The sequence below is a fragment of the Mustela nivalis genome, assembly GCF_964662115.1.
Source record: "Mustela nivalis genome assembly, contig: HAP1_SCAFFOLD_1597, whole genome shotgun sequence".
Classification (NCBI taxonomy): domain Eukaryota; kingdom Metazoa; phylum Chordata; class Mammalia; order Carnivora; family Mustelidae; genus Mustela; species Mustela nivalis.
This window is the reverse complement of record NW_028135067.1, coordinates 27,889-99,977: the sequence shown is the minus strand read 5'-3', so window position 1 is coordinate 99,977 and position 72,089 is coordinate 27,889. Positions and strand designations below refer to the sequence as shown.

General features: G+C 39.6%; 2 pseudogenes across 2 annotated transcripts; one reads left to right on the top strand and one right to left on the bottom strand.

The window, feature by feature from the left end:
- Nucleotides 1–17,191: 17,191 nt before the first annotated feature.
- LOC309857947 (mortality factor 4-like protein 2 pseudogene) lies at nucleotides 17,192–62,338 on the top strand (annotated as a pseudogene). The gene is made up of 2 exons (XR_014316599.1): nucleotides 17,192–18,372; nucleotides 62,287–62,338. The product of XR_014316599.1 is annotated as a mortality factor 4-like protein 2 pseudogene (transcript).
- On the bottom strand, nucleotides 18,296–63,451 carry LOC309857948 (mortality factor 4-like protein 2 pseudogene; annotated as a pseudogene). Its single transcript has 2 exons — nucleotides 62,271–63,451; nucleotides 18,296–18,356 (listed from the first exon to the last, which is right to left on the bottom strand). The product of its transcript is annotated as a mortality factor 4-like protein 2 pseudogene (transcript).
- Between the last annotated feature and the right edge of the window lie 8,638 nt (nucleotides 63,452–72,089).

Genomic DNA, 72,089 nt, shown 5'->3' with positions numbered 1-72,089 from the left:
AATTTGTGCCCTCTATAATACCCTACAGCTGGTACCCCAATCTCCCACACCCCTGCCACTTCAAACCCCTCAGATTGTTTTTCAGAGTTCATAGGCTCTCGAGATTCACCTCCCCTTCAAATTTACCCCAACTCCCTTCTCCTCTCTAACACCCCTTGTCCTCCATGATATTTGTTATGCTCCACAAATAAGTGAAACCATATGATAATTGACTCTCCCTGCTTGACTTATTTCACTCAGCATAATCTCTTCCAGTCCCGTCCATGTTGCTACTAAAGTTGGGTATTCGTCCTTTCTGATGGAGGCATAATACTCCATAGTGTATATGGACCACATCTTCCTTATCCATTCATCCATTGAAGGGTATCTTGGTTCTTTCCAAGTTTGGCGACCGTGGCCATTGCTGCTATAAACATTGGGGTACAGATGTCCCTTCTTTTCACGAAATCTGTATCCTTGGGGTAAATACCCAGGAGTGCAATTGCAGAGTCATAGGGAAGCTCTATTTTTAATTTCTTGAGGAATCTCCAAACTGTTCTCCAAAAAGGCTACACCAACTTGCATTCCCACCAACAGTGTAAGAAAGTTCCGCTTTCTCCACATCCTCTCACACACATGTTGTTTCCTGTTTTGTTAATTTTGGCCATTCTAACTGGTGTAAGGTGATATCTCAATGTGGTTTTAATTTGAATCTCCCTGAGGGCTGATGATGAACATTTTTTCATGTGTCTGATAGCCATTTGTATGTCTTGATGGGAGAAGTATCTTTTCATATCTTCTGCCCATTTTTTGATATGCTTGCCTGTTTCGTGTGTGTTGAGTTTGAGGAGTTCATTATAGATCTGGGTTATCAACCTTTTGTCTGTACTGTCATTTGCAAATATCTTCTCCCATTCCGTGGGTTACCTCTTTGTTTTCTTGAATGTTTCCTTTGCTGTGAAGAAGCTTTTGGTTTTGATGAAATCCCAAAAGTGCATTTTTTGCCTTTGTTTCCTTTGCCTTTGGAGACATATCATGAAAGAAGTTGCTGTGGCTGATATCAAAGAGATTACTGCCTATGTTCTCCGCTAGGATTCTGATGCATTCCTGTCTTACGTTGAGGTCTTTTATCCATTTTAAATTTATCTTTGTGTACGGTGAAAGAGAATGGTCGAGTTTGATTCTTCTACATATAGCTGTCCAGGTTGCCCAGCACCATTTATTGAAGAGAATGTCTTTTTTCCAGTGTATATTTTTTGTTCCTGTTTTGTCGAAGATTAATTGAGCATAGAGGTGAGGGTCCATATCTGGGCTCTCTACTCTGTTCCACTGGTCTATGTGTCAGTTTTTATGCCAGTACCATGCTGTCTTGGTAATCACAGCTTTGTAATAAAGCTTGAAATCAGGTAACGTGATGCCCCCAGCTTTAGTTTAGTTTTCAACATTTCCTTAGCGATTATGGGTCTCTTCTGATTCCATACAAATTTTAGGATTATTTTCTCCAGCTCTTTGAAGATGACCGGTGGAATTTTGATCGGAATGGCATTAAAAGTATATATTGCTCTAGGCAATATAGACATTTTAACAATGTTTATTCTTCCGATCCAAGAGCATGGAATGGTCTTCCATCTATTTGTGTCTTCTTCAGTTTCTTTCATGAGTGTTCTGTACTTCCTCCAGTAGAGATCCTTTACCTCTTTGGTTATATTTATTCCCAGATATCTTATGGTTCTTGGTGCTATAGTAAATGGAATTGATTCTCTAATTTCCCTTTTTGTATTTTCATTGTTAGTGTATAAGAAAGCCACTGATTTCTGCACATTGTCTTTGTATCCTGCCACGTTGCTGAATTGCTGTATGAGTTCCAGTAGTTTGGGGGCGGAGTCTTTTGGGTTTTCCATATAAAGAATGATGTCATCTACGAAGAGAGAGAGTTTGACTTCTTCATTACCAATTTGGATACGTTTTATTTCTCTTTGTTGTCTGATTGCTGTTGCTAGGACGTCTAATACTATGTTGAACAAGAGTGGTGAAAGTCCGCATCCTTGTCGTGTTCCTGATCTCAACGGGAAGGCTGCAAGCTTTTTCCCAATGAGGACGATATTTGCTGTGGGTCTTTCATAGATAGATTTGATGAGGATCAGGAATGTTCCTTCTAGTCCTATACTTTGAAGCGTTTTAATCAGTAACAGATGCTGGATTTTGTCAAATGCTTTTTCGGCATCAATTGAGAGGACCATGTGGTTCTTCTCTCTTCTCATATTAATTTGTTATATCGCATTGATTGATTTGCGAATGTTGAACCATCCTTGTAGCCCAGGGATGAATTCCACCTGGTCATGGTGGATAATCTTTTTAAATGCTGTTGGATCCTGTTGGCTAGGATCTTGTTGAGAATCTTAGCATCCATATTCATCAGTTATATTGGTCTTGAATTCTCCTTTTTGGTAGGGTCTTTGCCTGGTTTGGGGATCAGGGTAATGCTGGCTTCATAGAAAGAGTCTGGAAGTTTTCGTTCTGCTTCAATTTTTTGAAACTGCTTCAGGAGAATAGGTGTTATTTCTTCTTTGAATGTTTGGTAGAATTCCCCGGGGAATCTGTCAGGTCCTGGGCTCTTGTTTTTTGGGAGGTTTTTGATGACTGTTTCAATCTCGTTATTAGATATTGGTCTATTCAGGTTGTCAATTTCTTCCTGGTTCAATTTTTGTAATTTATATTTTTCCAGGAATGCATCCATTTCATCTAGGTTTCTAAGCTTATTGGCATATAACTGTTGATAATAACTTCTGATGATTGTTTCTACTTCCTTGGTGTTTGTTGTGATATCTCCCTTTTCATTCATAATTTTATGAATTTGGGCTTTCTCTCTTTTCTTTTGGATTAGTGTGGCCAATGGTTTATCGATCTTATTGATTCTTTCAAAAAACCAGCTTCTAGTTTCATTGATACATTCTTCTGTATCTCTGGTTTCTACCTTATTGACCTCAGCTCTAATCTTGATGATTTCCCTTCTTATGTGTGGAGTTGGTTTGATAAGTTGTTGATTCTCCAGTTCTTTAAGGCATAGAGACAGCTGCTGTGTTCTGCATTTTTCAAGTTTTTTGAAGGAGGCGTGGATGGCTATGCATTTTCCCCTTAGGACTGTCTTTGCTGTGTCCCATAGGTTTTGGACCAAAGTGTCTTCATTCTCTTTGGTTTCCATGAATTGTTTCAGTTCTTCTTTGATCTCCTGATGGATCCAAGCATTCTTAAGCAAGGTGGTCTTTAGCTTCCAGGTCTTTGAGTTCATTCTGAACTTTTCCTTGTGATTGGGTTCCAGTTTCAAAGAATTGTGATCTGAGAATATGCAGGGAATAATCTCAATCTTTTGGTACCGGTTGAGTACTGATTTGTGACCCAGTATGTGGTCTATTCTGGAGAAGGTTCCATGTGGACTTGAGAAGAATGAGTATTCTGTTGGGTTAGGGTGGAATGTTCTGTATATATCTATAATGTCCATCTGGTTCAATGTGTCATTCAATGCTCTTGTTTCTTTATTGATTTTCTACATTGATGATCTCTCTAATTCTGAGAGAGGCATGCTAAGATCTCCTACGATTAGTGTATTCATGTCAAGATGACTCTTTATTTTGATTAACAGTTTCCTTAAGTGTTTGGCTGCTCCCATATTGGGAGCATAGATATTTACAATTGTTAGATCATCTTGGCGGATAGTCCCTTTAAAGATTTTGTAGTGTCTTTCTGTATCTCTGACTACAGTCTTTAGTTTCAAGTCTCATTTATCTGATATAAGAATCACTACCCCAGCCTTCTTTTGAGGCCCATTGGCATGAAAGATGCTTCTCCATCCCTTCACGTTCAGCCTGCGTGTATCTTTAGGCTCAAAATGGGTCTCTTGTAGACAACATATGTGTGGGTCCTGTCATTTTATCCAATCTGCAACCCTGTGCCATTTTATGGGTGCATTTAGGCCATTCACATTGAGAGTGATTATTGATAGATACGTTTTTACTGACATTGAGTTACCTTTGAAGTCTTTCTTTCTGTAGACTGTCTCTATATTTCTGTTCAATGCTATTCTTGGAATTTTTACTCTTTTATAGAACCCCCCTTAATATTTCCTGCAATGTCGGCTTAGTGGTTGCATAGTCTTTTAAACCTTGCCTGTCTTGAAAGCTCTTTATCTCTCCATCCATTTTGAATGTCAGTCTAGCTGGATAAAGTATTCTTGGCTGCATGTTCTTCTCATTTTGTGCCCTGAATATATCTTGCCAGCCTCTTCTGGCTTGCCAGGTCTCTGTGGACAGGTCTGACGTTATTCTGATGGGCTTCCCTCTGTAAGTAAGGAGCCTCTTTGCCCTGACAGCATTCAAAAGATTATACCTGCAATTATAATTCCTCAATTTGACTATCAGTTGTCATGATGTATTTTTGGAATGTATAATCATGGGTGGAGACCGTTCAGCCTCTAGTACATGAACGCTGGTCCCATTCGCGAGATTGGGAAAATTGTCATGAAGGACTTGTTCCACTCTATCTTCTAGAACTCTTTCTTTCTCCTCCCCTTCAGGGATTCCAATAATTCTGACGATGGAATGCTTCATGGCATCATTTATATCCCTGATTCTGTTTTCGTGGTTTCTAAGCTGTTTGATCCAGGCTTCCTCCTGATCCTTTCTCTATCTGTTTGTCTTACAAATCACTAATTCCATTTTCTGTCTCAGTTAACCTAGCTTTGAGAGAGTTTAGATTATATTTGAACTCATTGAGAGCATTGTGAAATTCCTCCCTGGTAGCTTTAAGCTCTGCCCTAACATTGTGAACATCCTGTCTGGATGCTTTCAGTTTGGCCCTATTCAATTCTGTTTGGTCATACATGGCTTTCTCCATCCTAGCTATTGCCTGGATAATTGTTAGCTGAATTCTCTTTCTGATATATTGTCTATGTTGATAGCCGTTAGCTCTGTTGCAGAAGGTCCATTCTCTGTATTTCTCTTCTGTTATGCATTCCTCCTCCTAGTCATTTTGGTGGGAGATGACTGTACAAATGTAGCTGGATGTATCAACTGTGGTGCAGTCAAGGTTCACCCTGGAACACTTCTGAGCAATCAGGATTCCCCACCCAAATGAGAGACAAAAGAAAAGAAAAAGGAAAAGAAAAAAAAAGAAAAGAAGAAAAAAAATAGAGAGGTGAGAGAGAGACAGGAAAGAAAGGGAAGATAAAAAGAAGGCTCAGCCCAGATGGGCCCCAAGGTAAGATTTATGAAGTAGACAAACAAAAAGAGATAAAAAGACTAATACAAGTATATTACAAGAAAAAAATATGTATATATGGAAATAAAGAAAGAACCGGGGCGCCAGGGTGGCTCAGTGTGTTAAAGCCCCTGCCTTCGGCTCAGGTCATGATCTCAAGGTCCTGGGATCGAGCCCCACATCAGGCTGTCTGCTCATCAGGGAGCCTGCTTCCTCCTCTCTCTCTCTGCCTGCTTCTCTGCCTACTTGTGATCTCTGTCAAATAAATAAATAAAATCTTAAAAAAAAAAGAACCTCGTCAAAAAAAAAACCCAAGTGTAAAATTTATATGCTCTCAGTAAAAAACAAAAAACACAGAAACACTGGTGGAATGGGAGAGTTCTTATAAATTCTCACTGTGTGCGAGGAAGGTTGTTTTGATTCTTCCTGGATCTATCTTGATATCTTTGTTAAAGGACTCAGCTTTCCTATGATAAAGGGGATTAAAAATTGGTTTACCTATAGGGGTAGTATGATTGGAGAAAGGGGATTACTTTGAAGTTTAACTCTATATGAATATTAGAGGATAAAAATAAAAAGGAATAAACTAGACTAAACTAAACTAAAATTTTAAAAAATGGAATTCAAAAAATAAAAATGCAAAAGAAAAACATAGGTGTATGTATCAAAAAGTTCAGGTTAGAAAGGTATTATGGAATTTGAGGTTTGATGTACTGTACAACTCGCTGTGATGGTAAATAGGTTAAAAAAATTACCTATGTGTGAAAAAAAAAAATAAAGAACCGGAATTGTGGGAACGAGTGAACAATACAAGTTTTCCTATGAAGTATTGGTTGTTCTCTTGTAGTCCATTTTTTTTTTCTTTCTTGGTTTGTTTTCTGGGGGAGGGGCCTGCCACGTGGGTTGTCAGTCAATGATGGTTCCTTAGTTAAGTCCTCCCACCCCCCTCAAGGGAGTGGGCTGTGAGGAAACTGGTTTTTTTCAGGCTTTTGTTCTCTGGTGGTTTTTATGCTTGTTCACTTTTTTTTTTTCCTCTCCCCTTGACCGCCTTTGATGCTTGTTGTAGTTTTAGAGGAAAAAAAACTGCAGCCTGATCTCCCTCTCAGAGAGAAACCTCAGTCTGGGTGAAGAGCCTAAATAAGTCCCCCCTTGGCCGCTGGCAGAGCAGGTTCCAAGTTGCAGACCCTGGGGGCGCAGGATCTTTTGCTTGTACCCAAAGCCAAGGCAGTGGCAGCTGTCTGGAAGCTCCTGACCGCCAGAGAGGTTCCAAGCAGCAATCGCACACTGAGAGTTTGCTGTTGGCCCGGGCTGGGAGTGCCCAGCTTGTGCGCACCTCTTTCAGAGTTGGCTATGGGTCGGGCGCGCGTCTTGGGCACTGAGAACGGGGCGCTGGTCCGTAAGCACCAGGCTGGGCTTTTGCGCACCTCTGTCACGGGAGAGTTGGGGTGCGCAGCTTAGGCTTTGAAACAATGGCGCTGGTCAAAGAGTGCCGGCTGGGCCTTTGTAGCTCAGGGGAGCATGAGGGACATGGGCGCATATCTCAAGCTTTGTGGTAGGGCTCGCACATTCTGCTGACCAGTGTGGCTCCCATCCCCTCAAAGGAACTAGAACCCACGCATTCTCGGGCGCGCTGGCAGCTTAGGGACCAAGATCTGGTTTCTCTGCCACACTCTCTCTGCCTCAGGGCAGGGGGGGCTCTCCTGGAACCAGGGACATAAGCCCCTGTCCCTAGCCACCCCGATTCCCACAATTTTCTCCCACAAACCTTTGCTCTTTTGGAATGCTTTCAACCAGTCTCCAAGTTAATGCTGGTCCCCAGACGCAGGGCACTCTCGCTTGTATTGGGGTATTACTTTCCAACCGGTCACCTCTTGTGGCTCCCTCCCCCTTTTGTTTATCTTCTGATATCAGTCCGCCATTCCCACTCTGCTTTACCTGCCCACTGGCGTCTTCTGCCCCTGTAGAGATCCAGACGTGTATAATTCTGATCTCAGGCTGATTTCATGGGTGATCGGAGTTCTTTGGTAGGTAATCAGCTCCCTTTGGGGTACCGGCTGAAAAGGCACCTCCTCCTACTCCCCCGCCATCTTGTCCCCCCTTTTATAGATAATTTTTAAGCTATCTACCATCACAGTGAGATATACAATTCCAATGAGATATATCAAATTCCAGAAAAACCTTTTAACCTGAAATTTTACCCACATTTTTCTTTTACTTTTCTATTTTTTAAATTTGTTAAAGTTTCATTTTTTTTAGTTTAGTTTATTCTTTTATTCTTTTCATTTTTTAATATTCATATAGCATTAAACTTCAAGGTTGTCCCCTTTCCCCAATCAATGCTACCCCTATAGCTAAACCAATTTTTAATCCGCCTTTATCTTAGGAAAGTTGAGTCCCTTTACAAAGATATCATGATACATACAGTAAGAATCAAAATAACCTTCCTGCCCCACACTGAGAATTTATAACCACTCTCCCATCTCTTACTTCCGCTAGTGTTTCTGTGTATTTGTTTTTGTCCTGGTAGTATATAAATCGTATACTTGGGGTTCCTTTGACGAGGTGCCTTTTTTTTTTTTTGTCTTGCTTTAAAACATATATATATATACATATATATACATATGTATATACATATATATACATATGTATATATATGTATATATATATAATCTTGTCATCTACTTTTGTCAGTCTTTTTATTTGTCTGTTTATGTTTGTTTGCCTCATAAATCTTACCTTGGGGCCCATTTGGGTGGGATCTTCTCTTTTATCTTTCTTTTTCTTCTCTGCTTCTCTCAACCTCTCTCTTTTATTGTTCTTTTTACTCTCCTCCTTTTTTATTTCATTTGTGTGGGAACTATTATTGATTGCTCAGAAGCGCTCCAGGGTGCACGCTGACTGCACCATGTTCGATACATCCAGCTACATCCATTCAGCCATCTCTCACCAAAATGACCAGGAGGAGGAATGCCCAACAGAAGAAAAATTCAGAGGCTGGGCCATCTGCAACAGAGCTAATGGCTATAGACATAGACAATAGGTCGTGAGGGAATTCAGACTGACAATTTTACAAGCAATACCTAGTTTCGAGAAAACCATGGATGACAAAATGGAATAGATTAGGACAGAGCTGAAAGCCACCAGGGATTATGTTCACAATGTTAGGAGAGAACGTACATCCACCAGGGATGATATTCACAATGTTCTCAATGAGTTCCAATCTAATCTAAATGACATAAAAGCTAGGGTAACTGAGACAGAAGATAGAATTAGTGATCTGGAGGAAAAACATATAGATAGAAAGGACCAGGAGGAAGCCGGGAACAAATAGCTTAGAAACCATGAAAACAGAATTAGGGAAATAAATGACACCATGAAATGTTCCAGCGTCAGAATTATTGGAATCCCTGAAGGGGAGGAGAAAGAAAGAAGTCTAGAAGATATAGTGGAACAAACACTCTATGAAAATTTTCCCTATCTTACAAATAGAAACAGCGTTCATGCACTAGAGGCAAAACGGTATCTCCCCAAGATTATACATTCTAAGAAAACATCAAGGCATCTGATAGTAAAATTGAGAAATCGTAATTGTATATACAATCTTTTGAAAGCCACTAGGACAAAGAAGCTCCTTACATACAGAGGAAAGCCCATCAGAATAACGTCAGACCTGTCCACAGAGACCTGGCAAGCCAGAAGAGGCTGGCAAGATATATTCAGGGCACAAAATGAGAAGAACATGTAGCCAAGAATACTTTATCCAGCAAGACTGACATTCAAAATGGATGGAGAGGTAAAGAGTTTCCAAGACTGACAAGGCTTAAAAGACTGTGCAACCACCAAGTTGACACTGCAGGAAATATTAATGGGGGTTCTATAAGAGAGTAAAAATCCCAAGAATAGAATTGAACATAAATAAAGAGACAACCTACAGAAAGAAAGTCTTCAAAGGTAACACGATGTCAATAAAAATGTATCTCTCCATAATCACTATCAATGTGAATGGCCTAAATGTACCTAGAAAATGACACAGGGTTGCAGATTGGATAAAACGACAGGACCCATCCATATGTTGTCTACAAGAGATCCATTTAGAAACTAAGGATACACCCAGACTGAAAGTGAAGGAATGGGGAAGTATCTTTCATGCCAATGGGTCTCAAAGGAAGGCCAGGGTAGGGATTCTCATACCAGATAAATTAGATTTTAAGGTAAAGACTGTAATCAGAGATACGGAAGGACACTACATCATTCTTAAAGGGACTATCTATCAAGATGAGCTAACAATTGTAAATATCTATGCCCCCAATATGGGAGCCCCCAATTACATATGAAAACTATTAATCAAGATAAAGAGTCGTATTGATATGAATACATCAATAGTAGGAGATCTTAACATGCCTCTCTCAGAAATGGACAGATCATTAAAGCTGAAAATCAGTAAAGAAACAAGAGCATTGAATGACACTTGGACCATATGGACCTCATTGATATATACAGAACATTCCACCCTAAAACTACAGAATAGTCATTCTTCTCAAGTGCACATGGAACCTTCTCCAGAATAGACCACATACTGGTCACAAATCAGGACTCTACTGATACCAAAAGACTGAGATTATTCCCTGCACATTCTCAGATCACAATGCTTTGAAACTGGAGCTCAATCACAAGGAAATGCTTGAAAATAACTCAAATTCCTGATAACTAAAGACCACCTTGCTTAAAAATTATTGGATCAACCAGGAGATCAAAGGAGAGCTGAAACAATTCATGGAAACCAATGAGAATGAAGACACTTCGGTCCAAAACCTATGGGATACAGCAAAGGCAGTCATAGGGGAAATACACAGCCCTCCAAGCTTCCCTCAAAAAAAAAAATTGAAAAATCCAGAATACACCATCTGTCTCCATACTTTAAAGAACTGGAGAATCCACAACAAATCAAACCAACTCTACACACAAGAAGGGAAATAATCAAGATTAGAGCAGAGATAAATGAAGTAGAAACTAGAGATACAGTAGAACGTATCAATGAAACTAGAACCTGGATTTTTGAAAGATGAATAATATCGATAAATCATTGGCCACATTAATCCAAAAGAAAAAAGAGAAAGCCCAAATTAATAAAATTATGAATGAAAAGGGAGAGATCATAACGAACACCAAGGAAGTAGAAACAATCATCAGAAGTTATTATCAACAGTTATATGCGAATAAGTTTAGCAATGTAGATGAAATGGATGCATTCCTGGAAAACTATAAACTCCCAAAATTGAACCAGGAAGAAATTGACATCCTGAACAGACGATAACTAGTAATGAGATAGAAGCAGTGATCAAAAACCTCCCAAAAATCAAGAGCCCGGGACCAGACAGATTCCCTGGGGAATTCTACCAAACTTTCAAAGATGAAAGAACACCTATTATCCTGAAGCTGTTTCAAAAAACTGAAACAGAAGGAAAACATCCAGACTTTTTTAATGAAGCCAGCATTACCCTGATCCCCAATCTAGGCGAGAGTCTCACCAAAAAGGGGAATTTCAGACCAATATCACTGATTAATATGGATGCTAAGATTCTCAGTAAGATCCTAGCAAACAGGATCCAACAACACATTAAAAAGTTTATCCACCATGACCAGGTGGGATTCATCCCTGGGTTACAAGGGACATAACCCTTACATCCCTTGTAAGGATAGTTCAACATTTACAAATCAATCAGTGTGATAGAACAAATCAATAAGAGAAGAGAGAAGAACCACATGGTCCCCTCAATTGATGAAAAAAAAAATAAATAAAACACCTTTAGAAAAAATCCAGCGTCTGTTCCTGATAAAATGCTTCAATGTATAAGGATAGAGGGAATATTCCTGACCTTCATAAAATCTATCTATGCAAGACCCAAAGAAAATATCATCCTCAATGGGAAAAAGCTCAGAGCCTTCCCGTTGAGTTCAGGAACATGACAAGGATGCCCTCTCTCACCACTCTTGTTCAAAGTAGTATTAGAAGCCCTAGCAACAGCAATCAGACAACAAAGAGCAATAAAGGGTATCCAAATTGGCAATGAAGATGTCAAACTCTCTCTCTTTGCAGACTGCATGATGCTGTATATGGAAAACCCAAAAGACTCCACCCCCAAACTACTAGAACTCATACAGCAATTCAGTAACGTGGTAGGAAACAAAGTCAAAGTACAGGGGCTTTCTAATACACTAACAATGAAAATACAGAAAGGGAAATTAGAAAATCAATTCCATTTACTATTCCACCAAAAACCATAAGATACCTTGGAATAAGCCTAACCAAAGTGCTACTGGATCTGTACTCGAGAAACTACACAACACTCATGAAAGAAATTGAAGAAGACACAAAAAGACCGTTCAACCAATGGCGGAAGACCATTCCATGCTCTTGGATCGGAAGAATAAACATTGTTAAAATGCCTATAATGCCTAGAGCAATCTATACTTTTAATGCCATTCCGATCAAAATTCCTCTGGTATTCTTCAAACAGCTGGATCAAATAATCCTAAAAATTGTATGGAATCAGAAGAGACCCTGCATTGCTAACTAAATGTTGAGAAAGAAAAACAAAACTGGGGGCATCACGTTACCTGACTTCAAGCTTTACTGCAAAGCTGTGATCACCAAGACAGCATGGTACTGGCATAAAAACAGACACATAGACCAGTGGAAAAGAGGAGAGAGCCCAGATATGGATCCTCAAGTCTATGGTCAAATAATCTTCGAAAAAGCAGGAAAAAATATACAGTGGAAAAAAGAAAGTCTCTTCAATAAATGGTGCTGGGAAAACTGGGCAGCTATATGTAGAAGAATGAAACTCGACCATTCTCTTACACCATACACAAAGATAAACTCAAAATGGAAAATGACCTCAACATGAGACAGGAATCCATCAGAATCCTAGAGGAGAACATAGGTAGTAACCTCTTCGATATCAGCCACAGCAGCTTCTTTCAAGATATGTCCCCTAAGGCAAAGGAAACAAAAGCAAAAATAAACTTTTGGGACTTCATCAAGATCAAAAGCTTGTGCATTGCAAAGGAAACAGTCAAGAAAACCAAGAGGCAACCCAGAGAATGCGAGACTATATTGACAAATGACAGTATAGACAAAAGGTTGATATCCAGGATCTACAAAGAACTTCACAAACTCAACACACTCAAAACAGATAACAATGTCCAAAAATGGGCAGAAGACATGAACAGACACTTCTCCATTGAAGGCATACAAATGGCTATCAGACACATGAAAAAATGTTCATCATCACTAGCCATCAGGGCGATTCAAGTTAAAACCACATTGAGATACCAACTTACACCAGTTAGAATGGCCAAAATTAGCAAGACAGGAAACAACATGTGTTGGAGAGGATGTGGAGAGAGGGAAACCCTCTTCCACTCTTGGTGAGAATGCAAGTTGATGCAGCCACTTTGGAAAACAGTGTGGAGATTCTGTAAGAAATTAAAAATAGAGCTTCCCTATGACCCTGCCATTGCACTCCTGGGTATTTACTCCAAAGATACAGATGTAGTGAAAAAAAGGGCCACCTGTACCCCAATGTTTATAGCAACAATGGCCACGGTCGCCAAACTGTGGAAAGAACCAAGACGCCCTTCCACTGATGAATGGATAAGGAAGATGTGGTCTATATACACTATGGAGTACTATACCTTCCTCAGAAAGGATGAATACCCATCTTTTTATCAACATGGATGGGACTGGAAGAGATAATGCTAAGTGAAATAAGTCAAGCAGATATAGCCAATTATCATATGGTTTCACTTATTTGTGGAGCATAACAAATAACATGGAGGACATGGATAGATGGAGAGGAAAAGGGAGTTGAGGGAAATTGGCAGGGGAGTTGAACATGAGAGACTATGGACTATGTAAAACAATCTGAAGGTTTTGAATGGGTCGGGGGTGGGAGGCCGGGGGAGCCAGGTGGTGGGTTTTATGGAGGGCACGTATTGCATGGAGCACTGGGTGTGGTGCATAAACAATGAAATCTCTTACACTGAAAAGAAATGAAAGAAAAATGGTTTCTCTAGGTGATACATTTAGCATTATATTGGTTGAAACTTGCAGCCTGCCCATGTCTATATGTGTGTGTATGTGTGTGTGTGTGTGTGTGTGTGTGTGTGTGTGTGTGTGTGTGTATACATATATATATATACAAAAGAAATATTAATTTATCATCTTGAAAGAGAAGTTATCTGTTTTCCTTTAAAACTTGGTTTCCAGGTGATGATAGCAGGAGTGTCACTGATAATGCCATCAGTAATTGGCCAGTTGACCTGCCCAGTGATTCATCACCAGAATGAGGGCAATCTGAGAAATCCCTGATGATGGGCCAGGTTATAGTGGTGACATCACATGATGGTGAAATCACATGAAGAAGATATTTTGATGTCCCAGGGTTGCTATAAAAGCTCAGCAACGACCCAAGGTGCAATGAAGAAAGAGATGGTGGTTCAGTCACAGTACTTCCTGGACTTCTGGGCTCTGTTCTTATCACATGCCCATGGCAAGCCCCCAGACCATTCTTCCTGCCCTGGGTCTCTCTCCAATACTCTACACACGATGATCATGTTAGTACCTGCATTTGTGCCCCTCTGTGGTCCTGGGAGTCCTCGAACCTGTACACAGGACCTCCTAGACCTGCTTTGCTCTATGAGGATGCCCCAGGTCCTCTGGGACACACTCTGGCTTGGCACATGCGAGTGGGACACTGGAAGTAAGAGTACCATGGATTCTCAGCCATCTGGGTCCCACACTTTGGGGTCACATTTGCTCTCAGTACAGGAAAGATGAGTCCACATGCTGAGGGAACACTGAGCACATTACTACTCTGGAGTTCTCCAACTTGGCTCAGCACAGGACACATGAAGTCCCTCAGCATCCAGCCAGCCCAGATGTGCACAATGTCTGGAATCCAGACAACTGGCATAGAGGGAATTTTATAAAAACAATTTGGAACTGGGATAAGGAATCACCGCATCACTTTACACAGTGTGATCCATTGGAATACAAGTCCTCAGACCATGAACTGTATGAACCAGATCACCAGTGAGCAAACTAATTCCCCAGACATCTGGGCAACCCAGAGCCCACAGATGATAAAGACAAAGACACAGCATAACAAACAGGAATTCAGTTTTCAGAACAGAACACCCACCAGGAACCAAAAGACTGGGAGCCCTCAGATCCCATTTGACACTATGCAGATGAGTCACACAGACACTGGGTGGACAAGGAGCCCACATACCTCAAGCTGGACAGCCCAGTGCAGCACAAGACAAGTAAGCCCAAAGAACACGCTTTCCAAGTACCAAGAATCCATGAGTCCTGCATCCCAGCTATGTATCGGGAAAATCATTCACCTATTCAGAAGCATTTCCATGTCCCTTTGGACCTGAAGTCCAAAAACTCAGCTCTCTACTTGGCCAAGAAGACTCCTTGACAGCAGACTCACCATGTGCCCCTGGACCAGGAGACCAACAACCGAGATCTCTGCTAGGGCAAACAGGCACCTGAATAGCAGGCTTACCATGTTCTCATGGACTTGGAGACTAATAAATCAGTTCTCTATATTGTCAAGCAAGCACCTGGAGAGGAGGCTCACCATGAGCCCTTGGACCTGGAAACCGACATCTGAGATATCTGTTAGGCCACACAGGCACCTGTTAAGTAGGCTAACCTTGTACTTTTGGACCTCAAGACAAACAACTCAGCTGTTTGCCTGGCAAAGTAGGCACTTTGACAGCAGGCTACTACCATATGGCAATGGACCAGGAGACCAACAACTAAACTGTCTGATAGGGTTGGCAGGCACCTTGACAGTGGGCTAAATATGTGCCCTTGGACCTCGAGACAGACAACTCAGCTCTTTGCTTGGTCAAGGACTCAACTTGACAGCAGGTTCACCATGTGTCCTTGGATTTGGTGACCAACAACTGATCTATCTGATAGGGTTGGCAGGCACCTTGACAGTAGGCTAAACATGTGCTCTTGGATCTTGAGTCCAAGAAAGGCGTTCTGGTCTATACCAAGCAGACACTTAGACAGGAGTCTCACCATGTTCCCATGGACCTGGAGACCAAAAAGTGAGCTGTCTGGTAAGCTAAGCAGTCACCTTGACAGTGGAGTCACCATGAGCACTTGGATATTGAGCCCAAAAAAGGAGCTCTGAGCTAGGCCAAGCAGACAACTGGACTTGAGGCTCACCATGTCCAGTTGGATCTGGCAACCAACAACCCAGCTCTTTGCTTGGCCAAGCAGACACCATGACAGTGGGCTCACCATGTGTCAGTGGACCTGGAGGCCAACAACTAAGCTGTCTGATGGACTAAGAAGGCACATTGAGAGTGTGATAACCATGTGCCCTTGGACTTGGAGATCAAGAATGCAGAACTGTGACAAGAAAGTCAGGCTACATGACAGCTGGCTCAGCGTGTGCTTATGGACCTGGACACCAAAAATTCAAGACCACTAGGTCACCTAGTAGAACTGGACAATAGGCTCACAATGTGGCCTTGGACCTGGAGACCAAAAAAGGATATCTGAGCTGGGCCACGCAGACACTGAGACAGGAGGCTCACCATGTGCCCTTGAACCTCGAGACAAAATCTCAGCTCTATGCTTCTATAAAGAATCACCGGGAGAGTGGACTAACAATGAGCCCTTGGACCTTGAGCCAAAGAAAGCAGCTCTGGACTGGGCGAAGCCAACACCTGAAGAACAGGCAGACCATGTGCCCTCGTACCTCAAGAACAACTCAGCTCTTTATTAGGCCAAATGTCCACTGGGAGAGTAGGCTTCCCATGTGCCCTTGATTATGTCAACCAGTAAAGGAACTCTGGGCTAGTCCCAGAATATACCTTGAGAGTGGGATCAGCACATACCCTTGGATGGGGAGGCCAACAACACAGAACTTTGTTAGGCCAAGAAGGCACCTGGATAGCAGGATTACCGTGTGTTCTTTAATGTCAATAAGAATAGCACAGCTCTTCACAAAGCCAAGCAGGCAAATTGAGAGTGGGGTTACTATGTGCCCTTGGACCAGGAGAACAACAACTGATCTGTCTAATCAGCCAATCAGATACCTGAGAGCAGGCTCACTGTGCTCCCTTGGACTTCAAAATCATCACCTCAGGTCTGTGCTCAAGCAAGTAGACACGTAGATAACAGGCTTACCATATTCCCTTGAACCTGGAGACCAACAATTCAGCTTTCTGATAGGCCAAACAGGCATTTGTTAAACAGGCTTACCATGGAATCTTGGACCCATACACCAAAAAATCAACTCTCTTCTAGGTCAGGCAGGTGCAGCGACAGTGGGATAACCATGTACCCTTGGAATGGAGATCAGTAAGTGAGCTGTCTGATAGGCCAAGGACGTACCTGGACAACAGTTTCACCATGTACCCTGGAAACTGTAGACCAACAATGCAGCTGTGCCTTGGGCCAAGAAGCCATGTGGAAAGCGAGTTCACCATTTGCCCTTAGACATAGATCCTTCCTTCTCCCAAAAGTACATGACATTCAAACACTGGGCTTGCCAGTTGATATCAGACTATGAGACATTCAAACCTGCTGAGCATTGCACCAATGTGTCCACAGGAACCATGGAGACCTGGGAGATTTCAAACCCTGAGACTTCCATCCTAGGATAACACTGGGCTAAGAAGCCGCTGGGACACCAACTTGTCCCAAAACTCTATGACTGTGTCCTTTTCAACACTGCAGAGAAGTGTGAATTTGAGTCCCTTCGTACTTTGGATTCACATCAGCGCCATGTCCTTGTGGCCTGCTATCTATGTATTATTCATTTTTGGGGAAGTTCTCCTCAGAAGAAAACTACACCATGCCCTAGGAGATGGAACAGTGGTTTGAAGACTTTTTTTTTTATTAAAACATATGTCAGGACTATCGGGGTTGGAGGAACAGCAGTGATCACACATTGGCTGCTGGAAAGAACTGGATTCCCGTTTCAGGCCATCATCAGAAAAACTAAGTTTGCTGTATTGTAAGGATCAGAAGATCTGATCCTGATTGCAGAACCATCCCTGATTACAGAAACTAGGTTGTGTCCCCAACCTCATCCTTCCAGACCATTCCAGGAAATCTAGGGGGTTCCATCTGGGAAAACACTAGGAGTTCTTGGAAGGGAAAGAAGGGAGAGGATTATTGATTGGAATAAAAACAGGGTTGAATGAGTTCCAGAAAGCAGGGTTCTCAAACTCATGGACAAAAATCTGCCGAAGAAGACAACTTTAAGAAAAGAGCGAGAAGCAATATGCAGAGAAGTAAAATGAGAGGGGCTTCCTCAGGAAAGAAGGCTGCTGGTCCACAGCAGAAGAATCTGGAACTGGCTCCCCCAGGGCCGATGGGGGAGGTCGCTCTGCAGAGAACCCCCCTTCAGGATCTGTGAGGAAGACAAGAAAGAACAAGCAGAAGACTCCTGGAAATGGAGATGGTGGCAGTACCAGCGATGCACCCCAGCCACCTCGGAAGAAAAGGGCCCGGGCTGATCCCACTGTTGAAAGTGAGGAGGCCTTTAAGAATATAATGGAAGTTAAAGTGAAGATTCCTGAAGAATTAAAACCATGGCTTGTTGAGGACTGGAACTTAGTTACCAGGCAGAAGCAGCTCTTTCAACTCGCTGCTAAGAAAAATGTAGATGCCATTCTGGAAGAGCATGCAAATTGCAAAAAGTCGCAGGAAAATGTTGGTAACAAGGAATACACAATTAATGAACTTGTGTCAGGAATAAAAGAATATTTCAATGTGATGTTGGGCATTCAGCTGCTCTACAAATTTGAGAGGCCCCAGTATGCAGAAATCCTCTTGGCTCACCCTGATGCACCAATGTCCCAGGTTTATGGAGCCCCACACCTACTGAGATTATTTGTAAGAATCAGAGCTATGTTGGCATATACGCCCCTTGATGAGAAGAGCCTTGCATTATTGTTAGGCTATTGCATCTTTTCCTAAAATATCTGGCAAAGAATGTCGCATCTCCGGTTACTGCCAGTGATTACAAAGTGGCTTCGGCTGAGTACCACCGCAAAGCCCTGTGAGGGTCTACTGACCACTCACTGTTACATCTGGTATCTGTAAACACTCTTTTTGTTCTTAGTCTTTTTCTTGTATAATTGATGTTCTTTAAAACTGTTAATGTATAACATGGCTTATGTTTCAATTTGTTTTCTGTTTTGTTCTAAACAGAACATGAAAGGAGTGCAAGCTCCTTTTCTCATTTCAAAGTTGCTACCAGTGTACACAGTAATTAGACAAAGAAGAAACATTCAGTAGAACATTTTATTGCCTAGTTGACAACATTGCTTGAAAGCTGGTGGTTCTATCCCTTTGACACTACACAATTTTCTAATATGTGTTAATGCTACGTGACAAAATGCCCTGATGCCTAGTGCCAAAGGTTCAACTTAATATCTATACTAGAAAACCCATGCATTTGTGCTCTCTCTCTCTCTTTTTTTTTTTAAATGGTGCTTGAAGTAAAACAGTCAATCCTCTGCAAGTTCATCTATGTTGTTCCTTAGGCATTATATCTTTGCACAGATTGTTGAAGGATGGTGATTTGTTTCATGGTTTTTGTATTTGAGTCTAATGCACGTTCTAACTTGATAGAGGCAATGCATTATTGTGTAGCCATGGTTTTCTAGAGAAGTTGATATTTTAGGAATTGTATTTAAGATCTTAAATAAAATTTGTTTCTAAATTTCAAAGCCAAAAAAAAAATTATGTCAGGAAATGAAGAGGGGTGATGGGAGGAAGTTGTAGAGGAGATCAAGGCCCTGAACACTGTGGAGTCTTTGGCTGAGATCCTCCAGTTGAAGGAGTAGTGTTACATCCTCAAAAGACAGGTGGAGGCCTTAAAGCAAGAAGCCAAGCAGTGCAGTGAGAGGCAGGCTCAGCTCCATGAGTTGGAGAGTTTCTTTATTCAAATGAAGGTCTTCCTGGATGTTTCTGCCTTACACGCAGTGCCCAAGGGTTAATGTATGGGCACCCACCCACTATGGAACAGAAGGGGAGTTGGGAAGTGTGTGATCATCTAGCAGAGTGGTGGTGTGCTATGAATTTGAATATTAGGTAAATAAACCATTTAAAATTATTATTTCTGTATAGCTAATTTATAAGAACAACCCCTGGGTGAGCATAATGAGCAGCCTGTCTTAGAGTCACTACTGTCCTTTATGAGTCATCACATTCTCCTGACTCTGGGGTCTCCATGGCTCTAAGAATATGTTGGGGGCATATACAGAGCTTCCTCTGAGCATAACCTGCCTGTTCCCATCAACAGTTTTGGACATACTGATCTGTATAACCGAAGCAGAGCAGTTGAGGACAGTACCGTTCTGATTGGAAGGAATAGAGAAGCATTATGTCTGTACATAGGTATTTCTTCATAAGGCAATTGGGGGAGACAAATTCAGTAGATTTGTGCTAAATTTGAGGTTTCCACCTGATGTTATGACTTCAGACCATGGCCCAAACAATAGGTGTTTCTCCATGACAGGTTCCTATGTGAGGCAGTCCTTGGAAGAACAAATATGACAAGACCAAAGAAGCAGGCTAGAGTGAGGCCAGAGGCATGAGACCATTCCCTGTCTCTGGGTCAGGAGGTTTTGGGTCAGGGCGGGAGGCAAAATGGTATGAGATGCCAAGATGGTGGGCTCCATTATGACCAAAGAAGTACTGCAGGAGTTGGGTAGATATGTGGGATTCACATTGGGAGCTTTATGTGTATGGGTGTTTGCACAGAGTAAGGCACAGTGTGAGAGAGGTGGGAATAGTTGCACCTTGGAGACTTCAGGGTCTTGGAACCACTTCCAAGGGTCAGTGCTGACTTTCTGATAAATTGGACACTGGGGGCCAGAATGGAGTTGGAAGATGAGATTCCGGGCTGGCTCCAGTGACCTGGTGTCTCCAATGGACTCCAACTGACTTTGTAGCGGTAGAGTCTAGAGCTGTGGCTCCTGGGCTGAGCTCAGTTATAGCATTTTGCTCATACCACCTCATTATACCCAGATGGGAACAATGAGGAGGCTTCCTTTGTGGGTTGAAAGTGAAATTCAGGGGAACTTGGTAAAGGAGAGGCTTGAATCCATAAGCTGGATGATGTATGAGCTAATTTGAGGGTGCTGCTTTTGGGAGCCAGTGTGAAGGCTGGTAGAGTCCAGGTAACTTAAATGTAAGTGGGATATGGGTTGCTTGTGTGTAATCCTAGCACTTGAAACATCCTGTGCTTATCTGCTCAGACCCTGCTCACCCTGTCCTGGGTTCCACAAACATCAGGCCCCTGGGTTGGCTGTTACCAGAGAGCTGCTCACACCTTGAGCCTATATTCCTTCATATCAAAAATGGGGACAACTTTACTAGGAGGTGATTGTGTGAGCAGGAGGCAAGAGAAGGTAGTTTTGGAGAGGAGATCTACAAGGGCAGGGACAGATGCAGTGTACAGGACAGAAGGAAGAAGGGAAAATTGAATCTGAGCCAGGTCCTTGTCCTGGTCTTTCCTCCCCAAAGAGAAAACATCAGCTTTTGGAAGGTAGCAGTGTGCGGGTTGCCTTTGTTCCATACCTGGCCCTCCCTGCCCCTTATGGCTCTAGGGCATCAAAGGACAGCATCTGTCCAGCAGAAAGCAGATGCTTCCCAATGGAGCCACCCAGGTGCCCCACTCCATGATTAAATCAGTTTTTCACTATTTAATCCATTTGATTAAGCAACATTTTTTGGGGGCTGCTTTCTGTGTGTTGTTAACACTAACACATTGTGTTTTCCTTTGCTCTTTTGTAATCACTGAGGAAGTTAGGAATCTTTTCATGTGATTATTGGCTGATGGCTTTCTCCTTGGGATATTTCTGTTCCAGTATTTTCATGGTTTTAAAGGGACCTACCTTTCTTTCTTGATTCCTAGTTATCCTATCTAGATTTGTATACAGTTCCTTAGCTCAATAGAGCCTTTCCTAGTTTTAGTCCTGTCATGTGGTGGGCAAGATTTTATTTTTTGAAACTTTGAATGAGTAGAGTCCAACTTCCAAACCTTTCTTGTGTTTCCCGATTTTGTTGTTATAGCATTTTGCTCATACCACTTCATTATACACAGATGGGAACAATGAGGAGGCTTTCTTTGTGGGTTGGAAGTGAACTTCAGGGGAACTTGGTAAGGGAGAGACTTACCTCTCCCTAATCTCTGCCACCTCCCCCAGATACTAAAACTGTTTTCCTGTTGTATGTTCCAAAAAACTTCTGATATCCTCTTTCGTATTTAGGCTGCCTCAGTCTGTAATAGCGTTTTAGGCTCTTCTGTTCAAAGTGGATATTCACGTCCTTTATCACCACTTTGTCAAAATCGGCCCTTTTGGGGTTATCTGTTTCCTCTGATCATTTCAATAGTCCTTTTGTAATACACCCAATCCCATCAGTTTCTCCTCTCACTCTCTTTCTACCTCACCCTTGCTCTCAATTCATTCTTCCCATTTGCTGGGGAAGAACTAGTCCTTTTCATTTCCGTGGAAATAGAATTGGCTTCTCCAAGAACACAGGCACTTGCCAGATAGGAAACTGGGATTGCATTGAATCTCTTGATCAAGGTGGGGTCAAGTGAAACTTTACATCATCCATTCTATGAACCTGTTCTACGAACATAGATAGCATTTTAACATATTGGACATCCCATTGATTTAGATCCTAAATACCCCTTAGTCATCTTTGATGGTTTTCTGGGTGGAGACTTGTTGTGTAGAGACTGTATAAAGTCTTTGGGTAGATGAAGTCCTCGGTTTGGTGCTCTCCTCAATAGGATTCAAACTTTGTTTATATTTCACAGAACTCCAATGTATTTTTCTTAATTTTTAACTTATATCCGATGACTTTGATTTATTCACTTCCTGATCCTAATACTTTGTACATTCTCATAGAATATCTTTCCTTACAGTTTGCACTCATTTTATCCCATTGTTATACCTTCCATGTTTCCTCCATCACTTCTTATACTCGTTTGGACGTCCCCTTCTAGGTTTTTAGAATACTTGTTCAATTTTAGGTGTTCAATAGCCCCGAATTTTGTTTCTGCCTTGGTGAGCTGATTCTGTATCTCATTGAAGCAGCACACCATTATGTGTCTATGTGGGTATGGATACAATCTAACACATTTAATCTTTTCATTAGAATATAGAAACCATTGACATTTCATGAGATGACTGAGCCCCTCCATTTTTGTCCATTGTCTTGCAATTGGTTTGCTTCATCCCTTTTTACATCCCTTTCTAAAGATACATTTGTTTTCTGTATGTCTTTGAAATGCTGATAAGTGCTGTCAGCCTCCAAATCTCTGGCCGCTTAAAGTACATACCCCATGAGTAAAAGGAATGTAGACTTACAAAGAAGAACCATTTAGCTTTTATAGGTCCCTCTTTTAAAACACTAGAGAATTTACTTTCCCAAAAAGAAACAAATTCAGAAGGAAAGAGCAGGATGAAAGTCAACTTCATCAGCCTATATACAGATACACAATGCCAAGAAACCTGTAAACTCCAAAAACATGCCAACTGTTTTTAAAAACGATGGCACACAACATTAGGTAAAAAAAACTTTCATGAAGATGGAGGAGGTCAGGGTGGTCGAATGGTTCAGTAGGCACCAAAAGAATGTGAATAGCCTTGTAAGGAAAGAAGGAAGACTGAGATTCCTCACAAAAATGTATTATTAGAAAAAAAAATTTAAAAGGAACATATATATATATATATATATTTATATTTATATATTTCATACACATATGCACACATATGTGTGTGTGTGTGTGCATGTGCGTGTGTGTGTATGCATATAAACTATCCCAGTTCTAAACCCCAGCACCTGCGAGCATGACCTTATTTGGAAATAGAATCCCTGGAGCTGTAAAGAGCTAGGATAAGGTCATATTTGAGTAGGTTGGGTCCCTAATTCAGGAGAACTTGTGTCCTTCTCAGAAGGGCAACATGGGATACACAGATATGCACTGAGAGAGAAGGCCATGTGAAGAAGTCCATAGACAGGGCAATACTACAAGCTTAGACAGGGGCCTGGAACATATCCTTCCTTAATACCTAAAAAAAGGAGGATGGCCTAACAACATTGAGCCTCTAGAACGGTGACACTGTCCACTGCTGTAGTTTCAGCCACTAAGCTTGTGGTATGTTGTTATAGCACCCCTAGAAGTCTAATGCAAACCTTGTTAAAGGAAAGAAACCAACCATAAACACATGGGGAATTGGAAAAGAAAAAAAAAATCTATCTACCTAACTATCAATATCTAACTCTTGAAAACATTGAAAAGGAACACACATTTGTGAGCCCTGTGAAAAGGAAAACCAGCAAACAAAAGAAAATGAGCCCCAGGATTCACTCGGCATTTCAGCTGGAAGAGATTTATCTGATATGAGAGTCGCTACACCAGCCTTCTTTTGAGGCCCACTGGCATGGAAGGTGCTTCTCCATCCCTTCACTTTCAGTCTGGGTGTAACTTTAGGTTCAAAATGGGTCTCTTGTAGACAACATGTGGATGGGTCCTGTCGTTTTATCCAATCTGCAAACTTGTGCCATTTTATGGGCGCATTTAGGCACTTCACATTGAGAGTGATTATGGAGAGATACGTTTTTATTGACATCATGTTACCTTTGAAGTCTTTATTTCTGTAGATTTTCTCTGTATCTCTGCTCAATGTTATTCTTAGTATTTTTCCTCTTTTATAAACTCCCCCTTAATATTTCCTGCAGTGCTGGCTGGCTTGTTGCATAGTCTTTTAAGCCTTGCTGGTCTTGGAACTCTTTATCTCTCCATCCATTCTGAATGTCAGTCTTGCAGAATAAAGTATTCTTGGCTGCATGTTCTTCTAATTTAGTGCCCTGAATATATCTTGCCAGCCCTTTCTGGCTTGCCAGGTCTCTGTGGTCAGGTCTGAAGTTATTCTGATGGGCTTTCCTCTGTATGTAAGGATCTTCTTTGTCCTAGATACTTTAAAGAGGTTATGCCTACAATAATAATTCTTTATTCTTACTATTAGGTGTCTTGAGGACCTTTGGGAATCTCTAAACTTGGGGGGATACCTTTTGGCCTCTAGTACATGAACACTGATTCCATTTGCGTGATTTGGAAAATGTTCATGAAGAACTTTTTCCACTATATCTTCTAGAATTCTTTCTTTCTCCTCCCCTTCAGGGATTCCAATAATTTTGACGTTGGAACATTTTATGGCATCATTTATTTCCCTGATTCTCTTTTCATGACTTCTAAGCTGTTTGTTCCAGGATTCCTCCTGATTCTTTCTCTCTGTCTGTTTGTCCTCCAGATCACTAATTCTATCTTCTGTCTCAGTTACTCTAGCGTTGAGAGAATTTAGATTAGATTGTAAATTATTGAGAGCATTGTGAAGGTCATCCCTGGTAGCTTTCAGCTCTTCCCTAATATTAAAATCATGATCTCTGGTTGTTTTCAGTTAGGCCCTAATCAATTCCGTTTGGTCACCCATGGCTTTCTCAACAGCTATTGCCTGGATAATTGTTAGCCTGAATTCTCTTTCTGACATATTAACTATGTTGATAGCCTTTAGCTCTGTTGCAGAAGGTCCATCCTCTGTATTTTTCTTCTGTTGGGCATTCCTCCTCCTAGTCATTTTGGTGAGAGATGGCTGAACTAGTGTAGCTGGGTGTATCGACTGTAGTGCAGTCAAGTTGAACCCTGGAATGCTTCTGAGCAATCAGGGTTCCCCACCCAAATGAGAGGAAAAAGAAAAAAAAAAGAAAAGAAAAGAGACAGAGGGACAAATACAGTGAGCTAAAAGAGAAGGTTCAGCCCAAATGGGCCCCAAGGTAAGATTTATGAAGTATACAAACAGACACAGACAAACAAAAAGACTGATAAAATTATATGACAAGAGAAAAAAAATCATATATACATAATTTTCATATATATATGAAAATTCATATGTGTGTATATATATATGTATATATATACACACACACACAAATAAAGGAAGAACCTCGTCAAAAAAATCCCCAAGTGTATGATTTATATACTATCAGGACAAAGACAAAAACACAGAAACACTGGTGAAAGAAAAAGTTGGGAGAGTGGTTGTAAATTCTCAGTGTGGGTTAGGAAGTTTGTTTTCATTCTTCCTGTATGTATCTTGATACGTTTGTTAAAGGACTCAACTTCCCTAAGATAAGGTGGGATTAGGAATTGGTTTTCCTATAGGGGTTGCAGTGATTGGGGAAAGGGGATTACCTTGAAGTTTAATTCTATATGAATATTCGAAAACAAAAATTTAAAAAAGGAATAAATTAGACTAAACTAAACTAAAATTTAAAGAATAGAAATGCAAAAGGAAATCACAGATGAATGTATCAAAAAGTTCAGGTTAGAAGGTTATTATGGAATTTGATGTACTGGACATCTCACTGTGATGGTAAATAGGTTAAAAATTATCTATGTAATAATAAAATATTAACTATATAACAAAAATGAGTCAGAATATTGGGATAGAATTAATTATAAAAATTCTCCTAAGATGTAGTGTTGGTTGTTCTCTTGTCATTTTTTTTTTCCCTTTCCTGGTTGGTTTTTCTGGGGGAGGGGCCTGCCACATAGGTTTTCATTCAATAATGTTCTCTCAGTTAAGTCCTCCCTTTCCCTTCAAGTGAGTGGGGTCCAAGGAAACTGTTTTCTTCAGGCTTTCATTCTCTGGAGATTTTTATATTTGTTCACTTTTGTTTTTCTCTCTTGCCTTGACCACTTTTGATGGTTTTTATTGGTTTAGAGGAAAGCAAACTGCACCCTGACCTCCCTCTCAGAGAGAAGTCTCAGTCTAGCTGCAGAGCACAAATAAATCCCCCCTTGGCTGCTGGCAGATCAGGTTCCCAGTTGCGGTCCCTAGGGACTCAGGATTTTTTGCTTTTACCCAAAACCAAGTCAAAGGCAGCTATCTGGGCAGCTCCAGACTGCCAGAGAAGTTCCAAGCCATAATCACACTGAGATTTTCTCCACTGGCCTGTGCTTGGAGTGCCTGTTCTCTCAGGTCTGAGAGCACCTGGCTGGCGTTTGTGTGCACCTATCTCAGGGGAGGGCACAGAGCACGACTCAGTCTCTGATGGCACGTCAGGGCGCTCGCATGGGGACTGCAAAAAGGCTGTGCTTCTGTTGGCTGGTGAGGCTCCCAGCCCCTCATGGGAGCTGGGTGGACTCTCAAGCTCGATGGTGGTTCAGGGACCTAGACCTGGTTTCTCTGCTGCATTCTCTCTGGTTCTGTGCCTAGGGTGGCTGTCCTGTGTCTGAGGACTTAAGCCCCTACCCTAACACCCCGATTCCCCCAATTTCCCCCTGGTGATCCTTTGCTCTTTTTGAGTGCTTTCTACCAGACTTCCGAGTTAATGCTGGTCCCCAGGCGCCAGACACTCTCATTTTGGGATATTACGTTCCAACGGGTCACCTATGGTGGCTCCCTCCCCCTTTTGTTTATCTTCCGATATCAGTCTGACATTCCCACTCTGCTTTACCTGCCCAATGGTGTTTTTTTCCCCTGTAGAGATCCAGACATGTAGAATTCTGATCTCAGGCTGATTTTGTGGGTGATCGGAGTTCTTTGGAAGGTAATCAGCTCACTTTAGGGTACAGGTTGAAAGGGCGCCTCCTATTTCCCTGCCATCTTGTCTCCTCCAAGATTATTGTTAAGATTAATCTTAAAATTAATCTTCTTAAGATTATTTTCAAGTTATTATGGCTTTGGATGGCATTGTAATTTTTTTTTATTTAGCATTATTTAGTGTTTTATTATGTGAAAGGCACCTGTACATATAGCCCTGTATTATTTGCTTAATCCAATTAATCTCTTTTTTTAGTGTTATTTTTGTTTTGTTTTGTTTTTAATTTTTTATTTTTTATAAACATATATTTTTATCCCCAGTAGTACAGGTCTATGTATCGCCAGGTTTACACACTTCACAGCACTCACCATAGCACATACCCTCCCCAATGTCCATAACGCCACCTCCCTTCTCACAACCCCCCTTCCCCCAGCAACCCTCAGTTTGTTTTGTGAGATTGAGTCACTTATGGTTTGTCTCCCTCCCAGTCATATCTTGTTCTATTTATTCTTCTCCTACCCCCTTAACCCCCCATGTTGCATCTCCACTTCCTCATATCAGGGAGATCATATGATAGTTGTCTTTCTCCTCTTGACTTATTTCACTAAACATGAACCCTCTGGTTCCATCCACGTCATCGCACATGGCAAGATTTCATTTCTTTTGATGGCTGCATAGTATTCTATTGTGTATACATACCACCTCTTATTTATCCATTCATCTGTTGATGGATATCTAGGTTCTTTCCATAGTTTGGCTAATGTGGACATTGCTGCTATAAACACTCGGGTGCACGTGCCCCTTCGGATCACTAAGTTTGTATCTTTAGGGTAAATACTCAGTAGTGCTATTGCTGGGTCATAGGGTAGTTATACTTTCAACAGTTTGAGGAACCTCCATGTTGTGTTCCAGAGTAGTTGTGCCAGCTTGCATTACCACCAACAGTGTAGGGGAATTCCCCTTTCTCCACATCCTCAACAGAATCTCTTATTTCCTGACTTGTTAATTTTAGCCATTCTCACTGGTGTGAGGTGGTAGCTCATTGTGGTTTTGATCTCTATTTCCCTGATGCCGAGTGATATGGAGCTCTTTTCCATGTGATGTTGGCCATTTGTATGTCCTCTTTGCAGAAATGTCTGTTCATGTCTTCTGCCCATTTCTTGATTGGATTATTGCTTCTGTGGGTGTTGAGTTTGCTAAGTTCTTTATAGATTTTGGACACTAGCCCTTTATCTGATATGTAATTTGCAAATATCTTCTCCCATTCTGTCAGTTTTCTTTTGGTTTTGTTAACTGTTTCCTTTGCTGTGCAAAAACTTTTGATCTTGATAAAATCCTAATAGTTCATTTTTGCCCTTGCTTCCCTTGCCTTTGGAGATGTTCCTAGGAAGATGTTGCTGCTGCTGAGGTCAAAGAGGTTGCTGCCTGTGTTCTCTTCAAGGAATTTGATGGATTTCTCTTTCTTCCATTTTGCTGTTGGTGTAGAGAAATGCAACTGATTTCTGTGCATTGGTTTTATATCCTGAGACTTTACTAAATTCCCGTACAAGTTCTAGCAGTTTTGGAGTGGAGTCTTTTGGGTTTTCCACATATAGTATCATATCATCTGTGAAGAGTGATAGTTTGACTGCTTCTTTGCCAATTTGTATGCCTTTAATTTCCTTTTGTTTTCTGATTTCTGAGGCTAGGACTTCTAGTACTATGTTAAATAGCAGTGGTGATAATGGACATTCCTGTCGTGTTCCTGACCTTAGCGGAAAAGCTTTCAGTTTTTCTCCATTGAGAATGATATTTGAGGTGGGTTTTTCATAAATGGCTTTGATGATATTGAGGTATGTGCCCTCTATCTCTACACTTTGAAGAGTTTTGATAAGGAAGGGATGTTGTACTTTGTCAAATGCTTTTTCAGTATCTATTGAGAGTATCATATGGTTCTTGTTCTTTCTTTTATGAATGTGTTGTATCACATTGATTGATTTGCGGATGTTTAACCAACCTTGCAACCCTGGAATAAATGCCACTTAGTCTTGGTGAGTGATTTCTTTAATGTACTGTTGAATCCTATTGGCTAGTATATTGGTGAGAATTTTTGCATCTGTGTTCATCAAGGATATTGGTCTGTAGTTCTCTTTTTTGATGGGATCCTTGTCTGGTTTTGGGATCAAGGTGATGCTGGCCTCATAAAATGAGTTTGGAATTTTTTCCTTCCGTTTATATTTTTTGGAACAGTTTCAGGAGAATAGGAATTAGTTCTTCTTTAAATGTTTGGTAGAATTCCCCCAGGAAGCTGTCTGGCCCTGGATTTTGTTTGGAAATTTTTGATGACTGTTTCAATCTTCTTACTGGTTATGGGTCGTTCAGGCTTTCCATTTCTTCCTGGTTCAGTTGGGGTAGTTTATATGTCTCTAGGAATGCATTCATTTCTTCCAGATTGTCAAATTTGTTGGCAGAGTTACTCATAGTATGTTCTTGTAATTGTTTGTATTTCTTTGGTGTTAGTTGTGATCTATCCTCTTTCATTCATGATATTATTTATTTGGGTCCTTTCTCTCTCTCTCTCTCTCTCTTTTTTTGATAAGTCTGGGCAGAGGTTTATCAATCTTATTAATTCTTTCAAAGAACCAGCTCCTAGTTTCATTGATTTGTTCTATTGCTTTTGTTTGTTTGTTTGTTTCTATTGTATTGATTTCTGCTCTGATATTTATGATTTCTCTTCTCCTCCTGGGTTTCAGGTTTCTTTCCTGTTCTTTCTCCAGCTCCTTTAGGTGTTGGGTTAGGTTGTGTACCTGAGACCTTTCTTGTTTCTTGAGAAAGGCTTGTACCACTATACATTTTCCTCTTAGGACTGCCTTTGCTGTGTCCCACAGATTTTAACTCTTGTGTTCTCATTATAATTTCTTTCCATAATTTTTTTAAATTCTTCTTTTATGTCCTTGTTAGACCCATTCATTCTTTAGAAGGATGCTGTTTATTCTCCATGTATTTGGGTTCTTTACAAATTTCCTCTTGTGATTGAGTTCTAGCTTCAGAGCATTGTGGTCAGAAAATATGCAGGGAATGATCCCAATCTTTTTATACCAGTTTAGACCTGATTTAGGACCAGGGATATTATCTATTTTGGATAACATTTCATGTGCACTAGAGAAGAATGTGTATTCTGTTGCTTTGGGATGAAATGTTCTGAATATATCTGTGATGTTCATCTGGTCCAGTGTATCATTTAAGGCCTTTATTTCCTTGTTGAACTTTTGCTTGGATGATCTGTTCATTCCAGTGAGGGGAGTGTTAAAGTCCCCTATTATATTATTATTATTAACGTGTTTCTTTGATTTTGTTATTAATTGGTTTATATAGTTGGCTGCTCCCACATTGGGGGCATAGATATTTAAAATTGTTAGATCTTCTTGTTGGACAGATCCTTTGAGTATGATATTGTGTCCTTCTTCATCTCTTATTATAGTCTTTGGCTTAAAATCTAATTGATCTGATATAAGGATTGCCACCTCTGCTTTCTTCTGATTTCCATTAGCATGGTAAATTCTTTTACACCCTCTCACTTTAAATCTGGAGGGGTTTTTGGGTTTCAAATGATTTTCTTGTAAGCAGCACATAGATGTTTTTTTTTTTTATTCTGATACCCTGTGCTTTTTGATTGGGGCATTTAGCCCATTAACATTCAGGGTAACTATGGAGAGATATGAATTTAGTGTCATTGTATTGCCTGTAAGGTGACTGTTACTGTATATTGTCTCTCTTTCTTTCTGATCTACTACTTTTAGGCTTTCTCTTTGCTTAGAGGACCCCTTTCAATATTTCTTGTAGAGCTGGTTTGGTGTTTGCAAATTCTTTCAGTTTTTGTTTGTCCAGGAAGCTTTTTATCTCTCCTTCTATTTTCAATGATAGCCCAGCTGGATATGGTATTCTTGGCTGCATGTTTTTCTCGTTTAGTACTCTGAATATATCATGCCAGCTCTTTCTGGCCTGCCAGGTCTCTGTGATTAAGTCTGCTGCCAATCTAATATTTTTACCATTGTATTTTACAGACTTCTTTTCCCAGGCTGCTTTCAGGATTTTCTCTTTGTCACTAAGACTTGTAAATTTTACTATTAGTTGATGGGGTGTGGACCTATTCTTAGTGATTTTGAAGGGTGTTCTCTGCACCTCCTAGATTTTGATGCTTGTTCTCTTTGCCATATTAGGAAAATTCTCTACAATAACTCTCTCCAGTATACCTTCTGCTCCCCTCTCTCTTTCTTCTTCTTGAATCCCAATTATTCTAATGTTGTTTCATATTATGGTGACACTTAGCTCTCAAATTATTCCTTTGTGGTCCAGTTGCTGTTTGTCCCTCTTTTGCTCAGCTTCTTTATTCTCTGTCATTTGGTCTTCTATATCACTAATTCTTTCTTCTGCCTCATTTATCCTAGCAGTGAGAGTCTCCATTTTTTATTGCACCTCATTAATAGCCTTTTTTAAAATTTCAACTTGGTTAGATTTTAGTTCTTTTATTTCTTCAAAAAGGGCTTTTATATCTCCCAAGAGGGTGTCTCTAATATCTTCCATGCCTTTTTCAAGCCCAGCTGAACCTTGAGAATTGTCATTCTGAACCTTGAAAGTTCATTCTGAACTCTAGATCTCATATATTACCAATGTCCATATTTATTAGGTCCCTAGCCTTTGAGGCAGCTTAACCGACTGAGCCACCCAGGAGCCCAACCTAGGAGATTTTGCTTGCAAAGGTACACCCTCATTATCTCTTGTGTAATTTGTATTGTAGCTGTCCATATTCTAAATAATGAGTGAAATCTTTCAAATACTGCCAAAGTTCCATATGAATTACATATTTCTGTCTCTTGAATTCAATGTGCATCAATGTGTTTGCACACCTTTTCCCCCATGTTTATATTTAGAGTATAATGTTAAATATTGAAAAAGCCTCATTTTACTGATTAATAAATTTTTTAACATATTCTTTTTAAAAGTATTTCTCATTATTAAAAAGATAAACAAAATCATAGATTTATGGAGTGAGTTATTCAAGTCCGGAAGTGATATAGTGATAGAGTTGGAAAATGTCCTCTCAACCTAGATAATACAGAATTTTCCACTGAAGCATGAATTTTGATGCCCTATATGTTCTACACTTTTGATCAAATGTATTCACAAGGAAAATCATTCATGATCACACAACAAGGCTGATCATTTACATAGGTGCAGAAAAGATCTGGATTTACCTAAGATGCCTCCTGAATTTGGCTTTCATGGGAGAGATATAAGAAATCTCAGATTAGAATTCTAAGAGAATAATGCACAAAACACTTTCCACCAGGTTTCACAAAAATCTGAATTCATTACTCTTTCTCAAGATCTTAGTAATAGTCTAAAATTCTCTATCTGCCCCAAGGACTTTCTTTATTGACCTAGAAGCCTGAAAAATGAGTAAACCAAGTTACTGGGTCAGCTTTTCCAGGAGGGCTTTGAATGCATTAACTACATAAAGTGAATCTTAATTCTGGAAAGAAAAAAAACAAAAAACTGGCTGATCATATATTAGTGTGAATGTCTACAATAATAATTATTTTTAATAAAATTATTGTGCATAACTCTAAGTTATGTAAAATTACAGCATTTTAAATGGTTTTTGTAGAATCAGAATCAGATGATTCAGAAGAGGGTCCTATGTGTTCTAGATAAGGATAAATATCCACAATATTTTTTCCTGGATTTCTACATGAGATTTCACATCTATTTATTGTTTTCCAACGGATTCTACTGAACAGACAAAGAGTATATAGCTCTCATTACTTTAGTGAATTCGGAACTTTGATAATAGCATTTAATTTTCAAGCAATGTGTATGTTCACTTTTTAAAAGAACTATACAATTTTAGAGTATAAGGAGATCTGGAACACAGTGTATATTTGTGTAGATGCATGTGTGTGTGTTTCTAATCCATATAATTCCATAAATTTCCACATTGGTGAAATAGTATTAATAGATAAGCAAGGAATTGTCTTTCAAAATATGTTTTTCAGTGAGAATGGGTTTATTTTTGTTTATTCTACCTGTGCACTGGAGAAAGTAGGTTTAAAGCTATATGTAATTCTATCTCATCTACTTAAAAGAAATAAGAAATTGCACTAAAAAAATTAACTATTAGAACCTGTACATTGTATGTAGAACAAATATAAAGAAACATGGGTATTACAAATCATCTTTGAGATAAGACATAATAAAAATGTACTGAATATTTTGCTATAAATTATCACTGAAGAGTAGCTGTAATTTTCAGCAACTTATCATTATCATTGTCATCACAATGTTTTATTTTCACTTCAGTTTTCATCCACTACATCCATATGATAAAATTTTTAATTCTTTTCATATGTTCTTCACTAAAACTCTGCAAGGTACTTAGTTCAGATATTATTGTTTTTTCACTGGAAATGTGCTCATGTGTATGAAAGTAAAATATAAATAAATGCCGCTGTTACAAACATAAATGGATCATTTTCCCTTAGTTTGTGTTTAAAACAACCAAATAGATTACCAAAACTAAATTTACACCTGCCATTAGACCTTTTTTTTTTTTTAACCTTTACTACATACAGGTTTTCCTTGATCTCTGAAAGTAGAGCACTTGACTAAAAGCTTCCATATGCTGAAAGTGCATGAACTGAAGAAACAAATATCACTATTTTTTATGAAAAATTGTTCACTTTACTGAACTCAAAAAATAACCACTCCTGGGCTTTTCAGATACCTTAGAACATATTTTGCTGATGGGAGTTTAAAATAAATTATGTAAACAGAAGCTCATGCACACAGTTCAAAGCCATGTAGGGTGGATGCTGAGAATTTTAATGTAGTACTTAGGGAAGTACCTTGTAGGTGTCACATTCATTGCTCTGCATGCATGTTGCTTTTGTGATGGCTTGCTGCCAAACACACCCTGAATGTCAATTTCAACTTTCATAATTTTTTAAAGTGGAAATCTTTTCATATTTTGGGGGGTTGGCATGAACAGCAATGAAGTAAGTCTTTTGAAAAGGAGATTGGCATAACAGAATTTTTTTTAAAGGAAACACCTGTATTCTGATGTCTATTTTTATATAAAATCTAGACAAGTAATGTCTAGGCTTTAATTAAAAAGAGTGAATGTATGCTTGGTAAAAAGCAAGAAAGAAGCAACATTAAGATGGCAGGGGCTCTGGGGGAACCTGGGTGTCTCAGTCCTTAAACTTTGCCTTTTGCTCAAATCATGATCCAAGTGTCCTGGGATCTAGCCCCACATTGGGCTCCCTGCTCAGTGGTGAGCTTGCTTCCCCCGCTCCCACTCTCCCTGCTTGTGTTCTCTCTCTTGCTTGGTCTCTCTTTGTCAAATAAATAAATAAAATCGTAAAAAAAAATTCCATGGGGGCCATGTAAGCATTTTTCTTTTATGGAAAAAGAAAAAAAAAAAAAAAGAAAGGTAAAGAAAAAGGAAAGATAATTGTCCTCCACAAACTGATTGAGGATTTTGACCCTTAAGTGTTAGTTTTCTTTAACTTTGGATATCACTTGAGGATATCCAAAACATATTCCATTAGAATGCTCATCTCATTTCCCATCCAGAGAGCATGTTTTTAAAGCAGCTCCCAAAACACGTTATCTGTCTATTTTGTACTCTACAATTTCTGCTGGTATTTTAAAAAGTGTAGTCACTCGGTCAACCTCAAACTCCATTTCAAGTCATCTATATTACATAGATTATGTCATTTATTTCCTAAACTTATTAATTTAAAGTGTAGAATAATTTCAATACAACTGCAACAAATACTACCAGAGGAATTAATGCAATGTGATCAACACCTATATGACAACATCACACACTTTCATGAAAACATCTTCACATCTGAAGAATATAATTCATGTTACTAAAGCTTTTATTTTAGTATTGTAATTTTAAAATTTCAGAATAGTTTACATAAAGTGTTAAATTAGTCTTATGTGTACAGTATAGTGACTCAAAACTTCCATACATTACCCAGTGCTCATCATGACAAGCACACTCTCTAATCTCAATTCAACACCATGTTTTATAACATTCTTGACTAGGCTCCTTCCCCATTTCCAGAAGATGCATCATTGGCCGTGCATAAAATAAACACTACATTCTCTAATGAATATTGTTTGTCCAAATTTTTTTCCCATAAATTCTTGGTTCAAGTATCACCAAAAAAATATTCTTATATTTGGAGTACCATTTTAACATATTATTTCTCATAGATTTTATCACTGAGTATTATAATCATTATCAATTATATTCCAGAATACGTTATAGTTAGGTGTAGGCTCATGTAGTGTTCATAATAAATCCAGAGCATTAGTTCATAGATAATATCAGTAGTAGCTTTTATTATCAGTTTTACTTTGTTTCAAAATCATTTCGCAGTCTTTCACATCCAGACTAATTCTCAGAATTGTATAAACATTTTAAGTTTCAATAACAAAACAAAACTCAGTAACTTAAAAAATGAACAAGTGCTCAAGCAGCCAATCAATTTTTTTTTTTTTAATTTTAAGGGTATGTACTCTAATATAAATCATTTACATTGCTTAACCCTATTTCACTCAAATAAAATTGAGTTCTCTGGTTAACGAGATGTACCTATTGTTTATTACAAACCAAGTATTAAATTACACATAAAATTATCTTAAGCACTTGTATCATGATTGAAAATAAGAAAATAATATTACTGGAGTACCTTGTATTATCTCTGCACTTTCACAAACCTTGGCCACAAACTTTCACAGACTTGGTTAGCTGACAGTCGTTCAATCATACTCATATGAACAAATCATTTTATGAGTAAATATTTTCCAAACAAGTATACATATTAATCTTTCACCTCTACACATAATATTTTAGGTACCTCCAAGAAAGACAGCACCAACAATGATTCTATGCCTTCTTTACCTGGAGATTTAATCTATTGCATTTGTTTTGCTTAGTTATGTTTGGTTCTATTCGTTGGTTGTTCTTTTCTTTTATATTCACTTGGGAATGCCCACTAAGACTTGGACAATACAGGTTAAGTTACTAATAGCCCAAAATAGATGTAAGATAAGGTTGGGAAGGTGTTCAACTAATTTCTTTAAATATTTAGCAAGTGTGTTAAAGGTCAATTCGGTGGTTAAAGAATCAAATATATTTATTCAGTTTGTTCCAGTATCACTGTGTCTCTAAAGTTTTATGAATAATGTATTTATATACTTTAACCGGTAAATTTACAGAAATTATATGTCTGTAGATATTAATGTATTTCCTAATTTTAATTATATTGGCCAACAGACTTAATAATTCGATGGAATGTGTTAGTTTAATAAAACAGAAATTCTGAAAATATCACAAATATGAGAGTTATCTTTGATTTATTTTATAGATGACTTGCTTTCAAATTTTCCATTCGGTTGCAAAACACATATACACACATTATGAAATAATTTTTACTCAATAAACTAAATAATGAAAACAATTATATTACTCCTTTTGAAGCAATAATGTTTTAAAAGATGCTTAACAATGGAATTTCATTTCAGGTAATAACAAATATTCTTGTATTTTTCTTGGCTTCCAGTAACTGAATTAACTAGACTTTTTACTTGGGAAAGAATTAACAATGGCCCACTTTTATTTTACTTTCTTTTTTACTTTATTTTCCTTTAATTTTCCTTTTTTTACTAGTTTATTTTTACTTTTTTTTAATTTTACTTTTTTGTTTTTATTTTTTATTTAAATTTATTTAGCCAAGAAATAGTATTCCATTAGTTTCAGATGTAGTTTTCAATTATTAATCAGTTCCTTATGACACCTAGTTCTCATATCATGTGCTGTCCTCAATGCACATCACCTGGTTACCAAATTCTGTGACCAACATCCCTTCCAGCAGCATTCAGTTTGTTTACTAGAGTTAAGTATTGCATGGTCTGTCTCCCTCTCTAATTTCTTCCCAATCAATTTTCACTTCCTTCCTTATGATCGTCTACACTCTTTCTTATTTTCCACATATGAGTAAAACCATATAATTGTCTTTTTCCAATTGAATTATTTCATTTAGCACAATAATCAACAATCTCATTCTTGTTGATGTAAATGGTAAGTATGATCCTTTCTGATGACTGGGGTAATATTTCACTGTGTATATATATTACCAAATATTCTTTATCCATTCATCCACTGAAGGACATCTCAGCTTCATCCACAGTTTGACTATTGTGGACATTGCTGCTTTCTAAAAAAATATATATTGTATTTATTTATTTGAGAGAGACCCAACAAGAGAGGGAACACAAGTAAGGGGAGTGGGAGACGGAGAAGCAGGCTTCCCGCTGAGCAGGGAACCCAATGTAGGGCTCAATCCCAGGACAGAACCAGCCAGGTGCACGGACATTGCACTTACTAACATTAGGATAAAGCTGCCCCTTTGTTTCACTACATTTGTATTCTTGTAAATACACAGTAATGCAATTGCTGGGTCATAGGGTAGCTCTGTTTTTAACTTCTTGTCCTCCATACTGTTTTCTAGAGTGGCTATACAAGCTTGAATTTCCTCCAACAGTGTAAGAAGGTAATGTTTTCTCCACATCCATGCAAACATTTGTTGTTTCAAGTCTTCTTTATTTTAGCCATACCAACTGGTGTGAGGTGCTATCTCATTGTGATTTGGATTTCAATTACTCTGATGCTGAGTGAAGTGGAGCATTTTTTCAGGTGTTTGGTGGCTACTTTTATGTCTTCTTTGAAGAAATCTCTATTCATGCCTTCTTCCCGTTTCTTGACTGAGTTCTTTCTTGATTGGGTGTTGAGTTTGATAACTTCTTTATAGATCTTGGATACAAGTCCTTTATCTGATAAGTCATTTGCAAATATCATCTCACATTCTGTAGATTACCTTTTTTTTAAGATTTCATTTATTTACTTGTCAGAGAGAAAGAGCAAATGAGCAAAAACATGGAGAGAAGCAGGCAGAGGGAGAAGCAGGCTCCCCACTGAGCTGACAGTCCAATGTGGGATTTGATTCCATGATCATGATCTGAGCTAAAGGCAGTTGCTTAACTAACTGAGCCACCCAGCTGCCCATGTGGGTTATCTTTTATTTCTGTTAACTGTTTTCTTTGCTGTGCACTAGTTTTTCATATTGATGAAGTCCCAGTAGTTTATTTTAGCTTTTGTTCCATTTGTTTTTAGAGCTGTGTCCTGCAAGAAGTTGCTGCAGCTGACCTTGAAGAGGTCCTTCCTGTATTCTCAATTAGGGTTTTGCTGGATTCCTGTCTCACATTTAGTTCATCCATAGATTTGAGTTTATTTTTGCACATGATGTAAGAAATTATTCCAGTAACATTCTTCTGCATATGCCCGTCTAGTTTTTCCAGGACCATTTATTGAAGAGACTGTTCTGTTTCCATTAGATAGTATTTCCTATTTTGTCATAGATTAGCTGGCCATAGACTTGAGAGTCAATTACTGGGTTCTCTATTCTGCTCCACTGAACTATGTGTCTGTTTTTGTGCCAGTACCATGCTGTCTTGTTGCTCACAACTTTGTAATATAGCTTGAAGTTAGACATCTTGATGTCTCCACTTTTGGTTTTCACTTTCAACATTACTCTGGAGAATTGCATCTTTTCAAAATGTTCCATTAAAATTTTAGGATTACTTGTTCCAGCTCTCTGAAAAATGTAAATGATATTTTGATAGTGGTTGCGTTGAATGTGTAGATTCTCATGGGAAGCACAGTCATTTTCATGAATATTAAATAATAATATGAATATTATGAATATCATGAATATTCATGAATATTCCATGAAGATGGAATGTTTTTCTGTCTCTTCATGTCTACCTCAATTTCTTTCATAAGTTTTTCTGTAGTTTTTAGAGTACAGATCTTTAACTCTTTGGTTAAATTTATTCCTATTTATGTTATGATTTTGATGCAATTGAAAATGGGATTGATTCCTTAATTTACTTTTCTTCAGTCTCATAACTAGTGTATAAAAATGAAACTGATTTCTGTGCATTGTTTTTGTATCCTATTATGTAGCTGAATAGCTGTCAGAGTTCTAGCAATGTTCAGGTGAAGTATTTGGGTTTTCCACATTAAATATTAAATCATGTAAGAAGAGTGAGAATTTGACTTCTTCTTTACCAATTTGAATGAATTTTTATTTCATTTGTTGTCTGGTTGATGAATCTAGAACTTCCAATACTGCAGTGAACAACAGTAGTGAGAGTAGGCATTTCAGTTATATCCCAGACCTTAGGGGAAAAGCTCTCACTTTTTCACAATTGAGAAAGATATCCACTGTGGGATTTTCATATATGGGTTTGTGCTATTGAGGTATGTTCCTCCTATCTCTACACTGTGTAAAGTTTTATAGACAGGATGTGGATGTTGTCAAATGCTTTTTCTGCATCATTTGAGAGGATTATATGGTTCTTGCTTTACTTTTATTAATGTGATGTATCACATTGTTTGATTTGTGAATGTTGACAAATTCTTCCATCCCAGGAATAAGTCCCACCTGGTCGTGGTGAATAGTTCTTTAAATATACTGTAAGATCCTATTGACCAATATCTTGATGAGTATGTTGACAGCCATGTTAATCAGAAGTATTGATCTGTATTTCTCTTTTTCAGTGGGCTTTTTGTCTGGTTTATGGAGCAAAGTAATGCTGGCCTCATAGAACAAGTTTGGAAGTGTTCCTTCCATTTCAAATTTTTTAACCAACTTCAGTAGAATTGTTATTATTTCTTCTTTAAATGTTTGATAGAATTCCCCTGGGAAGCCATCCATCCCTGAGCTCTTGGTTTTGGGGGAGGCTTGATTTCTGCTTCAATTACCTTGCTGGTTATGAATATGTTCAGATTATCTATTTCTTCTTGTTTCAGTTTTGGTAGTTTATAAATTTCCAAGAATGCATCTATTTCTTCCAAATTGCCTAATTTGTTACCATATAGTTGATGATAATAAGTTCTAATAATTGCCTCTATTTCCTTTCCATTTTATTAATTTGGGTCTTCCTCTCTTTCAGTTTATATAAGTCTAGCCAAAGGTTTATTGAACTTATTAATTTTTTCAAAGAACAAGCTTCTAATTACATTTTTTTTTTTTACTATTCTTCTGGTTTCTATTTCATGGATTTCTTCTCTAATCTGTATTATTCCTATGCACATTCTTGGTTTAGGCTTTATTCAGTGTTCTGACTCCAGGTCGTTTAGGTTTAAGGGAAGCTTGTGTATTTGAGATTTTTCTGTTTTTGTTTGTTTGTTTGTTTGTTTGTTTTTTTGAGAGAAGATCCTATTGCAATGCACTTCCCTCTTATGATGGTTTTGCTGTATCCCTATGGTATTGAACAGTTCTGTTTTCTTTTTCATTTGTTTTGATGAATTAGTTTAATACTTCTTGAATTCCCTGGTTGACCAATTCATTGCTTAGTGGGATGCTATTTAACCTCCAGGTGTTTCGGTTCCTTCTAAATTTCCTCTTGTGATCGAGTTCAAATTTCATAGCATTGTGGTCTTAAAATATGAAGGGAATTATGGCAATCTGTTTGTACCAGTTGAGATCTGATTTGTGACCCAACATATGATCTATCCTGGAGAATGTTCCATATTCACTTGAGAAGAATGAGTGTTCCTTTCCTTTGGAATGGAATGCTCTCATATATTTGTGAAGTCCACCCAGTCCACTGTGTCATTAAAGCCCTTATTTCCTTACTGGCCTTCTATTTAGATGGTCTGTCCATAGCTGTGAGAGGGGTGTTGAAATCCAATACTATTAATGTGTTATCAATTTGGTTTTCTTTTTTTTACATTAGTTAGTATATGTTTGATATAATTGGCTGCACCCAAATTAAGAAAATAAATATTTATAATGGTCTGCCATTCTTGTTGGGTAAATACTTTATGTATGATATCATGTCCCTATTCATCTCTTACTGCAGTCTTTGTTTTAAAGTCAAATTTTCCTGACATGAGAATATTATCCCAGGTTTCTATTGAGGTATATTAGCATGGTAAATTGTTCTACAACCCCTCATTTTCAGTCTGCAGGTGTCTTTTGGTCTAAAATGACTCTGTTCTAGACAGCATATGGATGGATCTTGCTTTTTTATCCAGACTGATTCCTTTGTCTTTTAATTGGAGAATTTAACCCTTTTACATTCAGAGTAATTATTGAAATATATGAATTGAGTTGCATTGTATTACATGAAAGTCAATGTATCTGTAGATTATTTCTTTCTGGTCTATGTTACTATTGGGATCTTTCTCCACTGAATCATGTCTGGGTGCTGTCCTAATATCTTTTCTGGGATGCCAACATCCCACAGAATGTTGTTTTCTCACAGGAACAGGTTCCATTATTTTTCAGCCTGCTCAAAAAAAGAGTAATTACCAACCATACCATCTTGAGCTTTATGATTACCCAAGCTGAGAACCCCTTTTGAGCTCGCAGACTCTAACCTGCTTCCCTGCTCCACAACTGGGGCATTCTACTACTTAAGACATCCCCATTCACTCCATGACTCTTTGGATCCTGGGAGACCACAATGCCTCTCCCAGAATTCTGCTATTTCATTTTCAGTTCACCTTTCAGAAAGGGATATCTCTCCCTACAGCAGATTTCTAAGGGTTTTGATTTTGGGTTTCTGTGTCATACCACTTTCCTAATACCAGCTTGTGGAGGCTCCCTCCCACATCTGTTTATCTCCTGATATCTCCCCCACAGATACACAACTTCCTAAGTCCTGCCTTCTAAAAAGAAGTTGGTTTTCTGCTTGTATACATATCTATATATCTATAGATCTATCCATCTATCATCTATCTATCTATCTATCTATCTATCTATATATTCCTACATATCAGGTTGATTACATGGGTGTTCAAAATGGTTTCATAGATATCCTTCAGGGGGCCAATTGAAATGAGGTGCCCTACTCCTCCACCATCATGCCCTAGAAATTCAATGTATTTTTTTTTATTTCTTCTTTTATTTCCTTTTTTAACTGTTCATTGTTTAGTAACATGTTGTTTAATCTCTTAACATTTAGGGTCTTTCCAAAACTGTTTTTTCTTCTGTTTCACTTCAATTTTCGTAGTTCTATGGTCAGAAAATATGCATGGCATGATCTCAATAATTTTGTATTTGTTGAGGCCTGATTTGTAACCTAGCATGTGTTCTATTTTGAAGGATGTGTCACGTGTACTTAAAAAGACTGTGTTTCAGGATAGAGTGTTTCAAGTTTATCTGTTAAGTCCATTGGACTAGTGTTTAATTCAAAGCCATTTTAACTTGGAGATTTTTTGTTTAGGTGATCTGTTCATTGTTGTAAGTGGAGTTTTAACATTCCATACTAATACTATATTATTATCAGTAAGCCCCTTTATGGTTATTATTATTTGTCTTATATTATATGTCTTATATTTCTATGTTGGGTGCTGAAGTACTTACAATTGTTAGATCTTCTTGTTGGATTCTCCCATTTATGAGTATAGAATGTCCTCTGACTTTTGTTATAGTCTTAAAAAAAATCTAATATGTCAAGAGCGCCTGGGTGGCTCCACTGGATAAGCATCCAAATCTTGAATTTTCTCAGATCTTGATTGCCTGGGTCATGAGATCAAGCCCCATGTCAGGCTCCTCAAACAGTGGAGATTCTGTTTGAAATTCTATTTCTCCCTTTGTCTTTTCTCCTGCTTATGTGCTCCTCTCTCTCAAATGAATGAATAAATGAATGAATGAATGAATGCATGAACGAACAAACAAACAAACAAATAAATACATAAGTAGTAAAATCTTTAAAAATAAATTAAGAAAATTAAGTCTAGTGTGTCAGATATGTTATAAGTATTGGTAGTCCAGCTTTCCTTGTTGTCCATTTGCATGATAAATGGTTCTCCATCCCCTCACTTTCAACCTATAGGTGTGTTCAGTTCTAAAATTAGTATGTTGTAGGCAGCATATAGATGGACAGTTTTTGGTCCATTCTGACACCCAATGTCCTTTGATAAGAACGTTTACTCTATGAGCATTCAGAGTAATTATTGAAATATACATATTAGTGCCATTTTATCTGTTATTTTTTCATTGTATCTGGAGATTTTCTTTGATCTCTTCTTGTTTTCATCACTTTTTGTCTTTCCCTTCTGGTCAAAGTGTCTCCTTCAATATTTATTGCAGTGCTGGTTGAGTGGTGATAACCTTCTTTAGCTTTTTTTTTTTTTTTTTTTTGGTCTGGGAAATTATTTATGTCTCCTTCCATTTTAAATAATATCCTTTTTGGATAGAATATTCTTGTGTACAGATTTTCCCATTCAGCAATTAGAGTATGCCATGTCACATCCTTCTGACTTGAGAAGTTCCTCTTAAGAAATCTGCAGCTATTTGTGGCAACTCATAGTGTTGGGCTAGACAAGATTTAATAAACACATGCTTCCCTGGATGAGGCTAGTTGAAGGCAAAGAATGTGTATCTGGAAAACTGGGTCCCCTTTCAGGCTTCTTGTCTGAAAAGAGCCGGTTCCTCATTGCAGCTCAATGCCCTCAAGGACGGAGAAAATGCTTGACTTGGGAGAAACATTTGACTTTAGACGTCACACACTCCCTGTGTGCATGACTGTCCTGGTTATTGAAACTTCACAATCCTACTTTTCTTATTCCCTAATTGTACTGTTAACATTTACAACAAATGTGGATGCAAAGCATGGTTCAAAACCTTTCGCCAATAGAGAGTCTGGTCCCCAGACCCACTCCTTTCTCTTACTAAGGTGTTTGGAGTCATCTTTTCATTCACCACCTCAGAGTTTGCTAGCCAAACCCAACGGCTATCCTTATGGGTCCCTTCTTGTAAGTTGTGGACTTTTTTTTTTTTTTTTTTGTATTACTGATTTTAAGAAAATTTTCTTTCCTTTTATTTAATTTTTTTTTAGCATCACTGTATTTCTTAAGTTTTATTGCAATAGGTATTGGTGTTGGCCTGTTATTATTTTTGTTTTGTTTTGTTTTAATGTTGCTGTTTTGTTTTGTTTTTAATTTGTTTGTTTTGTTGTTGTTTGTTTGATTGATTGATTTTGGGGGAGTTTTCTGTGCCTCCTTTATCTCGATGTCTGTTTCCTTCTACAGATTCATATAGTTTTCAGGTATTATTTCCTTCAATAAATTTTCTGTGTCCATTTCTCTCTCTTTTACTTTTGGGAGTCCTATTATCCAAATATTATATTTGATGGAATCTTTGAGTTCCCTAAGGCTATTCTTTTCTTGCTTATTCTTTGCTCTCTGTTCTGTTCAGCTTCAATATACTCCATTATATTGTTTTCTAAGTCACTTGTTCCTTACTTGGTTTCTTCCAGCCTTGTGTTCATTGCATAAGCTTGTTGATAACCTCAGTTACTGAGCTTTCATTTGTGACTGATACATTTTTAACACTTTTACCTCTGTGGTGATGGTATCCCTGAATCATTTCATTCTTTTTTCTACCCAATATATATTCTATGACTGTTCCTTTAAACTCTCCATCATGTATGTTACTTAAATTTATTTTACTAAAATCTCTGGATATGACTTCTCTGTGTTAGAAAAGTCCATTATGTTTCCTGCTTCTGAGAATAATGATTTTATTACGAAGATGTCATATAGTTTCCAAGGCATGATGTTTCAAACAATTTTCTGGTGGGTACTGTGATATATATATATATATATATATATATATATATTTTTTTTTTTTTTTTGGGGGGGGGTGCTATTCTATCCTTCAGGCCATTTATCTGCAAAGGTGCTCCTTGACTACTGTGGGCAGTTTTTGTCCCTGGCCTTAAAGATGTGACTTTTAACTGGGGGTTCTCTGGTCTGCTTATGAAAGAATCTTCATACCAGTTCCATCAGAACTGAGCCCCTGCAGAACTCTGATAGGAGCACTGGTATGGACAGGGGTTTGTGGTATTCTTCTGGGAGAGGGTCCCACTGTGCTGGGACTGAGGCAAGCTTGATTAAGAGTGGAGTCCCTACAGAGCACAGGTGTGTGGTACTTGGCACAAGCAAGATAAGCAACATGTAAGGGTGCTGCACTGCTTCCTGTGAATGGCTCTGTGATTATAATAAAGAGAGGGGAGAAAAATGGCACAAGCCTGGTCCCTGTCACCAGAGAAGAATCTACTGGAATGCTTTCTTTCAGGAACTTGCTCTAAGTGGAAATAATTTCTCCACTGTGTGTTCCAGGCATTCCTCAAATGTCTGTTCTCATGTTACCTGTCCCTTGGCTGTTTGCTTGCCTTCTGTCCAAAAATAGGGCAGTGTTCTCCTGGCTCTATCCCATCTGATCCCACTGATGTTTAAAAGTCCAATCTTTAAGCCCCACTGGTTGCAGGAACTCACAAATATTAGCCCCTCTCATTTCACCACTCAGTGAATTGTTGGTAATGTTCTTCTTATGAATTCCATTTTGTGACTCCTGTCTCTCTTGTCTTCTACTATGAACAGGGCTCCCTCCCCTCTGCAGAAACTGTGATCCCTTTCTACTCCATACCAGGTCTCCACACTTCCTAAATTTTTTGATGTGGCATCTTCTCTTCCTTTAGTTGTGTAATTTGTTTTGTCAGCCTTCAGGTTGATTTCTGAATTATTAAAATGATTTGATATTTATCAGTTTTGTTCCTGGGAGGAGATGATCTTAGTATCCTCCTACTCCTTTGCCATCTTCCAGTTCCGTTCTCAACTTTATTTTTAAACAAAAAAAATTTCCAGAATACAGAATCTATGTTATTGTTGTTGTGATTTGTTGTTTTTTACCTTTCAGCACATCATATATTTCACTTCAGTCTTTTCTTGCTGGCATGTTTTCTGAGAAATCAGAAGCAATTCTTATCTTTGGTCATATTTATGTAATGTCCCTTCCCCCAGCTTCTTTAAGGACTATTTTTACCTTTATTTTTTAAATTTGATTATTAACATATGGTATTATTTGTTTCAGAGGGAGAATTTAATGATTCATTGACAGCATACAACACCCAGTGCTCGTTTCATCAAGTGCCCTCCTTAATTCCCATCAGCCAACCCTATTGCCCACCCACCTTCCTTCCAACAACTCTCAGTTTGTTTCCTATAGTTAAGTGTCTCTTATACTTTATCTCTCTCTCTCTGTTTTTGTATTATTTGATTTTTCCTTCTCTTCCTCTATGTTTATGTTTCATTCTTAAATTCCACATATGAATGAAATCATATGCTATTTGTCTTTCTCTGACTTCTTTTACTTAGCAAAATACCATCCATTTCCATCCACGTCATTGTAATAAGCATTTTTAAATTATATGTCTAGGATTTTTAATAAAGGGGAGAAAAGATTGCGGGGAAGTAGGAGGAGGCGCCGTTTCAACCTGTAAATAAAGTGAGCTGATTACCTACCAAAGAACTCCTATCACCCATGAAATCAGCCTGAGATCAGAATTCTACATGTCTGGATCTCTATAGGGGCAGAAGACACCAGTGGGCAGGTAAAGCAGAGTGGGAATGTCAGACTGATATCGGAAGATAAACAAAATGGAAGGAGCCACCAGAGGTGACCTATTAGAAAGTAATACCCCTAATATGAGAGTGCGCTGCATCTGGGGACCAGCATTAACTTGGAGACTGGTTGAAAGCACTGAAAAAGAGCAAAGGATCGTAGTGGGGGGTGGAAATTGTGGGGATCAGGGTGGCTAGAAACATGGGCTCAAGTCCCTGGACCCAGGATAGCATGCCCTGGTGCTGAGCCAGAGAGAGTGTGGTGGAGAAACCAGGTCTTGGTGCCTGAGCCACCAGCATGCCCGAGAACGCATGGGGTCTGGCTCTTGTGAGGAGCTGGGAGCCTCGCCAGATGGCAGAACGCTGAGCCATGCTACAGAGCCTGAGACACGCACGCCACTCACCCTCCACTGAGAGAGGTGTGTGAAGGCCCAGCCCAGCAACTTACACCACGCCATTGTTTCAGAGCCTGAGACATGTGCAACCCACACTCTCTCCTGAGAGATGTGTGTGCAAGCCCAACACTCTTAGACACAGGAAGATCAGGCACTACCATCCTGGGCCAGTGGGAAAATCTCAGTGCGTGATCACTGCTTGGAAACTCTCTGGTGGTCTGGAGCTGCCCAGACAACCACCGCTGCCATGGTTATGAGTACAAGCAGAAGATTCTGCATCTCCAGGGACTGCAACTCAGAACCTGCTCTGCCACCGGCCAAGGGGGAATTAATATGGGCTTTGCAGCACCCAAAGGGGACCAGGATGAGGCTTCTTTCTCTCTGAGAGGGAGGTCAGGGTGCAGTATGCTTTCCCATAAAACTACAAAGCCATCAAAAGTGGTCAAGGCGATAGAAAAAAAAAATGAACAAACATAAAAACCTCCAGAGAACAAAAACCGGAAAAAAACAGGTTTCCTCAGAGCCCAACCCCTTGGGGGGTGGAAAGATTTAACTCAGGAAACATCATTGACTGAAAAACCACGTGGCAGGTCCCTCCCCCCGAAACCAACCAAGAAAGAAAATGAAAAAAAAAAAAAAAAGACTACAAGGCAGAAACCACCACAAATTCATAGGACAACGTTTATTTTTAACTCGGTCCCACTATTCTCGCACATTATTTTTTTTAAATTATATTTTATTTATTTTCAGCATAACAGTATTCATTATTTTTGCACCACACCCAGTGCTCCATGCAATCTGTGCCCTCTATAATACCCACCACCAGGTACCCCAAACTCCCACCCCCACCACCACTTCAAATCCCTCAGATTGTTTTTCAGACTCCATAGTTTCTCATGATTCACCTCCCCTTCCAATTTACCCCAACTCCCTTCTCCTCTCTAACTCCCCATGTCGTCCATGCTATTTGTTATGCTCCACAAATAAGTGAAACCACATGATAATTTAATCTCTCTCCTTGAATTATTTCACTCAGCATAATCTCTTCCAGTCTCATCCATGTTGCTACAAAAGTTGGATATTCATCCTTTCTGATGGAGGCATAATACTCCATTGTGTATAGGGACCACATCATCCTTATCCATTCATCCATTGAACGGCATCTTGGTTCTTTCCACAGTTTGGTGACCATGGCCATGGCTGCTATAAACATTGGGGTACAGATGGCCCTTCTTTTCACTACATCTCTATCTTTCAGGTAAATACCTCGTAGTGCAATTGAAGGGTCATAGGGAAGTTCTATTTTTAATTTCTTGAGGAACCTCCACACTGTTCTCCAAAGAGGCTGCACCAACATGCATTCCCACCAACAATGCAAGAGAACTGCCCTTTCTCCACATCGCCTCCAACACAATGTTGTTTCCTGTCTTGCTAATTTTGGCCATTCTAAATGGTGTAAAGTGATAGCTCAATGTGGTTTTACTTTGAATATCCCTGATGGCTAGTGATGATGAACATCTTCTCATGTGTCTGATAGCCATTTGGATGTCTTGATTGGAGAAGTGTCTGTTTATATCTTCTGCCCATTTTTTGATATGATTGTCTGTTTTGTGTGTGTTGAGTTTGAGGAGTTCTTTATAGATCCTGGATATCAACCTTTGTCTGTACTGTTATTTGCAAATATCTTCTCCCATTCCGTGGGTTGCCTCTTTGTTTTCTAGACTATTTTCTCTGCTATACAAAAGCTTTTGATTTCGAGGAAGTCCCAAAAGTTTATTTTCACTTTTGTTTCCTTTGCCTTAGGAGACATATCTTGAAAGAAGTTGCTGTGGCTGATATCGAAGAGATTACTGTCTATATTCTGTCTAGGATTCTGATGGATTCCTGTCTCACATTAAGGTCTTATCCATTTTGAGTTTATCTTTGTGTACGGTGTAAGAGAATGGTCTAGTTTTATTCTTCTACATATAGCTGCCCAGTTTTCCCAGCACCATTTATTGAAGAGACTGTCTTTTTTCCATTGTATATTTTTTCCACTGTATATTTTTTCCCGTTTTGTCGAAGATTATTTGACCATAGAGTTGAGGGTCCATATCTGGGATCTCTACTCTGTTCCACTGGTCTATGTGTTTGTTTTTATGCCAGTACCATGCTGTCTTGGTGATCACAGCATTGTAGTAAAGCTTGAAATCAGGTAATGATATGCTGCCAGTTTTATTTTTGTTTTTCAAAATTTCCTTAGTGATTCGGGGTCTCATCTGATTCCATACAAATTTTAGGATTATTTGTTTCAGCTCTTTGAAGAATAGCAGTGGAATTTTTATCGGAACAGCATTAAAAGTGTAGATTGCTATAGGCAGTATAGGCATTTTAACAATGGTTATCCTTCGGATTCAAAAGCATGGAATGGTCTTCCACCTTTTTGTGTCTTCAATTTCTTTCATGAGTGTTCTGTAGTTCCTCGAATACAGATCCTTTACCACTTTGGTTAGGTTTTTTCCCAGGAATCTTATGGTTCTTCGTGCTATAGAAAATGGAATTGATTCTCTAATTTCCCTTTCTGTATTTTCATTGTTATTGTATAAGAAAGCCACTGATTTCTTTACATTGACTTTGTATCCTGCCACGTTGCTGAATTGCTGTATGAGATCAAGTAGTTGGGGGTGGAGTCTTTTGGGTTTTCCATATAAAGAATGATGTCCTCTGTGAAGAGGGAGAGTTTGACTTCTTCATTGCCAATTTGGATACCTTTCTTTTCTCTTTGTTGTCTGATTGCTGTAGCTATGAATTCTAATACTATTTTGAACAAGATTGGTGAGAGTGGGCATCCTTGTCTTGATCCTGGCTGCAAGCTTTTTCCCATTGAGGATGATATTTGCTGTGGGTCTTTCATAGATAGATTTGATGAGGTTCAGGAATGTTCCTTCTAGTACTATACTTTGAAGCATTTTAATCAGGAACGGATGCTGGATTTTGTCAAATGCTTTTTCTGCATCGATTGAGAGGACCATCTGTTTCTTTTCTGTTCTCATATTAATTTGTTCTATCGCATTGATAGATTTGCAAATGTTGAACCATCCTTGTAGCCCAGGGATGAATCCCACCTGGTCATGGTGGGTAATCTTTTTAATGTGCTGTTGGATCCTGCTTGCTAGGATCTTGTTGAGAATCTTAGCATCCATATTCATCAGTGATATTTGTTTGAAATTCTCCTTTTTGGTAGGGTCTTTGCCTGGTTTAGGGATCAGGGTAATTCTGGCTTCATAGAAAGAGTCTGGAAGTTTTTCTTCTGCTTAAATATTTTGAAACAACTTCAGGAGAATAGGTGTTATTCCTTCTTTGAAAGTTTGGTAGAATTCCCCAGGGAATCCGTCAGGTCCTGGGCTCTTGTTTTTTTGGGGAGGTTTTTGATCAATATCGTTACTAGATATTGGTCTATTCAGGATTTAATCAATGTCGTTACTAGATATTGGTCTATTAAGTTTGTCAGTGTCTTCCTGGTTCAATTTTTGGAGTTTATGCCTTTCCAGAAATGCGTCCATTTCATCTAGGTTGCTTAGCTTATTGGCATAACTGTTGATAATAACTTCTGATGATTGTTTCTACTTCCTTGGTGTTCGTTGTCATCTCTCTCTTTTAATTCATAATTTCATGAATTTGGGCTTTCTTTTCCATTGGATTATTGTGGCCACTGGTTTATCAATCTTATTGATTCTTTCAAAAAACCAGCTTCTATTTTCATTGATACATTGTACTGTATCACTGGTTTCAACCTCATCGATCTCAGCTCTAATCTCGATGATTTCTCTTCTTATGTGTGGAGGTGGTTTGATTTGTTGTTGATTCTCCATTTTTTTAATAGCTGCTGAGTCCTGGATTTTTCAATTTTTTTAAGGAAGGCTTGGGTGTCTATGTATTTCCCCCCTAGGTCCGCCTTTGCTGTATCCCATAGGTTTTGGATGCAGGGTCTTCATTCTCATTGGTTTCCATGAATTGTTTAAGTTCTTCTTTGATCTCCTGGTTGATCCAAGAGTTCATAAGCAAGGCGGTCTTTAGCTTTCAGATGTTTGAGTTCTGTTGGAACTTTTCCTTATGATTGAGCTCCAGTTTCAAAGCATTGTGATCTGAGAATGCTCAGGAAACAATCTCAGTCTTTTGGTATCAGTTGAGTCCTGGTTTGTGACTCAGTATGTGGTCTATTCTGGAGAAGGTTCCATGGGCACTTGAGAAGAATGAGTATTCTGTTGTGTTAGGGTGGAATGTTCTGTATATATCTATGATGTCCATCTGGTCCAATGTGTCATTCAATGCTCTTGTTTCCTTATTGATTTTCTGCTTTAATGATCTGTCTATTTCTGAGAGAGGCATGTTAAGATCTCCTACGATTTGTGTATTCGTATCAATATGACTCTTTATCTTGGATAACAGTTTTCTTATGTAATTGGCTGCTCCAATATTGGGGGCATAGATATTTACAATTGTTAGATCATCTTGGTGGTAGTCCCTTTATGGATTATGTAGTGTCCTTCTGTATCTCTGACTACAGTCTTTAGTTTAAAATATAATTTTTCTGATATGAGAATCGCTACACCAACCTTCTTTTGAGGCCCATTGGCATGAAAGATGCTTCTCCATCCCTTCACTTTCAGTCTGGGTGTATGTTTCGGTTCAAAATGGATCTCTTGTAGACAACATATGGATGGGTCCTGTTGTTATATCCAATCTGGAACCGTGCCTTTGCTGTTTTATGGAAACATTTAGGCATTCACATTGGGAGTGATTATTGATAGATAGGTTTTTATTGGCATTGTCTTGCTTTTGAAGTTTTTCTTTCCTTAGATTTTCTCTATATTTCTGTTCAATGCTATTCTTGGGATTTTTCCTCTTTTATAGAACCCCCTTAATATTTCCTGTAGTGTAGGCTTGGTGGTTGCATAGCCTTTTAAGCCTTGCCGGTTCTGGAAACTCTTTATCTTTCCATCCATTTTGAAGGTCAATCTTGCTGGATAAAGTATGTTTGGCTGCATGTTCTTCTCATTTAGTGCCCTGAATATATTGTCCAGATTTTTCTGGCTTGCCAGGTCTCTGTGGACATGTCTGACGTTATTCTGATGGGCTGTCCTCTGTAAGTAAGGAGACTCTTTGTCCTAGCGACTTTCAAGAGAATATACCTACAATTATAATTCCTCAATTTGACTATCAGGTTCCAGGATGGTTTTATTTATTTATTTATTTTTTTGGAATCTATAATCTTGGGTGGAGACCATTTAGCCTCTAGTACATGAACGCTCATTATATTCGCGAGATTGGGAAATTGTTCATGAAGAACTTGTTCCACCATATTTTCTAGATTTCTTTCTTTCTCCTCCCCTTCAGCGATTCCAATTATTCTAACGTTGGAACATTTCATGGCATCTTTTATTTTCCTGATTCTATTATCGTGGTTTCTAAGCTGTTTGTTCTAGGCTTCCTCCTGATCCTTTCTATCTGTTTGTCCTCCAGATCACTAATTCTATCTTCTTTCTCAGTTATCCTGTTTTGAGAGAATTTAGATGATATTGGAACTCATTGAGAGACTTGTGAAACTCAGCCCTGGTAGCTTTTAGCTCTGCCCTAACATTGAGAAGATCCTGTCTGGTCACTTTCAGCTTGGCTTTAATCAATTCCTTTTGGTCATCCATGGTTTTCTCCAACCTAGCTATTGTCTGGGTAATTGTTAGTTTGAATTCTCTTTCTGACATATTGTCTATGTTGATAACTATTAGCTCTGTTGCAGAAGGCCCATTCTCTGTATTTTTCTTCTTTTTGGAATTCCTCCTCCTAGTCCTTTTGGTGAGAGATGGCTGAACGGATGTAGCTGGATTTATCGACTGTGGTGCAGTCAAGGTGCACCCTGGAACAATTCTGAACAGTTAGGGTTCCCCACCCAAATGAGAGAAAAAATAAATGAAAAAGGAATTTAAAAGAGAGAGAGAGAGAGATAGGAAAGGAAGGGAAGATGAAAGAGAAGGTTCAGCACAAATGGGCCTCAAGGTAAGGTTTATAAAGTATATAAACAAAAACAGACAAACAAAAATACTGATAAAAGTACATGAAAAGAGAAAATAAAAATATATGCAAATAAAGGAACAACATCGTCAAAAGGACCCCAAGTTTAAGATTTATATACTATCAGGACAAACACAAAAACACAGAAACTGTGGTGGAAGAAATAGTTGGGAGAATGGTTATAAATTCTCAGTGTGAGCGAGGAAGTTTGTTTTGATTCTTCCTGGATGTATCTTGATATATTTGTTAACGGACTCACATTTTCTAAGATAAAGGGGGATTAAAAATTGCTGTACCTATAGGGGAATTATTGATAGGGGAAAGCGGATTACCTTAAAGTTTAACTCTATATGAATATTAGAAAATAAAAATTTACTGCTATAAACATTCGGGTGCATGTGCCCCTTTGGATCACTACATTTGTATCTTTAGGGTAAATACCCAATAGTGCAATTGCTGGGTCATAGGGCAGTGAAGTGTGTAAACCTGGTGATTCACAGACCTGTACCCCTGGGGATAAAAATATATGTTTATAAAAAATAAAAAGTTAAAAAAAAAAAGAAAATAAAAATTTAAAAAAAGGAATAAACTAGACTAAACTAACTCAAATTAAAAAAAAACGAAATTCAAAAAATAGAAATGGAAAAGAAAAACACAGGTGTATGTATCAAAAAGTTCAAGTTAGAAGGTTATTATGGAATTTGATGTACTGGAGAGCTCACTGTGATAGTAAATAGGTTAAAAAATTATCTATATAAAAAATAAATGAGAAAAGTGGGAATGAGTTAAAAATAATTGTTATCCTATGCAGTAGTGGCGGTTGTTCTATTGTAGTCTCTCTTTTTTTTTTTTTTTTTTCCTTTCTTGGTTTGTTTCCTGGGGAGGGGCCTGCCACGTGGGTTTTCAGTCAATGATGTTCCCTGAGTTAAGTCCTCCCGCCCCTTTCAAGGGGGTGGACTCTGAGGAAACTGATTTTTATGTTTGTTCAATTTTTTTTCCTCTCACGTTGACCGCTTTTGATGGCTTTTGTAGTTTTAGAGGAAAACAAACTGCACCCTGACCTCCCTCTCAGAGAGAAGCCTCAGTCTGAGTGCAGAGCCCATGTAAGTTCCACAGCAGCGGTGGCTGTCTGGGCAGCTCCAGACCGCCAGAGAGGTTCCAAGCAGCGATTGCACACTGAGATTTTCCCGATGGCCCAGGCTGGGAGTGCGTGGTCTTTCTGGGTCTAAGAGTGCCTGGCTTGCACGCACCTCTTTCAGGGGAGGCTGTGGATCACCTATGCATTTCAGGCTCTGAGAACAGGACACAGGTCCGAAAGCACCATGTTGGGCCTTTGAACACCTGTCTCAGGGGAGAGTTTGGGACACGCATCTTAGGCTCTGACACAATGGCGTGGGTCAAAGAGGACTGGCTGGGCCTTTGTGTACCTCTTTCAGGGGAGGATGAGGGGCGCACGCATCTCAGGCTCTATAGCTTGCATGTTCTGTCATCTGGGGAGGCTTCCAGGCCCTCACAGGAGCTGGACTCCACGCATTCTCAGGTGCACTGGTGGCTTAGGGACCAAGACCTGGTTTCTCTGCCACACTCTCTCTGGCTTAGCACCAGGGGAGGCTGTCCAGGGACTAGGGGCTTAAGCCCCTGTACCTAGCTGCCCCGATTCCCACAATTCCCCCGCCCCCACAATCTTTTGCTCTTTTTGGGTGCTTTCACCAGACTCCAAGTTAATGCTGGTCCCCAGACACAGGGCACTCTAGGATTGGGGTATTACTTTCCAACCGGTCACCTCTGGTAGTTCCCTCCCCCTTTTGTTTATCTTCTGATATCAGTCCGCCGTTCCCACTCTGCTTTACCTGCTCACTCACGTCTTTTGCCCCTGTAGAGATCCAGACATGTGTAACTCTGATGTCAGGTTGATTTCATGGGTGATCGCGGTTCTTTGGTAGGTAATCAGCTCACTTTAAGGTACAGGTTGAAAAGGCACCTCCTCCTACTTCCCCGCCATTTTATCCCCTCCCCTCATTTTTTATATAGATATTTTTTAACCTATTTACCATCACAGTGAGATGTCCAGTACATCAAATTCCATAATAACCTTCTAACCTGAACTTTTTGATACATACATCTATGTTTTCTTTTGCATTTCCATTTTTAATTTTTTTTCTAACTTTTAGTTTATTCTAGTTCATTCCTTTCTTTATTTTTATTTTCTAATATTCATATAGAGTTAAACTTCAAGGTAATCCCCTTTCCCCAATCAATGTTATGCCTGTAGGTAAACGAATTTTTAATCCCCCTTTAACTTAGGAAAGTTGAGTCCTTTAAAAAAGATAAAAAGATGCATCCAGGAAAAATCAAAACAACCTTCCTTGCCCACAGTGAGAATTTGTAACCACTCTCCCAGCTTTTGCTTCCACCACTGTTTCTGTGTTTTTGTTTGTCCTGATAGTATATAAATCTTATACATGGGGTTCTTTTTGACAAGGTTCTTCCTTTATTTGCATATATATATATATTTTTTTTCTTCTCCTGTCATATATTTTTATCAGAATTTTGTTTGTCTGTTTTTGTTTGTATACTTTATAAATCTTACGTTGATGTCCATTGGGCTGAACCTTCTATTTTGTATTCCCTTGTTTCCCAGTATCTATTTCTTCCTTTTTTCTTTTTTTTCTTTTTATTTTCTTTATTCTCTCTCTTGGGTGGGAAATCCTCAATGCTCAGAAGCATTCCAGGGTGCACGTTGACTACACCATGGTCGATACATCCAGCTACATCCGTTCAGCCGTCACTCACAAAAAGGACTAGGAGAAGGAATGCCCAAGAGAAGGAGAATACAGAGGAAGGACCTTCTGCAATAGAACTAACGGCTATCAACATAGACAGTATGTTGGCAAGAGAATTCAGGCTAACAATTATCCAGGCAATAGCTAGGTTGGAGAACACTATGGAAGACCAAATGGAATTGATTAGACAATAACTGAAAGTGACCAGGGAGGATATTCACAATGTTATGACAGAGCAGAAAGCTACCAGGGGTGAGGTTCACAATGCACTCAATGAGTTCCAATCTAATCTAAATTCTCTCAAAACTAGGGTAACTGAGACAGAAGATAGAATTAGTGATCTGGAAGACAAACACATACAGAGAAAGGATCAGGAGGAAGCCTGGAACAAACAGCTTAAAAGCCATGAAAACAGAATCAGGGAAATAAATGATGCCATAAAATGTTCCAACGTCAAAATTATTGGAATCCCTGAAGGGGAGGAGAAAGAAAGAATTCTAGAAGATATAGTGGAAAAAGTTCTTCATGAACATTTTCCAAATCACGCAAATGGAATCAGTGTTCATGTACTAGAGGCCAAAAGGTATCCCCCCAAGTTTAGAGATTCCCAAAGGTCCTCGAGACACCTAATAGTAAGAATAAAGAATTATTATTGTAGGCATAACCTCTTTAAAGTATCTAGGACAAAGAAGATCCTTACATACAGAGGAAAGCCCATCAGAATAACTTCAGACCTGACCACAGAGACCTGGCAAGCCAGAAAGGGCTGGCAAGATATATTCAGGGCACTAAATTAGAAGAACATGCAGCCAAGAATACTTTATTCTGCAAGACTGACATTCAGAATGGATGGAGAGATAAAGAGTTCCAAGACCAGCAAGGCTTAAAAGACTATGCAACAAGCCAGCCAGCACTGCAGGAAATATTAAGGGGGAGTTTATAAAAGAGGAAAAATACTAAGAATAACATTGAGCAGAGATACAGAGAAAATCTACAGAAATAAAGACTTCAAAGGTAACATGATGTCAATAAAAACGTATCTCTCCATAATCACTCTCAATGTGAAGTGCCTAAATGCGCCCATAAAATGGCACAAGTTTGCAGATTGGATAAAACGACAGGACCCATCCACATGTTGTCTACAAGAGACCCATTTTGAACCTAAAGTTACACCCAGACTGAAAGTGAAGGGATGGAGAAGCACCTTCCATGCCAGTGGGCCTCAAAAGAAGGCTGGTGTAGCGACTCTCATATCAGATAAATCTCTTCCAGCTGAAATGCCGAGTGAATCCTGGGGCTCATTTTCTTTTGTTTGCTGGTTTTCCTTTTCACAGGGCTCACAAATGTGTGTTCCTTTTCAATGTTTTCAAGAGTTAGATATTGATAGTTAGGTAGATAGATTTTTTTTTTCTTTTCCAATTCCCCATGTGTTTATGGTTGGTTTCTTTCCTTTAACAAGGTTTGCATTAGATTTCTAGGGGTGCTATAACAACATACCACAAGCTTAGTGGCTGAAACTACAGCAGTGGACAGTGTCACCGTTCTAGAGGCTACAATGTTGTTAGGCCATCCTCCTTTTTTTAGGTATTAAGGAAGGATATGTTCCAGGCCCCTGTCTAAGCTTGTAGTATTGCCCTGTCTATGGACTTCTTCACATGGCCTTCTCTCTCAGTGCATATCTGTGTATCCCATGTTGCCCTTCTGAGAAGGACACAAGTTCTCCTGAATTAGGGACCCAACCTACTCAAATATGACCTTATCCTAGCTCTTTACAGCTCCAGGGATTCTATTTCCAAATAAGGTCATGCTCGCAGGTGCTGGGGTTTAGAACTGGGATAGTTTATATGCATACACACACACGCACATGCACACACACACACATATGTGTGCATATGTGTATGAAATATATAAATATATATATATATATATATATATATATATATATATATATATGTTCCTTTTAAATTTTTTTTTCTAATAATACATTTTTGTGAGGAATCTCAGTCTTCCTTCTTTCCTTACAAGGCTATTCACATTCTTTTGGTGCCTACTGAACCATTCGACCACCCTGACCTCCTCCATCTTCATGAAAGTTTTTTTTACCTAATGTCGTGTGCCATCGTTTTTAAAAACAGTTGGCATGTTTTTGGAGTTTACAGGTTTCTTGGCATTGTGTATCTGTATATAGGCTGATGAAGTTGACTTTCATCCTGCTCTTTCCTTCTGAATTTGTTTCTTTTTGGGAAAGTAAATTCTCTAGTGTTTTAAAAGAGGGACCTATAAAAGCTAAATGGTTCTTCTTTGTAAGTCTACATTCCTTTTACTCATGGGGTATGTACTTTAAGCGGCCAGAGATTTGGAGGCTGACAGCACTTATCAGCATTTCAAAGACATACAGAAAACAAATGTATCTTTAGAAAGGGATGTAAAAAGGGATGAAGCAAACCAATTGCAAGACAATGGACAAAAATGGAGGGGCTCAGTCATCTCATGAAATGTCAATGGTTTCTATATTCTAATGAAAAGATTAAATGTGTTAGATTGTATCCATACCCACATAGACACATAATGGTGTGCTGCTTCAATGAGATACAGAATCAGCTCACCAAGGCAGAAACAAAATTCGGGGCTATTGAACACCTAAAATTGAACAAGTATTCTAAAAACCTAGAAGGGGACGTCCAAACGAGTATAAGAAGTGATGGAGGAAACATGGAAGGTATAACAATGTGATAAAATGAGTGCAAACTGTAAGGAAAGATATTCTATGAGAATGTACAAAGTATTAGGATCAGGAAGTGAATAAATCAAAGTCATCGGATATAAGTTAAAAATTAAGAAAAATACATTGGAGTTCTGTGAAATATAAACAAAGTTTGAATCCTATTGAGGAGAGCACCAAACCGAGGACTTCATCTACCCAAAGACTTTATACAGTCTCTACACAACAAGTCTCCACCCAGAAAACCATCAAAGATGACTAAGGGGTATTTAGGATCTAAATCAATGGGATGTCCAATATGTTAAAATGCTATCTATGTTCGTAGAACAGGTTCATAGAATGGATGATGTAAAGTTTCACTTGACCCCACCTTGATCAAGAGATTCAATGCAATCCCAGTTTCCTATCTGGCAAGTGCCTGTGTTCTTGGAGAAGCCAATTCTATTTCCACGGAAATGAAAAGGACTAGTTCTTCCCCAGCAAATGGGAAGAATGAATTGAGAGCAAGGGTGAGGTAGAAAGAGAGTGAGAGGAGAAACTGATGGGATTGGGTGTATTACAAAAGGACTATTGAAATGATCAGAGGAAACAGATAACCCCAAAAGGGCCGATTTTGACAAAGTGGTGATAAAGGACGTGAATATCCACTTTGAACAGAAGAGCCTAAAACGCTATTCCAGACTGAGGCAGCCTAAATACGAAAGAGGATATCAGAAGTTTTTTGGAACATACAACAGGAAAACAGTTTTAGTATCTGGGGGAGGTGGCAGAGATTAGGGAGAGGTAAGTCTCTCCCTTACCAAGTTCCCCTGAAGTTCACTTCCAACCCACAAAGAAAGCCTCCTCATTGTTCCCATCTGTGTATAATGAAGTGGTATGAGCAAAATGCTATAACAACAAAATCGGGAAACACAAGAAAGGTTTGGAAGTTGGACTCTACTCATTCAAAGTTTCAAAAAATAAAATCTTGCCCACCACATGACAGGACTAAAACTAGGAAAGGCTCTATTGAGCTAAGGAACTGTATACAAATCTAGATAGGATAACTAGGAATCAAGAAAGAAAGGTAGGTCCCTTTAAAACCATGAAAATACTGGAACAGAAATATCCCAAGGAGAAAGCCATCAGCCAATAATCACATGAAAAGATTCCTAACTTCCTCAGTGATTACAAAAGAGCAAAGGAAAACACAATGTGTTAGTGTTAACAACACACAGAAAGCAGCCCCCAAAAAATGTTGCTTAATCAAATGGATTAAATAGTGAAAAACTGATTTAATCATGGAGTGGGGCACCTGGGTGGCTCCATTGGGAAGCATCTGCTTTCTGCTGGACAGATGCTGTCCTTTGATGCCCTAGAGCCATAAGGGGCAGGGAGGGCCAGGTATGGAACAAAGGCAACCCGCACACTGCTACCTTCCAAAAGCTGATGTTTTCTCTTTGGGGAGGAAAGACCAGGACAAGGACCTGGCTCAGATTCAATTTTCCCTTCTTCCTTCCGTCCTGTACACTGCATCTGTCCCTGCCCTTGTAGATCTCCTCTCCAAAACTACCTTCTCTTGCCTCCTGCTCACACAATCACCTCCTAGTAAAGTTGTCCCCATTTTTGATATGAAGGAATATAGGCTCAAGGTGTGAGCAGCTCTCTGGTAACAGCCAACCCAGGGGCCTGATGTTTGTGGAACCCAGGACAGGGTGAGCAGGGTCTGAGCAGATAAGCACAGGATGTTTCAAGTGCTAGGATTACACACAAGCAACCCATATCCCACTTACATTTAAGTTACCTGGACTCTACCAGCCTTCACACTGGCTCCCAAAAGCAGCACCCTCAAATTAGCTCATACATCATCCAGCTTATGGATTCAAGCCTCTCCTTTACCAAGTTCCCCTGAATTTCACTTTCAACCCACAAAGGAAGCCTCCTCATTGTTCCCATCTGGGTATAATGAGGTGGTATGAGCAAAATGCTATAACTGAGCTCAGCCCAGGAGCCACAGCTCTAGACTCTACCGCTACAAAGTCAGTTGGAGTCCATTGGAGACACCAGGTCACTGGAGCCAGCCCGGAATCTCATCTTCCAACTCCATTCTGGCCCCCAGTGTCCAATTTATCAGAAAGTCAGCACTGACCCTTGGAAGTGGTTCCAAGACCCTGAAGTCTCCAAGGTGCAACTATTCCCACCTCTCTCACACTGTGCCTTACTCTGTGCAAACACCCATACACATAAAGCTCCCAATGTGAATCCCACATATCTACCCAACTCCTGCAGTACTTCCTTGGTCATAATGGAGCCCACCATCTTGGCATCTCATACCATTTTGCCTCCCGCCCTGACCCAAAACCTCCTGACCCAGAGACAGGGAATGGTCTCATGCCTCTGGCCTCACTCTAGCCTGCTTCTTTGGTCTTGTCATATTTGTTCTTCCAAGGACTGCCTCACATAGGAACCTGTCATGGAGAAACACCTATTGTTTGGGCCATGGTCTGAAGTCATAACATCAGGTGGAAACCTCAAATTTAGCACAAATCTACTGAATTTGTCTCCCCCAATTGCCTTATGAAGAAATACCTATGTACAGACATAATGCTTCTCTATTCCTTCCAATCAGAACGGTACTGTCCTCAACTGCTCTGCTTCGGTTATACAGATCAGTATGTCCAAAACTGTTGATGGGAACAGGCAGGTTATGCTCAGAGGAAGCTCTGTATATGCCCCCAACATATTCTTAGAGCCATGGAGACCCCAGAGTCAGGAGAATGTGATGACTCATAAAGGACAGTAGTGACTCTAAGACAGGCTGCTCATTATGCTCACCCAGGGGTTGTTCTTATAAATTAGCTATACAGAAATAATAATTTTAAATGGTTTATTTACCTAATATTCAAATTCATAGCACACCACCACTCTGCTAGATGATCACACACTTCCCAACTCCCCTTCTGTTCCATAGTGGGTGGGTGCCCATACATTAACCCTTGGGCACTGCGTGTAAGGCAGAAACATCCAGGAAGACCTTCATTTGAATAAAGAAACTCTCCAACTCATGGAGCTGAGCCTGCCTCTCACTGCACTGCTTGGCTTCTTGCTTTAAGGCCTCCACCTGTCTTTTGAGGATGTAACACTACTCCTTCAACTGGAGGATCTCAGCCAAAGACTCCACAGTGTTCAGGGCCTTGATCTCCTCTACAACTTCCTCCCATCACCCCTCTTCATTTCCTGACATAATTTTTTTTTTTGGCTTTGAAATTTAGAAACAAATTTTATTTAAGATCTTAAATACAATTCCTAAAATATCAACTTCTCTAGAAAACCATGGCTACACAATAATGCATTGCCTCTATCAAGTTAGAACGTGCATTAGACTCAAATACAAAAACCATGAAACAAATCACCATCCTTCAACAATCTGTGCAAAGATATAATGCCTAAGGAACAACATAGATGAACTTGCAGAGGATTGACTGTTTTACTTCAAGCACCATTTAAAAAAAAAAGAGAGAGAGAGAGCACAAATGCATGGGTTTTCTAGTATAGATATTAAGTTGAACCTTTGGCACTAGGCATCAGGGCATTTTGTCACGTAGCATTAACACATATTAGAAAATTGTGTAGTGTCAAAGGGATAGAACCACCAGCTTTCAAGCAATGTTGTCAACTAGGCAATAAAATGTTCTACTGAATGTTTCTTCTTTGTCTAATTACTGTGTACACTGGTAGCAACTTTGAAATGAGAAAAGGAGCTTGCACTCCTTTCATGTTCTGTTTAGAACAAAACAGAAAACAAATTGAAACATAAGCCATGTTATACATTAACAGTTTTAAAGAACATCAATTATACAAGAAAAAGACTAAGAACAAAAAGAGTGTTTACAGATACCAGATGTAACAGTGAGTGGTCAGTAGACCCTCACAGGGCTTTGCGGTGGTACTCAGCCGAAGCCACTTTGTAATCACTGGCAGTAACCGGAGATGCGACATTCTTTGCCAGATATTTTAGGAAAAGATGCAATAGCCTAACAATAATGCAAGGCTCTTCTCATCAAGGGGCGTATATGCCAACATAGCTCTGATTCTTACAAATAATCTCAGTAGGTGTGGGGCTCCATAAACCTGGGACATTGGTGCATCAGGGTGAGCCAAGAGGATTTCTGCATACTGGGGCCTCTCAAATTTGTAGAGCAGCTGAATGCCCAACATCACATTGAAATATTCTTTTATTCCTGACACAAGTTCATTAATTGTGTATTCCTTGTTACCAACATTTTCCTGCGACTTTTTGCAATTTGCATGCTCTTCCAGAATGGCATCTACATTTTTCTTAGCAGCGAGTTGAAAGAGCTGCTTCTGCCTGGTAACTAAGTTCCAGTCCTCAACAAGCCATGGTTTTAATTCTTCAGGAATCTTCACTTTAACTTCCATTATATTCTTAAAGGCCTCCTCACTTTCAACAGTGGGATCAGCCCGGGCCCTTTTCTTCCGAGGTGGCTGGGGTGCATCGCTGGTACTGCCACCATCTCCATTTCCAGGAGTCTTCTGCTTGTTCTTTCTTGTCTTCCTCACAGATCCTGAAGGGGGGTTCTCTGCAGAGCGACCTCCCCCATCGGCCCTGGGGGAGCCAGTTCCAGATTCTTCTGCTGTGGACCAGCAGCCTTCTTTCCTGAGGAAGCCCCTCTCATTTTACTTCTCTGCATATTGCTTCTCGCTCTTTTCTTAAAGTTGTCTTCTTCGGCAGATTTTTGTCCATGAGTTTGAGAACCCTGCTTTCTGGAACTCATTCAACCCTGTTTTTATTCCAATCAATAATCCTCTCCCTTCTTTCCCTTCCAAGAACTCCTAGTGTTTTCCCAGATGGAACCCCCTAGATTTCCTGGAATGGTCTGGAAGGATGAGGTTGGGGACACAACCTAGTTTCTGTAATCAGGGATGGTTCTGCAATCAGGATCAGATCTTCTGATCCTTACAATACAGCAAACTTAGTTTTTCTGATGATGGCCTGAAACGGGAATCCAGTTCTTTCCAGCAGCCAATGTGTGATCACTGCTGTTCCTCCAACCCCGATAGTCCTGACATATGTTTTAATAAAAAAAAAAAGTCTTCAAACCACTGTTCCATCTCCTAGGGCATGGTGTAGTTTTCTTCTGAGGAGAACTTCCCCAAAAATGAATAATACATAGATAGCAGGCCACAAGGACATGGCGCTGATGTGAATCCAAAGTACGAAGGGACTCAAATTCACACTTCTCTGCAGTGTTGAAAAAGACACAGTCATAGAGTTTTGGGACAAGTTGGTGTCCCAGCGGCTTCTTAGCCCAGTGTTATCCTAGGATGGAAGTCTCAGGGTTTGAAATCTCCCAGGTCTCCATGGTTCCTGTGGACACATTGGTGCAATGCTCAGCAGGTTTGAATGTCTCATAGTCTGATATCAACTGGCAAGCCCAGTGTTTGAATGTCATGTACTTTTGGGAGAAGGAAGGATCTATGTCTAAGGGCAAATGGTGAACTCGCTTTCCACATGGCTTCTTGGCCCAAGGCACAGCTGCATTGTTGGTCTACAGTTTCCAGGGTACATGGTGAAACTGTTGTCCAGGTACGTCCTTGGCCTATCAGACAGCTCACTTACTGATCTCCATTCCAAGGGTACATGGTTATCCCACTGTCGCTGCACCTGCCTGACCTAGAAGAGAGTTGATTTTTTGGTGTATGGGTCCAAGATTCCATGGTAAGCCTGTTTAACAAATGCCTGTTTGGCCTATCAGAAAGCTGAATTGTTGGTCTCCAGGTTCAAGGGAATATGGTAAGCCTGTTATCTACGTGTCTACTTGCTTGAGCACAGACCTGAGGTGATGATTTTGAAGTCCAAGGGAGCACAGTGAGCCTGCTCTCAGGTATCTGATTGGCTGATTAGACAGATCAGTTGTTGTTCTCCTGGTCCAAGGGCACATAGTAACCCCACTCTCAATTTGCCTGCTTGGCTTTGTGAAGAGCTGTGCTATTCTTATTGACATTAAAGAACACACGGTAATCCTGCTATCCAGGTGCCTTCTTGGCCTAACAAAGTTCTGTGTTGTTGGCCTCCCCATCCAAGGGTATGTGCTGATCCCACTCTCAAGGTATATTCTGGGACTAGCCCAGAGTTCCTTTACTGGTTGACATAATCAAGGGCACATGGGAAGCCTACTCTCCCAGTGGACATTTGGCCTAATAAAGAGCTGAGTTGTTCTTGAGGTACGAGGGCACATGGTCTGCCTGTTCTTCAGGTGTTGGCTTCGCCCAGTCCAGAGCTGCTTTCTTTGGCTCAAGGTCCAAGGGCTCATTGTTAGTCCACTCTCCCGGTGATTCTTTATAGAAGCATAGAGCTGAGATTTTGTCTCGAGGTTCAAGGGCACATGGTGAGCCTCCTGTCTCAGTGTCTGCGTGGCCCAGCTCAGATATCCTTTTTTGGTCTCCAGGTCCAAGGCCACATTGTGAGCCTATTGTCCAGTTCTTGACAATGACCTAGTGGTCTTGAATTTTTGGTGTCCAGGTCCATAAGCACACGCTGAGCCAGCTGTCATGTAGCCTGACTTTCTTGTCACAGTTCTGCATTCTTGATCTCCAAGTCCAAGGGCACATGGTTATCACACTCTCAATGTGCCTTCTTAGTCCATCAGACAGCTTAGTTGTTGGCCTCCAGGTCCACTGACACATGGTGAGCCCACTGTCATGGTGTCTGCTTGGCCAAGCAAAGAGCTGGGTTGTTGGTTGCCAGATCCAACTGGACATGGTGAGCCTCAAGTCCAGTTGTCTGCTTGGCCTAGCTCAGAGCTCCTTTTTTGGGCTCAATATCCAAGTGCTCATGGTGACTCCACTGTCAAGGTGACTGCTTAGCTTACCAGACAGCTCACTTTTTGGTCTCCAGGTCCATGGGAACATGGTGAGACTCCTGTCTAAGTGTCTGCTTGGTATAGACCAGAACGCCTTTCTTGGACTCAAGATCCAAGAGCACATGTTTAGCCTACTGTCAAGGTGCCTGCCAACCCTATCAGATAGATCAGTTGTTGGTCACCAAATCCAAGGACACATGGTGAACCTGCTGTCAAGTTGAGTCCTTGACCAAGCAAAGAGCTGAGTTGTCTGTCTCGAGGTCCAAGGGCACATATTTAGCCCACTGTCAAGGTGCCTGCCAACCCTATCAGACAGTTTAGTTGTTGGTCTCCTGGTCCATTGCCATATGGTAGTAGCCTGCTGTCAAAGTGCCTACTTTGCCAGGCAAACAGCTGAGTTGTTTGTCTTGAGGTCCAAAAGTACAAGGTTAGCCTACTTAACAGGTGCCTGTGTGGCCTAACAGATATCTCAGATGTCGGTTTCCAGGTCCAAGGGCTCATGGTGAGCCTCCTCTCCAGGTGCTTGCTTGACAATATAGAGAACTGATTTATTAGTCTCCAAGTCCATGAGAACATGGTAAGCCTGCTATTCAGGTGCCTGTTTGCCCTAGCAGAGATCTCGGTTGTTGGTCTCCTGGTCCAGGGGCACATGGTGAGTCTGCTGTCAAGGAGTCTTCTTGGCCAAGTAGAGAGCTGAGTTTTTGGACTTCAGGTCCAAAGGGACATGGAAATGCTTCTGAATAGGTGAATGATTTTCCCGATACATAGCTGGGATGCAGGACTCATGGATTCTTGGTACTTGGAAAGCGTGTTCTTTGGGCTTACTTGTCTTGTGCTGCACTGGGCTGTCCAGCTTGAGGTATGTGGGCTCCTTGTCCACCCAGTGTCTGTGTGACTCATCTGCATAGTGTCAAATGGGATCTGAGGGCTCCCAGTCTTTTGGTTCCTGGTGGGTGTTCTGTTCTGAAAACTGAATTCCTGTTTGTTATGCTGTGTCTTTGTCTTTATCATCTGTGGGCTCTGGGTTGCCCAGATGTCTGGGGAATTAGTTTGCTCACTGGTGATCTGGTTCATACAGTTCATGGTCTGAGGACTTGTATTCCAATGGATCACACTGTGTAAAGTGATGCGGTGATTCCTTATCCCAGTTCCAAATTGTTTTTATAAAATTCCCTCTATGCCAGTTGTCTGGATTCCAGACATTGTGCACATCTGGGCTGGCTGGATGCTGAGGGACTTCATGTGTCCTGTGCTGAGCCAAGTTGGAGAACTCCAGAGTAGTAATGTGCTCAGTGTTCCCTCAGCATGTGGACTCATCTTTCCTGTACTGAGAGCAAATGTGACCCCAAAGTGTGGGACCCAGATGGCTGAGAATCCATGGTACTCTTACTTCCAGTGTCCCACTCGCATGTGCCAAGCCAGAGTGTGTCCCAGAGGACCTAGGGCATCCTCATAGAGCAAAGCAGGTCTAGGAGGTCCTGTGTACAGGTTCGAGGACTCCCAGGACCACAGAGGGGCACAAATGCAGGTACTAACATGATCATCGTGTGTAGAGTATTGGAGAGAGACCCAGGGCAGGAAGAATGGTCTGGGGGCTTGCCATGGGCATGTGATAAGAACAGAGCCCAGAAGTCCAGGAAGTACTGTGACTGAACCACCATCTCTTTCTTCATTGCACCTTGGGTCGTTGCTGAGCTTTTATAGCAACCCTGGGACATCAAAATATCTTCTTCATGTGATTTCACCATCATGTGATGTCACCACTATAACCTGGCCCATCATCAGGGATTTCTCAGATTGCCCTCATTCTGGTGATGAATCACTGGGCAGGTCAACTGGCCAATTACTGATGGCATTATCAGTGACACTCCTGCTATCATCACCTGGAAACCAAGTTTTAAAGGAAAACAGATAACTTCTCTTTCAAGATGATAAATTAATATTTCTTTTGTATATATATATATGTATACACACACACACACACACACACACACACACACACACATACACACACATATAGACATGGGCAGGCTGCAAGTTTCAACCAATATAATGCTAAATGTATCACCTAGAGAAACCATTTTTCTTTCATTTCTTTTCAGTGTAAGAGATTTCATTGTTTATGCACCACACCCAGTGCTCCATGCAATACGTGCCCTCCATAAAACCCACCACCTGGCTCCCCCGGCCTCCCACCCCCGACCCATTCAAAACCTTCAGATTGTTTTACATAGTCCATAGTCTCTCATGTTCAACTCCCCTGCCAATTTCCCTCAACTCCCTTTTCCTCTCCATCTATCCATGTCCTCCATGTTATTTGTTATGCTCCACAAATAAGTGAAACCATATGATAATTGGCTATATCTGCTTGACTTATTTCACTTAGCATTATCTCTTCCAGTCCCATCCATGTTGATAAAAAGATGGGTATTCATCCTTTCTGAGGAAGGTATAGTACTCCATAGTGTATATAGACCACATCTTCCTTATCCATTCATCAGTGGAAGGGCGTCTTGGTTCTTTCCACAGTTTGGCGACCGTGGCCATTGTTGCTATAAACATTGGGGTACAGGTGGCCCTTTTTTTCACTACATCTGTATCTTTGGAGTAAATACCCAGGAGTGCAATGGCAGGGTCATAGGGAAGCTCTATTTTTAATTTCTTACAGAATCTCCACACTGTTTTCCAAAGTGGCTGCATCAACTTGCATTCTCACCAAGAGTGGAAGAGGGTTTCCCTCTCTCCACATCCTCTCCAACACATGTTGTTTCCTGTCTTGCTAATTTTGGCCATTCTAACTGGTGTAAGTTGGTATCTCAATGTGGTTTTAACTTGAATCGCCCTGATGGCTAGTGATGATGAACATTTTTTCATGTGTCTGATAGCCATTTGTATGCCTTCAATGGAGAAGTGTCTGTTCATGTCTTCTGCCCATTTTTGGACATTGTTATCTGTTTTGAGTGTGTTGAGTTTGTGAAGTTCTTTGTAGATCCTGGATATCAACCTTTTGTCTATACTGTCATTTGTCAATATAGTCTCGCATTCTCTGGGTTGCCTCTTGGTTTTCTTGACTGTTTCCTTTGCAATGCACAAGCTTTTGATCTTGATGAAGTCCCAAAAGTTTATTTTTGCTTTTGTTTCCTTTGCCTTAGGGGACATATCTTGAAAGAAGCTGCTGTGGCTGATATCGAAGAGGTTACTACCTATGTTCTCCTCTAGGATTCTGATGGATTCCTGTCTCATGTTGAGGTCATTTTCCATTTTGAGTTTATCTTTGTGTATGGTGTAAGAGAATGGTCGAGTTTCATTCTTCTACATATAGCTGCCCAGTTTTCCCAGCACCATTTATTGAAGAGACTTTCTTTTTTCCACTGTATATTTTTTCCTGCTTTTTCGAAGATTATTTGACCATAGACTTGAGGATCCATATCTGGGCTCTCTCCTCTTTTCCACTGGTCTATGTGTCTGTTTTTATGCCAGTACCATGCTGTCTTGGTGATCACAGCTTTGCAGTAAAGCTTGAAGTCAGGTAACGTGATGCCCCCAGTTTTGTTTTTCTTTCTCAACATTTAGTTAGCAATGCAGGGTCTCTTCTGATTCCATACAATTTTTAGGATTATTTGATCCAGCTGTTTGAAGAATACCAGAGGAATTTTGATCGGAATGGCATTAAAAGTATAGATTGCTCTAGGCATTATAGGCATTTTAACAATGTTTATTCTTCCGATCCAAGAGCATGGAATGGTCTTCCGCCATTGGTTGAACGGTCTTTTTGTGTCTTCTTCAATTTCTTTCATGAGTGTTGTGTAGTTTCTCGAGTACAGATCCAGTAGCACTTTGGTTAGGCTTATTCCAAGGTATCTTATGGTTTTTGGTGGAATAGTAAATGGAATTGATTTTCTAATTTCCCTTTCTGTATTTTCATTGTTAGTGTATTAGAAAGCCCCTGTACTTTGACTTTGTTTCCTACCACGTTACTGAATTGCTGTATGAGTTCTAGTAGTTTGGGGGTGGAGTCTTTTGGGTTTTCCATATACAGCATCATGCAATCTGCAAAGAGAGAGAGTTTGACATCTTCATTGCCAATTTGGATACCCTTTATTGCTCTTTGTTGTCTGATTGCTGTTGCTAGGGCTTCTAATACTACTTTGAACAAGAGTGGTAAGAGAGGGCATCCTTGTCATGTTCCTGAACTCAACGGGAAGGCTCTGAGCTTTTTCCCATTGAGGATGATATTTTCTTTGGGTCTTGCATAGATAGATTTTATGAAGGTCAGGAATATTCCCTCTATCCTTATACATTGAAGCATTTTATCAGGAACAGACGCTGGATTTTTTCTAAAGGTGTTTTATTTATTTTTTTTTTTCATCAATTGAGGGGACCATGTGGTTCTTCTCTCTTCTCTTATTGATTTGTTCTATCACACTGATTGATTTGTAAATGTTGAACTATCCTTACAAGGGATGTAAGGGTTATGTCCCTTGTAACCCAGGGATGAATCCCACCTGGTCATGGTGGATAAACTTTTTAATGTGTTGTTGGATCCTGTTTGCTAGGATCTTACTGAGAATCTTAGCATCCATATTAATCAGTGATATTGGTCTGAAATTCCCCTTTTTGGTGAGACTCTCGCCTAGATTGGGGATCAGGGTAATGCTGGCTTCATTAAAAAAGTCTGGATGTTTTCCTTCTGTTTCAGTTTTTTGAAACAGCTTCAGGATAATAGGTGTTCTTTCATCTTTGAAAGTTTGGTAGAATTCCCCAGGGAATCTGTCTGGTCCCGGGCTCTTGATTTTTGGGAGGTTTTTGATCACTGCTTCTATCTCATTACTAGTTATCGTCTGTTCAGGATGTCAATTTCTTCCTGGTTCAATTTTGGGAGTTTATAGTTTTCCAGGAATGCATCCATTTCATCTACATTGCTAAACTTATTCGCATATAACTGTTGATAATAACTTCTGATGATTGTTTCTACTTCCTTGGTGTTCGTTATGATCTCTCCCTTTTCATTCATAATTTTATTAATTTGGGCTTTCTCTTTTTTCTTTTGGATTAATGTGGCCAATGATTTATCGATATTATTCATCTTTCAAAAATCCAGGTTCTAGTTTCATTGATACGTTCTACTGTATCTCTAGTTTCTACTTCATTTATCTCTGCTCTAATCTTGATTATTTCCCTTCTTGTGTGTAGAGTTGGTTTGATTTGTTGTGGATTCTCCAGTTCTTTAAAGTATGGAGACAGATGGTGTATTCTGGATTTTTCAATTTTTTTTTTTGAGGGAAGCTTGGAGGGCTGTGTATTTCCCCTATGACTGCCTTTGCTGTATCCCATAGGTTTTGGACCGAAGTGTCTTCATTCTCATTGGTTTCCATGAATTGTTTCAGCTCTCCTTTGATCTCCTGGTTGATCCAATAATTTTTAAGCAAGGTGGTCTTTAGCTATCAGGAATTTGAGTTATTTTCAAGCATTTCCTTGTGATTGAGCTCCAGTTTCAAAGCATTGTGATCTGAGAATGTGCAGGGAATAATCTCAGTCTTTTGGTATCAGTTGAGTCCTGATTTGTGACCAGTATGTGGTCTATTCTGGAGAAGGTTCCATGTGCACTTGAGAAGAATGACTATTCTGTAGTTTTAGGGTGGAATGTTCTGTATATATCAATGAGGTCCATATGGTCCAAGTGTCATTCAATGCTCTTGTTTCTTTACTGATTTTCAGCTTTAATGATCTGTCCATTTCTGAGAGAGGCATGTTAAGATCTCCTACTATTGATGTATTCATATCAATACGACTCTTTATCTTGATTAATAGTTTTCATATGTAATTGGGGGCTCCCATATTGGGGGCATAGATATTTACAATTGTTAGCTCATCTTGATAGATAGTCCCTTTAAGAATGATGTAGTGTCCTTCCGTATCTCTGATTACAGTCTTTACCTTAAAATCTAATTTATCTGGTATGAGAATCCCTACCCTGGCCTTCCTTTGAGACCCATTGGCATGAAAGATACTTCCCCATTCCTTCACTTTCAGTCTGGGTGTATCCTTAGTTTCTAAATGGATCTCTTGTAGACAACATATGGATGGGTCCTGTCGTTTTATCCAATCTGCAACCCTGTGTCATTTTCTGGGTACATTTAGGCCATTCACATTGATAGTGATTATGGAGAGATACATTTTTATTGACATCGTGTTACCTTTGAAGACTTTCTTTCTGTAGGTTGTCTCTTTATTTATGTTCAATTCTATTCTTGGGATTTTTACTCTCTTATAGAACCCCCATTAATATTTCCTGCAGTGTCAACTTGGTGGTTGCACAGTCTTTTAAGCCTTGTCAGTCTTGGAAACTCTTTACCTCTCCATTCATTTTGAATGTCAGTCTTGCTGGATAAAGTATTCTTGGCTACATGTTCTTCTCATTTTGTGCCCTGAATATATCTTGCCAGCCTCTTCTGGCTTGCCAGGTCTCTGTGGACAGGTCTGACGTTATTCTGATGGGCTTTCCTCTGTATGTAAGGAGCTTCTTTGTCCTAGTGGCTTTCAAAAGATTGTATATACAATTACGATTTCTCAATTTTACTATCAGATGCCTTGATGTTTTCTTAGAATGTATAATCTTGGGGAGATACCGTTTTGCCTCTAGTGCATGAACGCTGTTTCTATTTGTAAGATAGGGAAAATTTTCATAGAGTGTTTGTTCCACTATATCTTCTAGACTTCTTTCTTTCTCCTCCCCTTCAGGGATTCCAATAATTCTGACGCTGGAACATTTCATGGTGTCATTTATTTCCCTAATTCTGTTTTCATGGTTTCTAAGCTATTTGTTCCCGGCT